This window comes from Anopheles ziemanni, chromosome 2 (genome assembly GCF_943734765.1).
Source record: "Anopheles ziemanni chromosome 2, idAnoZiCoDA_A2_x.2, whole genome shotgun sequence".
Taxonomy (NCBI): Eukaryota; Metazoa; Arthropoda; class Insecta; order Diptera; family Culicidae; genus Anopheles; species Anopheles ziemanni.
The window spans coordinates 45,216,624-45,287,655 of NC_080705.1; the positions used below are offsets into that span (position 1 = coordinate 45,216,624).

The window sequence follows — 71,032 nt, forward strand, 5'->3', positions numbered from 1 at the left end:
AAAGTAATAAGGGCAGTGATGTTCGTGCTTAGTCATATTCATTCGAGTTTAGTTTTTTCCTCATTCCGTGTTGTCATAAATAATCCATCAAAGATACACATAAGTTATACATTGACATAAAGGATGTAGAGATATGGGTTTAAGAAATCTGTTTTCTATCTTTTGACTCTTCATGAACAATGTTATTACAGAAATTGTGGTAGCCATACGTATGGTGCGATTTTATAGCGAAGAAACATACCATAACCGGCGTGATTAATTGAGCGCCTTATAAGAGGATTTTGTATCGAGTCAACAACATCTAGAAGAAATTGCACCACTGAAAATTATACAGTTGCTTTTTAATTAGGTTTTATAATGCTACCTAATTTATTTTCCGTGGAAAAAAGATATGATTTTTTATATTAAAGCTTTAGTTGTTCTAATGATGTAGAAATATTATAAATTGAGTTAAACAAAAAACTCATTTTTGAAGTTTTTATTCCGTTGTTTGCTTTTGTTTGCTATTTTATACATTCAAGGGCATGTGGAGATACGACGATACGATCGTCATCTTCTAAGAGCTGTCAACAACGAAGCGGATTGTGTGTGTAGCGTCATGGTTGTTGACCTCAGCATCCTCGCACTTCGTTTCAACTCCTTCGACTGACCATCTTTGATTTGAAGCCGTAAAATGTGCAAAGATCTGAGCGCTTTGAAGCAGCGTGGAGTGCAGTTTTGGATGATTTCAGCCAAGGATGATTTGTCCACTTCTAGCATTCTTTTTGTGGACGCTGTTAAATATTTATCTATTGCTTTTTGACATTATGTTCCAATGTCCTTTTTAGTTCATTCCAATATAAAATAAATATATAAAAAAATAAACAAAGAAATGAATGAATTAAATTCGAAAATGGTAAAATGATCTATCAATAAAGAACAGGGGTAAAGAGTCTTCTACTATGGTGAATGTTAAAAAATCTAAATTCAATCGATTATTTGTTTAGATTGTTCATACTATTTGATTTGAATGAAAAAAATACAAATTGAGTAAATGATTGAAAAACGTTCGTTTCCTACTCGTCACTCCAAATTTAGGACAACTGACACATATATTCACAACCATATCCGTTGCATAATGAAATCACGGGATGGTGGAGAATGAGGAACGCTCTCCTTTTTCGTATTTTTTTTTTTTTTAATTTTATTTTCCTTCTTTGCACTGTTCGTGCTTCGTATCTGTAGGATGCATCATTTTACACTGTTGTGGCTATTTTTGAATTTAACAGCTCCATACAGCCCGGTGCCTCGACCGAGTTACAACCGGGCGGACTGTCTGGAATGCGTACAATCACTTTTTGGGGATTGTTTTTTCCACTCTTCCACTATCATCAACACCGTCGGTTGTCTGCTTTGGCCGCAAGTGATTTGGGGGCATGACTTCGATACTTTTACTTTTCTTTTTTGTCCAGGAACATCCCCGCCGCACTAATTTCCCCTCCACAAAACCCATCCGATCGATCCACGCGAAGGTCAAACTTTGCCACAACGGGCCGAGATGTCGCTATAAATGCTAGTTTTTTTTTAATAATCTATTTAGTATACAACATACATTCAGCACTGGATTGGATGAAGTGATGGTATAACAATTAACTGTACAGTGTGATAACTTTTTTTATAATACATATTTTTAAATGTAAATGAAATAAAGAGTGATAATTACGACATTACACAATTTAAAATTTATTTCTTCGTTTAAATAGAGAATTCACACACATCCGGAACACTTTCCCAGCGTCTGCCCGAATTCGGTTCAATGTTTAGGATTATGTGTCACGAGTGTGACAAGATTACTGAGAAATTTAAAACTGTCACTATTTATGTAACCGTACCCGTTGAATTTAATCTAAGACAGGTGACGCCCGCGTCTCATAATAGATCATATAATAGACGTACTTTTCCCGAATGAAATTTATCTTCAACACGTGGCTAGGTTCGATGTTCAGTGACCAAATATGGGGGAACGAAATGTTGGAGGCACAGCGTCTTCTAGACCACTGGCACACGCGAGGAGAAACTTATCAATCAAAATCCAACTGAAAACAATCAATACGATTGGAATACAGAATGAGCATGCGCCGGTGGGGTACGGAAGTGTAATAGGTTGAGACTTGTTTTTCAAAGGGTTTGCTACTCTATGTCTGTTTTAAAAAATGCTTATAAGAATTTGTTAATATACTTAGTTTTCAATCGGGTTATTCCATTTTGTAAACTTATCTTAGAAGAATCTTTAAAAATATAACTTGTGGAAAGATGTGCACCCAACCATAATAACTCTTTACGCAGCTGCCGAAGAACAAACCCACGTGCTGGGATATTGATTGAAGCAAAATGAAAAGCCACCTTCCTGCCGAATGCCTTTCTCGTTTTATGCTACCAAGAGTGCACTGGCGTCTAGCTATTGCATAACATCTGCCATACGAAGCCATACGCTCACGAATACCGTTCGATAATGGACGGAGGTTACTTGTTCGGTGGAAATACAACTGCACCAACTCGAAAATCGGCCGTGAGGCTCGCCATGGAGCACCATCACAGCTTCCCTGTGGTTGAGCAGCCGCTGAAATCGAAAGACGGCTGCTATGGATGCTGCTCATTTTCTATCGGACAGCTAAGGAACCTGTTGCACCAGCGCAGAAGCCCAACACTTTATCGGCTTTCAGCGAAACCAGGAAACCGAAAAGTCGTGGCCAAATTGCGGTAGAGCTAACTCAACAGTGACACTAGGTTTAACGAACTTTCGCTTCCAGTTCGAAGGAATTTATACTTGCGGTTGATTATTTACTCATTGTTTATCTGTTTGAGGCATTTGATCGAAATTGTATCTTACTTAAATTGCAATTCATGTTCAACTAACTTTAAATGACATCAAACTTCAATAGTTATTTTGCTACCATCTTTTCATGAAATACAAAATAAAATTAGCAATCTACAACTAGATTGAAACATTTGAATTGTTTTTTTTTTTAAATAGTTTTAACATTAATGTGGATCTAAATATGAGAAATTTATAGATAACGACGAGCTGCAAAACTAATTGTAGTTTAATTTTCAGCGTTGTATCATGTTGTATACTATTGCTCTTATCATGGAGTCCTTATCCTATACATTTGTTTAAACAAACAGTGGCATACAAACAGGGAGCAATAAATATTCAAATTTGGAAAACTTTTAACCATTTCCAATCGTCGAAACGAGATGTATATATTCTTCTTTGAAAATGGATATTGCATTGAACTTTCTGGAAGGAAGCTTTCATCACTTATTGTATTGCAGAAACTCTCATTTTAGTTAATCTTTCTTCCTTAATTTTTACCCGCCTTAGAGCAAAACAAGATTATTGTGTTTCAGTTTAAAAAACGTTTGAATTTTAGCTTTACCAGGGAGGTTACATGAATGCCAAAACACCTTGCCTACGGCATTCCGGACCAATTCCCCAAAAAACAACATCGATCCCCACCTGCTTCCTCATATGCTACACCTATGGAATCGCCCCGGAGCCGTCATTAACAGGGCAACACCGGTATGATCGATCGATCGCGGCGTGTTCACGCACGCTCCAGTGGCTTCGCGCCCGCATTGCGACGCTCGACATACAGCCGAAAACAAGTCAATGTTCAACATAAACCTCCCGATCGCCACGCATGCCTCGATCCGACGTTGGCTGCTGGCGCTTAATGCGTAACAGTGTGCTCAAGCGCCGTTCTATGACGTGATATGTTTTTTTTTACCGTTGTTTATGTTCAGGATTTTGAATGTTTTTGCTTACCTCTCACCCCTTGTGCACTTTTGGCTGGTTCACTAAGGTTTACGGATTATATAATTACGTACGAAACGCAAGCGTTTGACTAAAACACCGGGAGAATTGTTACAGAAAAATAAAATGGAATCAAACAGTAACACTGTTTAACACATTGCATGCCATGACGTGATTGATAAATGAAATTAAATAGGCGGCCTATTAAATTATACATTAGTAAAGAAGCACATGTAGAAACACCATACAGATGCATTGCAATAGTTTAAATCATTTGTATGACAAATACTAATTGAGGTAAAGTAAGCTTGGAAGAAAATGTCTAAAATTGGTTCCGAATAAATTTTGTGCGCTCCCTTCTTTAAAACCTTCAGCACTAGACACAGGCAACTACAATAGTTGATGAAGCTTTCGTTGCTTCGCCTGCCAGAAGTTCTCTCGAGGCACATGGGCCCATTACTGATATTAGGTCAATAGATTCATTTAACAGTACACTGACGCAAGCAAATTGCAAAAGAACGCCCATGACTCGAAATGCGTATTCTGCATATTTTATGATATCTGTAAATTGCATATAAATAATGCAAATGGCGTACCGTGTGCGGGACTGGGCCAATGGTTGTCCCTGTCGACACTAAAGATGCAACACTCGCTACAAAGCTAGCGTACCATCCATGCAGCAAGACAATGTTCACCGTTCAAGCCAGCTACTGCAAGACCTCACTGTATCCCGATGGCGAAGCAACGCCAATTGCGTACTAAATCTTTTACACGACATTAGTAAACCCTAGTTCGGTTTGATTACATTTAAGCTTTTTTTAGTCGGTGCGCCGATTCACACATTCATCGATGGATGTTCCTTGCTTTACGCTCTTTCGGATAAACTACTCAAAACTTATCGTTCTGATCTGATAAGCGTCGGTTTTTGGTCCTCCAAAAACTTTGATCGATGGTCCTCCAAAAACTTTGAGCTTAAGATATGCTTTTTAAACATATTAAACGCTAAAATACCGTCACAAATTTAAAAGATGCAAACAATCTTGTTCAAAAATAATTCGTAATCATAGATGTAATTGTTAGTCGTAACACGTGTTAGGGATAAGGCTCCACAACTTCCAGACTTAAGGCTGCTATCTTAGGCCATGGGGAATAATTGTTTATAATTAAACGAAATCAGCTAAACTATTGGTATTTTGGGTTGGGTTGAGGCAACCCAATCAAATATTTAGGTTGGCCTAAGGCAACCAAATCAAATAAAATCAAATCAAAATTTTATTTGATTTCGATTTGCTTTGCTGCTAAAACGACTATTCGAGAAATTTCCATTGCTTGAGCCTAAATGATGAACTAAAAACACAAAAAAGATTTATAGCTACCAAAGCTCAAGAGTTGGAGATGCTAATCATAAATTATTTGCTAGTTTTGCACTTATATTTTTTTTTTCCTCATCGGCCGTCCAGCTTCCAATTCCGACTGGAAGGTTAAAGGGAAGCAAAAAAGATGCTCAAAATATGATGCACTTTCACAAGATCGCACTAGTCACCAGAGTTTGGTTGCATCACCGGTAACCAACGAAGGCCCGCCTAGAGTCACGAGTCGCCGCGCCAGCGAGAAACGTGAACATGAACTGCAGTACGGCGATACCACATCGCCGGTGTTGCAGTGTTATCGAGGTTCTTTTACTTTATCCTCCAGGATTGTGTAACTTGCAACAGTATGTATGGCTTTCAGGTTCACTCAGATCCTGCCTCCTCCCAGGCGAGCTGAGATGCACATCGTCAGCTTGTAAATGTCGCATTTGCAAACATGGCTGTGGAGAGCTCATCTCGCGCGAAGTTGATAGGTCGGTGAGAGCCAAAGAGTTGTGTTTGGAGAATGGTGCAATGGCGAGCACCTTGGAGAAACAATCCAAAAAATCCAGTAGTATTTACCAACGCACAGAACATCATCCCATCGTGATGAGGGGCCCTTGATGATAGGGGTTTACCGCATGGTACGCGTCTCCTGCAGCTAGATTATCTTTTCGTTTCATTTACGTGTTTGAGCGACGTAAATTCACTATACGAATTGTTCGAGCGACGTAACGTAATAAGACCACATACGATAAGTTGTTCACACTGTCGGTAAAAATGGAAGATGGCCTAAAAAAGAGAAAACATAGCCTGACTCATCTGCAAGCCATTTTCGTGCATCATTATGCGATAGATTCGAGGGCAAAGCAGTTGAACCTAAAAAGCAACAAATCATTTAATCAACCGTGTGCATCAGCGCTCTACTGTTCATGAACCAACCCATGCCAATGTCTGCATATCTTATGCATGCTTCTAATTAGACCAGGCCTTGCTTTAGAGAAGCGCCACATTTCTGGGAAGTTTTTCAATTTAATGCCACGGCAGCTTGCGGCTTATCACATTTCCAGCGTCATGTCTGAAACATATGCATGCTAAAGCTGAAGTTCTTCTCCGGTCACAAAGCAAGGTAAAAAATCATTTAAGATGAAGAATTGACAAACATTGTTTTTCCTTTTTCTTCTAGTACCAAGTGCAAAGAAACGCATGAGGAATGTCATGTGTACAAATAATTAGTTGCGGCTGGGAAAAAGATTCAAACCAACACTACGATTATGGACTGCTTCGATCCCACTCTATTCGTCTTCTTCTTCGCTTGGAAACCGTCAGCAGCTTCTTGATGATTCAATTTAACCGCACCATTTAGCACGCCAACAATCCAGCGCATTCCGACGGTCCGAGTGTATCCTATTCGGAGCAAACCGCCCATAAAATGTACATATTTTACCATCGCTACGTGTGGGGTCACAGGTAGTTGATGGCACTTCGATTGGCCAACAATAAAGCTTATGTTAATAGAGCCGTTTTAGTGCCCACTTAGGATTCGGCATACATTTGAGGTCTGTGAACAAGTTTCTAACATGATCACCACATTATGACTGATGTCGGACGATGCGCCTATTCGTGTGATACGAATCGGGCGATTAATTTCCTTGCTACTGTCCCACAGCCGGAAATATTGCTTTTTATAATCGTTCGGTCGGACCGACAGTATAAAACTGCTGCTGGATAACTGATCAAAGGTGTTTGGTTGATCACTAGAAACAGAATCTAAGAATACAAATCCATTTATCGCAGCTGAATTTCGTCTCATTATATCTTAACTAAATTATCCAGATGAAAAATATGTTTGGTGCAGCTATAAAAATAGCTTGTACTGTGTAAGTTCAATAAAATGTCATTATGCTTTAAATTTCGTAAGGATAGTAAACGGTTTCCTTTTCAAGATTTATTGAAAACGAGAACACAAACCATGGTTTTGATAAAAAAGTCAATTTTCAGAGCTTTTTCTTTTTTATAGATTAAATAAGACTTAAAACCATATGGAAAAGCAGAATTTATGAAAATAGCGAAATATTTTTCCGTGCAAACTTTCCCTCCACCAACATTGCTCTCCTGTTCAGTAGAATAAAAGAAATAAATAATGCATCAATTCAAGAATCCATTTTGAAAGGTAAGCCTTGCATGTAAAGGCACTACTCAAATAAACGAGATTACAATAATCATGCTCGAACACGTATTCTTGCGCAACCGCGAAACTCATCAATGGTTCACGATTCCGAGACAACATTCCACGTTTATATGTGATGTGACTTGAAACAAATTGAATCACAACATTTGAAATCAAACCCGTTAAACGCAGGCACTAAAACAAGTCCCGCGTTGAAAAGTCGACTGTACTGTGTCGCGTAAATGTGGAACGCTAGACATACACCATGTAGCCTGCGCAGATGGCAAATCGACAGCAGAAAAATTAGCAAATTTTTCACCTTATGCAATTCGCGTGAAAACTGGCAACAGTGAGCTTGGTATGTAGCACAGGATAGGAAAGCAGGATCGTGCTATCAAACATCAGCGGGCCGTTGTTTCCGGTTCGCTACGAGCCCATACAACAACTAATGGATATACATTTTGCGTGTTGCTGTATAGCGGTGGTGGATTCCTGATAGTTGCCCTAAATGTGCTGAAAACCTGTTAACAGTATTCATATCCGGTATTTGTTCCTATCTCATTTGGTGGTACAGTTAATTTTTTTATCACTTCGCTTTTAAGTATAACGTATCGGACCATTTATAAACGTTGTTTATTCTCAATTTTTTATCAATCATCGACTTAACCTAGTTTAGGCGATTTGGACCAAAAATGAATTGCCCTACCACAAACGTTCCTCAACATTTTTGTCTCGGATTATAGATTTTTTGAAAATCCTTTTTTAATAAAATATTGGCATGTTTCAATTGATTTTTCTCATTATCATTTCGATTAGTATTCATTTCTCCCATTTTCGGCATTAGCAAACATTTTCAACGGATAGTTCGACCGTTTAGCAGGTAACGAACCATTGCCACCAAATTCCGAAAGCTTGTTGACTCCATCAGCACACCGATAGGTAACGAGGAAATGAGCGAAAAAACGGAATGTTTATTTGCATCGATTCAATGAACGCCGCACGCAGCCCGTCGCGAGGCGTTGCATTTGTGGGAAAAACAGCATGCATATCCATCAACTTCCCAACACTTCGCATCGTGTAGCATCGTCACCCTCTAGAGAAAAAGCCTACGAGCAGCGATGATCGTTCCGATGACGCTGAATTGCGTAGGACTGCAGCCCATACGAAAGGGATGGCGAAGCTGTAAGCCATTCGGTGGATTCAACAGTGTAAAAGTACGCATCAAACGCTGACATTCACTTTCGGCGCTGCTTCCACGATGGCCAACCAGCCAGACTCGACTTTAGTAGCCTCAACAGGCATCTGAGTTTGGCCGGGCAGCGCTCTTCTCTGCAGACTTCTTCATTACGGCATTGCATAACACCGTTGGAGAGCTATGCCGATTCATCGCTCCATAACGGTAGGCAAAGTTTGTTTACTTTCACGGCGTGTGCCATCATCAGAATATATACGATTACTGACCTATAAAACTACCAAACCGACTAACTCACAATATCATTACGTCTTATGGAACCATTCCCAATATAAATATGATGTAAGGCGACGGACACCCTAATTTACTCAATCTTATCATCTCACTTGCACTGTTTAATCAAACCAATCGCGAGAACATATCTCTAACTGTCAGGTGCTCGTTTAAGCAAAAGTTTAAAAAATGTTGCGTTAAATCGGAAAAGATAGTAAAATCAGCCATTTCCAAAAGGATGACCGTTACAGGTTCAATGGAGTTAATCTCTTTTTATCTGTGGCGAAACAATCCATTCGTACAGGAAAACACTTTTTAGGATCTTTATGAAATACATTTAAAATATATTTCAAAAACATTTCAATATTTTTCATTTTTCTTAAACCTCTGTTTTTATTTTTCATTGAATCTCATTTTTTTTACATAAATGATATGAAAAGAATCTACCAAAATATTTATATGCACTCCTAGTCCTTTAAGTTTAAAGCATTACTTAAAATCTTAAATATTATTAAGCACGTGTGGTGTACAACAATCCCACTACAACCTTGCAAAATCTAACGAGTTTTCTGGTCGCCAGGAATGATAAATTAATTTCGGTTGAATATAAATAAATTCGCACAAGGTCTTCTTTTCAGACTCCACTGCTCCAACTGACCCAGCAGTTAAAGTCGAACCTCTTAAGGCGAGAAGAAGCTGCAGCCCATTATTCGCGCCAGTCTATCCTTGTAATAAAAATGGAATCAAAAAATGCCCAAACGGGCTTTTAGTGGATGCGCATCGTCAATGAACAAAAACACTCGAGGATGGTGAAATGACAACTGAAATCAGACGACAGCGTTAACTAAGTGTGTGTAGTTTCCTCTTTTTTTGCCCGGATCACAATTTCTCGTCGTCGTGGTGGAGCTAAGTGGAATGATGGAGATTCACGAATGCATTTCGACGCGAATGCTATTTTATCGTGCCTTTGGCATTTTGATATCGCAGTTCGATTCATTAGTGACAGTTAAAGCACAGCCGGCTGGATCCTGCCCGTCGCTCAAAGTCAACATATGATGCATGTTGCGAAAGGGTGCCTCTCGTTTGCTCTACATCAGTGGGATCAATTTCCTTCTGTTTTGGTATCGTGTTCCGAATTTAGAATTTTAGTTTTGATTGATTTCAAAACAAGTTTTGAGCGAGTCAAATGTGATCCTGTTTTGTTCTCATGCTGCCATCGAAGCTTAAAACTTAAAGGTTCTTCTATTCAAAACTAAACAGCTACACGGAAGCTTACTCTATCTTTATCATAAAAAATGTCTCCAAAAATTTTTTTTCCCTTTTTTAAGGTGCTACTTTCTTTTATGATGGATCACAGATTTATAGACAATTGTTTTGTATTGTAAAAATTACTCAACTGTACGAAGCGGAATTTTCAACGACGAAAAGGCGGAACTTGCAGCAATAAGAGCACGGAACAGTTATTTGTAGAGAGTACAGGAGACTGGACGAACCACGTTCTGTCAGTATTGCAGATGAGCTTCACTGAGTCTGTATTGATATTCTTTATTTATGTCGTTTGTTACAGTTATTTTACAGGAAGCTTAATATGTGTGAATCTGGACGCTGGCTTGCTTCCTCTTCGTTCAAGTGCAAACGTTTCCTCTTTCCATGACATGCATGGGACATTGTATACTTTAAGTTATTTTGAAACTATGTTTTGTTTATTGGCATCAGGATAGCTAACTGTCTCGCGCGCATCGTTTCTTGTTTTTCCTCACATTTACATTGCGGTAGGATGTTTTGTCCCGTTCGAGTACCTGAGCCTTAGCGTGTGTAGGTCCCATTACTATTTGTTTAACTTCATCTTCATGTCCGCAATGCCATATTTTGGCTTTTTTTAACAGATTTTACCAATACTAGACGGGTTCGTTGTATACTGTTATACTTCGTATAATTTTTGGATCTTATTTCGTTTTATACATTTTCAGCCACGTGAATCTTGCGTGAATTTACGCAAACAAAACCTTGCTTTGATAAAATAACGTAACGGTAAGGATTACTTACAAATATGATAAATAAACTCAAAATACAACGAATAAAATGTTATTTGGGAATGCTCATGGCGCAGCAGTATCGCGAGGAAACAGCACCCCATAGGTGTGGGATCTAATCTCGAGTCTGGCACCCTCAGGTATTACGAATGGCTGAACACCGAACTATAAATATACCGTCTTTTGGTCACAGTACATGTTGAGCCAATTAAACATGAAAGTTATTTACTAAAAAGAAAAAAAATCTAGTAAAACTAAGCACACTTAATGTTAGCACACATAATTTTAAGTTAAAATGGGAAATATTTTCTATTACATCTGTTGTATGTTATTGGTATAATGTCACTTTGAAATATTTAAACATCGTCTTCAGGCTCTGTTTCATCATCTAATCCCTTTTGGAAAAAGAGTGCTGACTCCTTAGCTACACTTTGTGAGTTAACAGTGAAAAAAACAAGAAACCGCAATTAATTTGTAAAAATATTTTAATACATTTATAATTTGAATCGTTTTTAGTTCGATGACGTGCCTATAAAAAATAAATAGCTTGAAAAAAGTATTTTAATATCGATTAGTGTCGCATTAAAGCTCACAATCGGGTATCGTTTCCTTTGCATTAAGCGTCTGAAAAGACAGTAACACCTTCGTCGGATTCGCGATAGTAGCTCATGTTGTACTTGTTTTCCGTTATGAACTCATTTGTACATAATGCATCGCCTAACTGTTAAGTTTGACGTAGCGCTGGGATGTAATTAAAAGGCAACTCGAGCTGGAACCTTACTGCGATACTGCTATCGACCGATACCTTGCATAACTCTGTACTACCAATAAAACGACGGCAAAGTACGGCGAACATTCCAGTAGTCGTCACCGACCGTTCAGTGCACGCAAAGAAACGCATGAGTGTTCTTCACTGTTGGCCACTGCATACGGTAAAGGTATGACTGCGAATTCAATATTCGTGATGTAATTTAAATAGAAAGACGCTTTAGATACTCTCGTTTTACCCAGCTACGGTATCAACCTCGGGCACATCATGATTTGGCTGCTTCTAAAAACAAAAAGTTCGACACACGATTTGCGTCCACCTAACCCTTTTGCTTTTGCTGTGTCGAATGGCACGTCTGCGAGACAGTAGCATAATTTCCAATGTGGCTTCCTTAGAGGAACAGTAACGCACACCCCAGGAGGGAAGTGATAAAATTACCATAGCAAACCCCCTATGCAACCACCTCGGGCACGGGCAAATGGCCATTCATCAAGCCGAAGTCGACGAGCCCACTGGGTCATCAGCATTGGAAGCCCTTGCGATACGCCGGCACGTAACAGCGAAATAGGACCGAAAATGTGTGTCTATGTTACATTCGGTCCCACTTCCACATGACACTGGTGGTGGAAGCAGTCAGAGTATGAAGACAGTTTGATTCACTGCCGGAACCTTTTCCGGAGCCAATGCCACTTGCGTTCCACGTTTTCTTTTCTTTTCATATCATGGCCAAGTGTTACCGTCTTACCGAACGCTAGCCAACGGCACGCAGAGGAGCTAGTAATAGTGGTAGTAGTATCATTTGCAGAGAATTTTTCAATAGATAAGTTGAATTTGATACAATAAATAAGCAATAAAATACATATTTAAATATCTGTAAAGCATGGAGATCAACATCGAATAAAATTTTAGGTCGTATAACTTTGACGTCTAGTTTGAAAATAGAAGAACTTTTAATTTAATCTTTTATGTTGCTTTTTAATTATCAATTCAGAAGTGTTTTTATCAAATGTTCAATTACGGTCCAAGACCTACTCCAAACTACTACTCCAACTGGTCGTAGCATCCAAGAAAAGATATGCTACAAAAAGCTCATTTGTGCTTCATTGTAGCAGTGGTATTACTCCCTGTTTTCTGATTTCTATTGACTGCGTTGACCTGCTTAACAAATTGGTTATGATCTTAATTAATCCGTGGCACACTTAACCGTCATCGAGTTCTCCAAGCTTCATCCCATATAAGTATCTTCCCGCAGTTACCAGTAGCTGCATTTACAGATGTTACAGAAACGGCTTAAGGCAGGGGTTATCTAATCCATCCGACCATTCATCCATTCACTGATCGAGCCGTGCGAAACTTAGATTTTCCTTCCACCGTCGTTGATCGATTGACGGAAGGCTTTGCCTATCGCCAGCACCTGACCGCCGCGGCATCGGACAATTTGCTCGAGCAGTTAGGCCCACTTTAGTGGAAAAACTAGCGAGATTTCCCATTCGACTGGGGGCCATCATCACGCTTTCGGGGCAGCATTTCGCTGGTATTTCGCTCCTTGCTATGCTCATGGCTACAAATGGCAATTGAGATATACAGAGGCGTGTGCATTAATAGCCATATTTAGCCTCCACGATCACAGCCAGTTCGTGGCTTTTGACTTGAGTTATATGGGCTAATAAATTATAATCAAATTATTTCCTCTCTACTCAGTACTTACTGAGCGTCAATTTACAATTTTAGGTACTATGGTTATGAGATTTATCATATTTAGAATTGCCGGCAAATAGAAACATGACCTATGTTTTGAATGTTAATTTCCTTTTTTTTCGTTTACTCTTCTGTACAAGTGATCAAAATATAATAATAATAATATTTTTGTTGGCGATGATGCTGCTTCGTAAAATACATAATAATCTGAATTGAGTTTATAAACTTACACTATAAAGATTCCTATTATTCATCAGTTAGCGATATAAAAATTAAGAAACGAAATGTATATAAAAGACAGTTTCAAACAAAATTCGGAATGTTCGAGGTTTTCTTTGAGGATTGTCAGGCTTTTAACTAAATTCAACCCCACCTTTTCCCAGATTGCCAATTTTGAGGAAGAGTGTTTCTTTTCTACCTTTTTTGATGATCGAAATATCGAGCTTCATCATAATTACGGTGAAGTTTGGCGCTAGCCTAGTCCTCTTCATTTTCAACCTAAAATTAGACATTACGACACCAATCCGTTGATTGTGCAGATTGTGTACGTTGGATACAGTGGGGACAACGTTGATGCGAAAGCGAATGCATAACTATACAAGCTTGAAGAAAAACGGTTCTTCCATAGCTTCGTCCCTCGATCGAAAACAAACCAAGAGACACAAAGGAATGAAGTGCTATCTTTCCGGCAGTAAAGTTTGTTGCAGTTCATATATCACGATAACTGATCTGGTCGACTCATGTGCATTTTTTAAACAAAACCACTTACTTTTGCAGTCCTATATGATCGGAGTTTATCAGAGATTCTTTACAGTTTAAATCCATATTTCTTATCCATGTACCCCTATATCACACACTATCTGCTTTATCATGGTGAATTGAAAATAAACCCAAGGCAGCGAATAAAGATGTGGAAAAAAGCGGATCACCCTCACACTCGAAAGCGATGTTTATGGTTGAGCGCTAATCACTGGCTGTGATCATTAGGAGCAATTTATTTGCAAAATTTTTTAAATTTGTTTGCGGCTGTCATGGTGTCGTGGGTATCGCACCAATAAACTAAGCTTCTGTGTATAATGCTACTTTAGGATGCCACTTTTGCTTTAAATCGAACACAGTCTTGGTAAGTATGACATAACTAAAATATTTTGAACAGGTGGTATGAATATATTTGATATACATAACATTTATTCTTATCAAATAAATCCTAAAGAAGATATGATCGACAGAAGATTGAAAACAGGCTTCTCTACTATGCATTGAGTCTTTAGGGCTTTATTCACAAGGAGGTACAATTTTGTCCCTAATTTCACTCGTGGCGACTAAGCTACGCGGCGTGGTGCACGGTACGATCACGCGGTCGACGAGCCTGACTCGGTGCGCAAAAAGGACACGCAGGTACGAGAAGAGACTTTGATCTTTGCCTTTAGGCCGAGAAGCGATAAGATAAGAGAAGAGAAGAGAAGTTGGTTGCGCACGTCCCTGGCTTTTATCCGCGCTAGTGCAACGTGCACTCCCTAGCTGTCCTGTTCTACATGCGTCCGCTGTCCCTGTCTCCTGGTTCGCCAACCGGCCTTTTAAAGTTACGACTGAAATGCACCAGGTGGCGTCCTGGTCGCCACAAGTCAAATTTAAAAAAAAGTAGTTCCAGTTCCTTTTTTACTTTCAAACATTCAAATTTTTTAAACATTTAAAATCCATCCAATCAATTCCAATTCAATCAAACATACTAAAGTAACGATCTCAGTTTGGTTTTACATTGTCACGATGTAACTTTACTATAGGCTCCCGTTCAAACATGTATGACATGCATATGATGAATTTACAAGTATACCAGCTACCGACAACCATCGTTGCAATATCATCAAATTCCAAACACTTACACTTGCACTAAACAACCACAAACATGCTGGCCGGGTAGTACAATGTAACATTGCACTATTTTCCGTGACGCCTCTTCAACCTAGCCTGCGAGCACGCTTTTCAAAGCCGGTTATGATTTGAAATCCCGGGCTTGAAAGGTATGTGAATTTTAGACAAAAAAGGATCCAATGCCAGACAAAACTACAACGAAAATATGCAGCCCCATCAGAAACCGGTTTATTCTTCTCTGTACCGTTCTTGGATTCGCAACAAACATTTTAAACACAGTTTGTTCAGAGCCCTTTTTCATCGGATGCCATTTGATTTCGCACTAAACGTGCCATTTTACGCATGGTACCTCGTATGCAAAAACTCACTCTATTCGCTTGAAGGCCAAACTCCTCTAATATGTGGTAAATTTAATCTGCTTGTGATGCAACGAGAGCCACACATTCACGATACCATTCACAACCATAAGCGAGAGGGCAGTTCCAGTTTGCAGCAAATCCAGATGTCCAGAGGAAAAATACGCCATCCCGGGGGCTCGTTGTGGTTGTAATCGCAACGTCGTTTGGCCAGGCAACTTTGTTGGTACGGCAACGAAAAATACTTTCACTAGCCACAATAAAACTAAAGTAGTACTGACGACATACTGATTACGGCACGCATAGCACTAGGTCTGATGTCTATTTCGTATTTCCAAATCTGAGCGCATGTGAACATAAAGATAGCAAAACCGTACGGAACACTGAAAACTCCGAGCTTCAGTTTAGACGACAGGTTGGTCTTTTCAAGAACTTTTCTGAATTTCTATTATTCTATTATTCTAATGTGTTTAATATGTTTACATATTATTTATTTTACACAAAAAGAAAAGTTCATAATTAAATTATTTTATCTACACCCACTACCGTCGTCCGCGCTATGATCTCCGTCGTTTCGTATTCGATTCGTCGCAGCAAACGACGGAGATCATGGCAGAGACGACGCCACACAGTGGTAGCGATTGTAAAACTTATAAAATTTCTGTTGCTTCATGCTATCCGTTCCGGTTGCACTCCTGCTCCAGTGTACAGCGCCTGATTCCTTTTTCGTCCGAAATCCTGTTCCTGTTCGGTTTTATTCATTCTAAGGGTAGATTGCTTTCAACACTCAAGGTTTTGGTTGACTATACCTTCTTCTTCTTCTTCTGGGCGTAACGACCTTTTGGTCATGCCTGCCTCCGTTAAGGGCTTACGAGACTTTTTACCCTATGTGTACGTGGATAGTCAGTCCTCTCGTCGAGGTGGTGAGCCCCGGCGCTCATGGGCCGATTTTCAAACCGGCGCTACCACTCGGTTGTCGAGGACCCCCCTGGTTGACTATTACTGTACATCGAATCAACAACGTAGTCAAATAGAATTGAATGGAAAATCTATATGTGGTGAACATTTCTTCAACAAAATTATATGTAACATATTAGTATTTAATATTAGATTAAGATTTTAAGCCATAAATGGGTAAAAACCCGGTAAAAACCCAAATGAAGCCCCCCAGCCGAAATCACTGACGTGGCTACACCATTTGTGAACGGATGTACCTAACATGTCTGCAATGTGTGAAACATATGCCGTTGTGTGAACCGTTTGAATTGAATGTCTCGTTAAATTAAAGATTATGGATATACTGGACAAGATGTACAACATGAACTCCCTCATGCATTACTTGCTTGAGTTTATGAAAATTCGGCTACGCAATCAACCTAGGGGTGCGGTATGAGGGTTACCGTTGCAAACTAATTTTTTCAGTCCAACTTATTGGTGTATGCTGTCCATGTTGCCTAGTTTAACTGATTAATTCAAACCATTACAGCTCTAGCAGAAATTCAATGGTTCAAATAATCAAACTGAATTGATGTGCCACCTATTGAATAACTTTCAGGCGCAAACGTGGAAAAAACGGCGACGATGCAACGAGTAGAGGGCCTCATTTAGGTTTTTACCACCGAAACTAATTCAAATAGATTCTCTAATCACAAATTAATCGACGAGACAGAAGGCGTATAAATAACAGAAGAGCAGAAGGTTTTCAGGCTCTGACACGGCTAGCGGACCAACCTGAAGAGATGTTTATTTTGACAGAAGCAACAGACCAAGATAAATACACACTATATAAGGTAGCGGAATGTAGAGCATTAATAGCTTTTGACAGTACCCGGTTGACAAAAATTCAAATTTTTTGCAGCTGTCATGTAGTACCAGCAAGTTTTTCCATGGCAGATTGCTGGGACTCTTGCTGGAACTACATAGTACCAGCAACAATGTCAATTTCTGTCAACCGGGTATGTTGATACTCAAATTTGGCGGGAATCGTCCTTAGAAGATAAACAAACAATAACGCTCGAGAACCAAACAAACCGATTCTTCAATTGCTTTCGTTTTCTTCGCATGGAAAATGTTTAAGAAGCCGTCGGCCGTAGTAGGTTACCGATTTTTCGACGAAATGTATCGAAGTTTCACCTCACGCACCTTCTCTTTACTCGCATAGTTGTTTACATTTTGTGTTGTTTATCACCATGCTGTCAAAAGTCATGGTCGCCAATTTCTAAAAAAATACCTCCTAAAAAGTCACCTATTCAGCAAGGTGTATAAATTAGAAGGTGAAGTCGTCTAGTGTAAAATGACATTTCATGACTTGACATAACACTTCTGGGGTATTCATATGGATTTTGAGGGGTGGATTCGGAAAAGGATTGGGCTTTTGACATAACTCTTCTCAAATATGGCACCCCTTCCAAAGCGACATAAAGTCACCTTCTATATTTATACACCTTGCTATTCAGTATTTAATCATCTTGGTCTGGGCAAAGATGACAGATAAAATCCTCGTCTAACCGACCTGCTACACGAGCCGCAAACTCCAAACTCAAAAACCGTATAAGTTTACGTCAAAATCTTTGCGGTTCGTGTAGCCGCGTTTTGCGGTACCAATTCTGTGAGCCACGCTACACGAGCCGCAAACTCAAAAACTTTGCGGTGCAAAGAGATTTTTGTTTTTGATTTTTCAGTTAACTCAAAAATCTTCCTTCAATGCAAACAAGATCTTATTTCAATGCACACAAAAAAGTAAAGATGGATAATCTGTTGATGAATGAAGTGTGGCTAACTACCCTATCGCGGGTCATCGAGTTGAGTACCCAAAACTTGCAACAACGCAACAGGCAACGCAACAGGCATATTGTGCGTAGGCAAGAAGATGGCAACCGTTTGCTGGACAATACTGTAGCAGAGCAAGCAAATGAAACTATAATTAACTTTCTTCGCATGAAGAAGGAAGATTTTGATGTTCTCAAGTTACATAAAAAGTGGTAGGATAAAATATTTTAATCTTCATCATTAAACTTTTTGAAACTTTTGGATAAAATCAGTTAGTGGGCCGGACTTTGCCGACCCCTGATCCATAGTGAATTTATAATTGATATTCTAGCTATAAAATGACAAAATATTACTGTAGCTTCAAAATAAAAACGTAAATTTATCACCATATGTTCGATTATTTTGTTTTTGAGATTTGTTATGTTTACATTTATTTCTTCTTCATCTTCTTCTTCTGGCGCATTTGAGTTTGCGGTTAGCTGCCAAAAACTTTGCGGGTGCAGTTTTCAGCTCACGGAGCTGAAAATGTTCTGACGCAAACTTTTCGGTTGTTCCCCTTTTTGCGCCGCAAAGTTTTTGAGTTTGCGGGTCGTGTAGTGGGGCTCTAATAAGGGCATCAAATTCAAACAGATTCGGATCAAGTTTGAATCAAATCAAGTCAGAATCGAATCAAATCGAGTGACTCGGGGTCCACACTACAGCGCGACGTCCCGTCACGAAACGCAACGTCGCCTGACAGGCGTCCGAACTCCATACAAAAAAAATGTCGCACAAATCGCGCTAGTGTAGAAGCAGCGAAAAACGCGACATGGCGCTAGCTCTTGTCAAATGTCAATTCGAAACGTAAACAAACCGACAGCTGGACAAAAAGTAAACAAACTGAATCACAAACGGCAGTTCCAGTTCGGTAGTGCATCAGAGCGGATGTTAGCAGTGCATAAGTTTCCTGAAAGGGTTAGCGGAAAAGTAAGGTTACGGCACGACCGCGTGGTGACGCCGAGCTGGTGCTCAGGTCAGACAAATCCTAGCTGCCGCACATCTCGTGCAGTTTGAGACAATCAAGCGGACCACGAGTTCTTGTGTCCTGACAACGGAAGGAATTATCCCTCCCGTGGACGGCGGGTGGACATATGGCTATTATAGCCGGTCCTAAAGGACGAGCCCCTTCATAGGAGTTCGGACAGAGTTGGTACGCCTCTGATTACGTGTAAGGGAACAAATTGTTCGACTTAGCGTAGGAGGATATACCCCGACTCGCATATCGAAAGAAAGAAGAAGAATCACAAACGGGAATAAAACGATTAATATTCTCCACGAAACATCGGATTTTTCGTTGTACTACTTATTTTTAGGCTTCACAAATGTAATTCAGTTATCAAACTCCGTTTTAATTGATATTTTTACCAAAGTTTTTTCGGGTGCCGAAACGTAAACAAACTGCTCTTCAACAAGTAGGAGATGATGTGGAAATATATACTTCCTACGGCGGGCCAAAATATCGTCGTTGTTTGTTTAAGTTTGTTTTCTCAGTGAATTTCAAATGTGGAAGCGCCAAACTCACTCAGGGTGCATAAAGTACGTAGCTAAACAAATATCATGCATTACTACCTCAAAATTCAATGAAAGTTTTTAGCCGAATTTGCGCCCCAATGTGATACATATTTCCACATACTCTCCTACCTCTGTCGCGCTTGGCTTGCGCGATTGTTCTGCCGAAACTGGGCTACTTTTGAAACGGGACGTCGCGCTGCAGTGTGGACCCCGAGTGACAAACAAAACGGGATTCAATCCTTTTAAAATCCGTCAAGGGATCTAGTCCTCGGGTCTTCCGAATCCCGGTTCTGCCAACACTATTCAACATTGCTCAGCAATCTTCGAGACTTCCAAGTGACCAAGCGAGATTTTCTGAACAGACGCAAAATGGTAAGTAAACCATATATTCGTTGGTGAGTTGTTACAATTCCAGAAAAACGCAACCGCCCTCATGTGATTTGCATTCAATTCCAGTTCCGTAACCAGTACGATAGCGACGTTACCGTATGGAGCCCTCAGGGCCGCTTGCATCAAGTGGAATATGCCATGGAAGCTGTGAAACTCGGTTCTGCTACGGTAGGACTGAAGAACAAGGAGTACGCCGTGCTCATTGCTCTGAAACGCGCCTCATCCGAACTATCGTCATACCAGAAAAAGATCATTTCTGTCGACGATCATCTAGGACTATCGTTTGCCGGCATCACGGCGGATGCGCGAATTCTCAGTCGTTACTTGCGGCAAGAGTGCTTGAACTATAAGTATGCCTACGACGCTTACTATCCAGTTGGCCGATTGATTAGCAATCTTGGCAACAAGATGCAAGTGTGTACGCAACGCTACGATCGTCGTCCGTATGGAGTCGGATTGTTGGTGATCGGCTACGATGACCAAGGCCCGCACATCTACCAAACATGCCCAAGCGCGAACTTCTTCGACTGCAAGGCGATGTCCATCGGCTCGCGTTCGCAAAGTGCTCGAACTTATCTGGAAAAACATCTCGGCAGTTTCGGGGACTGCACCAAGGATGAGTTAATCCGCCACGGCGTTCAAGCTTTGCAGGACACACTGCCGAATGAGGTGGAACTGAACAATAAGAACATTTCGATCGCAATCGTAGGCAATGGAGAAAACTTCCATATTCTGGAGGAGGAAGAGAACGATAAATATTTGAGTAACATCGTCCGCCGCGGAGGAGCTGCTACTGAAGCTGCCAGCAGTGGACATCCGCCGAGGGATGATGGCGACGACCAGCCCCCAAACGCACCAGCGGATCCGATACCAGTAGTGGCGATGGAGACATAAACGACCCAGCGTCCATAGCGGACGCATTGCATTCATACACTGATTGCTTTGTGTTCGAAGATGTCAACCCAACCAGCAGTGTTGCTGATTCTCATTTGAAATACATCGGGTGGGAGTTTGAGTTGAGTAAAACTTCAATTCAAACTCCCGCCCGAAAATTAGCAACAGCAATTAAACAAATCATGGGGTTCTGGTGAAATTTCGTTTTCAAGCTATATTTTCAATAAAAATGCTTCAGTAATGTGATACGAGTTCATTTGTCTCACGATACTGGCTGTAGTTCTGGGAATGCTGTTCAATACTTCGGCCGCTGATCTGCCGTTGGTTGCTTCTGGTTGACTTTTTCGGAGGACGTCACTAGTGGTTTTACAAAAACGAATGCAATGTGGAGGCTAACGACTGTGGCTATTAGCAGTTTAAGCATAGATCGTCGCTCCATTTCTTACGAACAAAGTTTTTGTACACTCTATTTTGTTTTGCTTCCCCGTGCAAGCAGCTGTTCAACCGTTTTGACGTTTGGTAATGGTACCTAATCTGTCACAAAATGTATATCATCAACATGAAGTTCTGGTTGATGCATGTCTAGAAATTTAGCTTTGTGGCATCAATAAAATTCAACACACATAAATGCAGATGAGGGCTTTTCCCATTCGGTCAGAGTATTTTCGAATGTAACAACTGCACAGATGTACGTAGGCAGCGATTAACACTTTAAAGGTACGGGAATGAGGTCCACCAGAGATCTAACAAGTAACGTGTCGGTTGGCGCTAACTGACGAATGGATAGTTCATTCATTGCCATAATCCGGTGCCGGTCTTTTGGAAGCACCACCTTATTTATATGTTTCTCAACTCTGTACAATTTCAATCGATGAATGTATATAATAAACACAGCATACATACACCGACCTTTTGTTGGGATCCAATATTTTATTTTCGCGCTCTTGGCCATTGAACCGATGGTATGTCAATCACCAAAAAAGCTGTTTCACTGACGCATCGAAACATAACAAACGTTTCCACACCTTATGCCGCTGGTTTTGGCAATTCTTTCCATTCGATTGCGATCCTTCGCTTAAGCTATAGAGCCAGCATTGGAAGCGATACGGGGCCACAAGTCGGCACATTCCTTTGCAACCGGACCAGTGATAGCAGAACCTTTCATTTCGCCCTTGTTGTTTACTATCACGCCCGCATTATCCTCAAAATAAAGGAAAACACCATCTCGCCTGCGGAATGGTTTTCGCTGCCGAATCACGACTGCCGGCATAACCTACGGAGAGATCAAAAAGAACCATCCTTAACACATATTTCATTCGATATTGTTGCTCAAGCAACACGTCCCATCAGATTGCACAAATCTGCGTTCACGCTACGATGATCTTACCTTTTTCCTCAGCTCTGGTTTACCCTTCTTCACGGTGGCGACGAACATATCGCCGACGCCAGCGGCTGGGAGACGGTTCAGGCGACCACGAATGCCATGGACAGCGATGACATACAGGTTCTTGGCACCTGTGTTGTCAGCGCAGTTGATAACAGCGCCAACTGGCAGACCCAGCGAGATGCGGAATTTTCCTCCCGCGGATCCTCCACGTCCTAAAACGTAACCAAGATTCAACACAGATTAGCAACACGGCACACGGCTTTCCAATAAACAACACAATCGAGAACCACTGCGTATGCACTGCAAGTTCCATATCCGTCTTTGAGCACGGTTTAACTGCAATATCGCTTTTCTAGCCAAAACCATTGAGTCCATTCACAGCGATAATATAAAGAAACTAACAGGGGTACTAAAACACTCAAAAAGTAACGTTTTACCTCTCTTAGACATTGTTTAAATCCGCAGCACAATTAGTGTGTCCTCAACACAAGTGAAGATGCCGGAAAAGAACGGTGGACGACCACGGTTGACAGCTCGCTGACTTCCGTCGAAATGACATATCACAACTGACAGATTTCAGGCCAGTAAAAAACTAGGAAACTTTTTCAAGACAATGTTGCTAGCAAAGACAATTAACAGACAGGTTGCAGCATACTATGTAACGAGCCGAAAACCGTGGGAAAATGTTTGACAGTTGGTTAAAATTTTGTTTACTTCTCACGAACAGCGAAGAAAGTGGGGTAAAACTGCAAATTTGGTATGTTTCATCAACAGAACAAAGAGTTGAGACGTTCAAAATATGTTCTGGAGGAAGGCTCCGTATAAGGCAGACCAACACACTTAATTTCGGTGATCTAGAATTACCAACTACCTATTTCGCGAAGATTTTGGCGGAGATCTCCCACAAGTAAGCTGGATTTTTTTGAAAACACTGTTGTAACCAACTATGACAACAATGGCGGAGCGAAAAACAGCTTTGACCCGACCTGTCCGTTAATTGTCTTTGGTTGCTAGTTTCGGAAAAATGCAGGGTTCACACTAGTGATGGGAAAACTGAATCCCTACAGGGATTCTAATCTTTCGATTCAAATCCATTCTGAGATCTGGATCTTCGAATTCGAATCCCAAACCGTCATATCACACCGCGTCCACACGGTCGTAGTTGACACTACGACGGAGTGTCAAAATCGCTACGCTACGATGCCGTGTGGACGCGGTCTCATACATGCTCATCTAATGCCGATTTTTCATATGATGTGTTTAATTCAATGAATGATTTACATAAGAATATCAGTATAATTGACATTATTCTTCTAATTGTATTCAAGCAACACGAACAATCTTGTCCTTTTTGGGGATATGCAGACTAAGGCCGCTAATAGACGGCGCGCGTCCAACGCGTCCGTGTTCCGAATGTTATCTACAATCTGTCAAACTGACATCTTCTAGGTCACTTTCGGCACGCGCTAGGCGACGCGCCTGCCTGGACGCAGAGTTGCTTCGATCATGCAACTCTGCGTTTCACGCGCTAGCGCGTCCGTTGACGTTTCAATATAAATGTTCAGTTATAATGAATTCGTTGAGTGGATGTTGTATAAAAACACACATCACACCTGCCACGCTAAGAAAGAATGAACTTTTCTTCTTAAATACCTAAAACAAAGTTTCTTTAACCATGGTTGAATAATGTGAATGGTGAAATTTGTTAGAACCTCAAATTAATTCCCAAGGAGAACCCTGCTGCACTTGCCTACCAAAGGTATCCATGCCTACCTAAAAGAACCTTGCCAAGTGTATTTTTGGTAGGCATGGACACCTCATAACCTACCAATAATTTGTTTTGGGAGGCACCGCAGTGGAAAGAGGTACTGGCTGTCAAACCTTTGTTTGTTTACTGTTTACTGTGCAAGTCTGGCCAACTAGCTGCGAGTTAAGAATAACGCTTTCGCGGGCTTGGGTGTCGTGATCGGAGTGAAGTTTATTAAACAATGTGTTAGAGCCCCGCTACACGACCCGAAAACTCAAAAACTTCTCGGCGAGAAGAGGGGAACAACCGAGAAGTTTACGTCAAAAACTTTTCAGCTCCGTGAGCTGAAAACTGCACCCGAGAAGTTTTTGGCAGCTAACCGAAAACTCAAATGCGTCAGAAGAAGAAGACGAAAAAGAAATAAATGTAAACATAACAAATCTCAAAAATAAAATAAACGAACATATGGTGATAAATTTACGAGTTTCTTTTGTAGTTACGGTTAGTTAATATTTTGTTATTTTATAGCTAGAATATCAATTATAAATTCACTATAGATCAGGGGTTCGCAAAGTCCGGCCCACCAACTGATTCCAAAATCTAAAAGTTTCAAAAAGTTTAATGATAAAGATTAAAATATTTTATTCTACCACTTTTTATGTAACTTGAGAACATCAAAATCTTCCTTCTTCATGCGAAGAAAGTTAATTATAGTTTCATTTGCTTGCTCTGCTACAGTATTGTCCAGCAAACGGTTGCCATCTTCTTGCCTCCGCACAATACGCCTGTTGCGTTGTTGCAAGTTTTGGGTATGTACTCAACTCGATGACCCGCGATAGGGTAGTTAGCCACACTTCAACAGATTATCCATCTTTTACTTTTTGTGTGAATTGAAATAAGATCTTGTTTGCTTTGAAGGAAGATTTTTGAGTTAACTGAAAAATCAAAAACAAAAACCTCGTTGCGCCGCAAAGTTTTGAGTTTGCGGCTCGTGTAGCGTGGCTCACAGAATTGGTACCACAAAACGCGGCTACACGAACCGAGAAGATTTTGACGTAAACTTATACGGTTTTTGAGTTCTCGGTTGGAGTTTTCGGTTCGTGTAGCGGCCCGGTTAAACAACATCATGAAACATGGTAGGAAAAGGGCAGGAAAGGAAACAGGATGAGACGATGACCCTTAGCGACAGGCGCCGAAACTGCAACTCAGTGTTAATATTTGGTCGGTGTCGGTTGGACATCACGGCGATCATCGGTTGTTACCGGGTGTAACATAGCATCGGTGGCCCGTGTCCGATAGCAGCGCTTGGATCGACCGACTCGGGGTGGTTAACCGGGGCCGGGTTAACTCGCACCAGACAGTAAGTACGTGTGTAAGAACCTACAGCAGAGAGTTCTTACTGATGATGATTTGTCCGCACTTTTCACACATTTCAGTGTCTCGACAAGGAGGAAGAAGCGGCTTGAAATAAACATGAATGCATTCTACGTGTTTTCAATGGGCATGACGGAGTGGTGCTGCACATCGTACATCGAAGGAGCCTGCTACGATCCGTGGTCGCTGTTTGCCAGCACGAACCAGAGGAGGCGTCGGACGATTTCTGAACATTTCCCCTGATTGCCTTCCGAACCGGACGATATGTATATAATATTATCGTTGTATCAAAATAATAAAACAATCAAAAATATTTTCCTGCATGAAAATAATTATTTTGGGAAAGAAAAGATATCCTGAACCCAGCTCATATAATCTACTACGAATGGGTATACGTTTTTTACGCGTATAGCCAGAAATAGGTGTTATAAACACGTTGCACAGTCACGTTGTCAAAACAGTTCTCTTTTGCGGTGTCCCGCAAGTATCAAGAGAATTGTTTTACCCTTCTTTTCAGAAGTGTTTTACATCCAAAATTGCATAGGAAATCTGCTGCAAAAGAAGGGGTAAAACACTTCTGAAAAGAAGAGCGATCAGTTCTCAAGAGAATTCTTTTACCCCAAAATAACGCCAAAATTTCTCGTTGGGTTACTCTCCCAAAATTTTGAGAGATCCGGGCGAAATATGCTCACGACCTTGCCGATAGCGGGTCTTGTTCTAGCAAATGACCTTCAAACGCTGAACCGGTAAACCGGTGCAACAAATGCAAATGTGTGTGTAACCAAATTTGGTCTCGCGGAGAGGAAATTGTCCTCTCTTCTCTCGACGAGAGCTGGTAGAAAAACTAGAAAAGATGGATAAAATGTAATATGTTCCTTGAGAAAAAAAAACGCGTCTTGCAAAGACCTTTCATTTAAGGACCTATCATTTGTGGAAATCGGTTAAAGAACTAACAAGTTATGCGAGAATTGGCTTTTTTAACCTAAATTGCCAATCAACCTGATTTACCTTTTCGCCCCCTCTGGCGAAAACATTCCAGGTAAGTTTTTTATCAAAAACAAGAAAGTACGGTAACATCTACCTTCAACACAAATGCGCGTCTTGAAAAGACCTTTCATTTAAGGGGTCAATCGTGAAAATCGGTTGAAAGAATCAATAGTTATTAACAAATAGGCAGATTTTGGCTTTTTAGTAATCGAAGTTTATTCACCTTGCTCCCGGTAGAGTGCTGTCTCTTTTGCACACAATTAATTTTCTCAAAAATTATAAATGACGGAAAGATCTTTTTTTATACCACGTGTGTCTTGAAAAAACTTTTCATCTGAGGGGTCACATGGGTAAATTGGTTTGACAACGATAAAAGTATGAAGAAATTTGTTATTTCAGCTGAAAATACCCACCAAGGTGAATTTGGGCAACGTCAAATGGCGTTGTATGCTACAACCTCTTTTTTACGAAACTTGGATTTGACGTGTCACTGTTTTTTCGTGACGTTCTCAAAAACCGTAGCAGCAATAAATTGCCTGGAAACTAAAACAGCCGAAAACGATTGAGAATTGAGAAAACTACAATTACTACTTAACCAAACCTGTACCACAAAGTTTGTTACGTGCGAAGTTGAATAGGTGTATCTGAAAAGGTACGGGAAAACAACATTATGTTGACCAACTTTGAGACGAAATCGGCCCGTGTGAAGGGTTTATCGTTCCACCCCAAACGCCCATGGATTCTGGCCAGGTACTGCTATAAGCTATAACACGCTACTGGAGAGTTTATGGTTATCATGATCGTTTTCGTTTATTGTAGTTTGCATAGCGGTGTCATACAGCTGTGGGATTACCGTATTAGTACGCTGATTGAGAAGTTCGACGAGCACGATGGCCCGGTCCGTGGAATCGCGTTTCACAACCAGCAACCTCTGTTCGTATCCGGTGGAGATGATTTTAAAATCAAAGTATGGAACTACAAACAGCGGCGTTGCATCTTCACGCTTCTGGGCCATCTGGATTACGTTCGTACCACGGTGTTTCATCATGAGTACCCGTGGATTTTGAGTGCATCAGACGATCAAACCATTCGCATTTGGAATTGGCAATCACGATCGTGCATTTGCGTGCTTACTGGCCACAACCATTACGTCATGTGCGCCCAATTCCATCCCAGCGACGAAGACATAATTGTATCAGCGTCACTTGACCAAACAGTCCGTATTTGGGATATTTCGGGGCTGCGTAAGAAAAACGTGGCCCCTGGACCAACGGGACTGGATGATCACATGAAGAACCCTGGCGCAACGGATCTCTTCGGTCAAGCGGATGCCGTCGTAAAGCATGTGCTCGAAGGGCACGATCGTGGCGTAAATTGGGCTAGTTTTCATCCCTCGATGCCGCTGATCGTGTCGGGAGCGGACGATCGGCAGGTGAAACTGTGGCGCATGAACGAATACAAAGCATGGGAGGTGGACACGTGCCGCGGCCATTACTACAATGTTTCCTGTGTATTGTTTCACCCTCGCGCAGATCTGATCATATCCAACAGCGAAGATCGAAGCATCCGCGTGTGGGACATGACTAAGCGCCAGTGTATCCACACGTTCCGACGAGAAAACGAACGTTTTTGGATTCTAGCGGCCCATCCCAACCTGAATTTGTTCGCAGCTGGACACGATTCGGGTACGATCGTATTTAAACTTGAGCGGGAACGTCCTGCATATGCTGTGTACGGAAATTGTCTTTACTACGTGAAGGAACGGTTTCTACGCGAGCTTGATTTCAACACCAACACGGATTCGGTCGTGATGACGATACGCGGTGGTGGAAAAACACCCGTGTACAGCATGTCGTACAATCCGGCTCTCAATGCGGTACTGCTGTGCACGCGCACTTCCAACTTGGAGAACAGCACTTACGACCTGTACAGCATTCCACAGAAGGATAGTGGATCACAAAATAAGGAAACAGATAGCAAACGATCGTCAGGTGTGACGGCAGTCTGGGTAGCGCGGAATCGTTTCGCTGTCCTAGATCGAGCTAATCAGTTGGTCATAAAGAACTTTAAAAACGAGGTGACCAAGAAAATCCAGACTCCTACATGCGATGAAATATTCTACGCCGGCACGGGCATGCTGCTGTTGCGCGAACCAGAGCATGTGACCCTGTTTGATGTGCAGCAGTTGCGCTCACTGGCCCAGGTGAAGATTGCCAAGTGCAAGTACGTTGTCTGGTCGACCGACATGAGCCACGTTGCATTGCTGGCAAAGCACACACTAAATATCTGCAACAGGCGCTTGGATCTACTGTGCTCCATTCACGAGAGTGCACGAATCAAATCGGGTGCCTGGGATGAATCCGGCGTTTTCATTTACACCACCTCGAACCACATCAAGTATGCGATAATCAATGGAGACCATGGCATCATCCGTACCCTCGATCTTCCGATCTACATAACACGCGTCAAGAACAGTCAAGTGTTCTGTCTGGATCGGGAGTGTCGCACACGTTTGCTTACGATCGATACGACAGAGTACAAGTTTAAACTGGCCCTGATTAATCGGAAATACGAAGAGGTGCTGCACATGGTGCGTAATGCTCGCCTCGTGGGCCAGAGTATCATTGCGTATCTGCAGCAGAAAGGCTACCCGGAAGTGGCGCTTCATTTCGTAAAGGACGAAAAGACACGATTTGGACTGGCCCTCGAGTGCGGTAACATCGAAGTGGCCCTCGAAGCAGCCAAAGCGATGGACGACAAGCAGTGCTGGGAACGTTTGGCACAAAGCGCTTTAATGCAGGGCAACCATCAAGTGGTGGAGATGTGCTACCAGCGCACAAAGAATTTTGATAAATTGTCATTCCTCTATCTGATCACGGGAAATCTGGAAAAGCTGAAAAAGATGAACAAAATCGCCGAAATACGCAAAGATGTCTCTGCTCAGTATCAGGGCGCACTGCTGCTTGGCGACGTTAAGGAACGAGTATCAATTTTGAAAAACTGCAAACAAACATCCCTCGCATATTTAACTGCAAAGACCCATGGTTTGGATGAGGACGCTGCGCAACTGGCGGAGGAATTCGAAGCAGAGGGCAAAGATTTACCGGAAGTGAACGGAAACGCTATGTTCCTTCGACCACCTGTTCCGATTCAGCAAGCAGAGAGCAACTGGCCTTTGCTCACCGTATCGAAGGGATTCTTCGAAGGCACGATGATGTCGCGTGGAGCCAGTACAGTTCATCAGGCTTTGGCGCCGACGGAGACGGTGGTCGAATCGGCTGCGGAAGAGGATGGTTGGGGCGTAGACGATGATCTACAAGACGGTGATCGGTTCGAAGACGCGAAGGAGGATGATGAAGGAAAAATGGAAGCTGGTGGTGAAGGTGCCGGTTGGGACGTTGACGAAGAATTGGAGCTACCCGAAGAGTTGATGTCGAAACTTACGGCAACGAATGCTGCTGGTACTAAGAATTACTTTGCCGCGCCCCCAAAAGGACACCCACCATCGCACTTCTGGGCTATCAATTCCCAACTGGCCGCAGACCATGTCCGTGCTGGTTCGTTCGAATCTGCTTGTCGTTTGCTGAACGATCAGGTGGGCGTGGTAAACTTCGGACCATATAAAGATCTTTTCTTGGAGTCGTATGTAGCGTCCAAAACGTCCTACAGCAGTTTGCCACACGTCGCCTCGCTAACGGCACACCCGAATAGGAACTGGAAGGAGTTGAATCCGAAAAATGGGCACCCTACCCTTGCCTTCAAGTTGAACGATCTTGTTCAAAACCTGCAAAACTGTTATCAGCTAACGACAACAGGAAAATTTGGCGAAGCCATAGAAAAGCTGCAGAACATCATCCTTTGTATACCGTTGCTCGTCGTTGAATCACGCCAGGAAATTGCAGAAGCTCAGCAGCTGCTGACTATCTGCCGGGAGTATGTAGTTGGTCTACAGATGGAAACTGTCCGGAAAACGTTGCCCAAAGCGACACTCGATGAGCAGAAGCGTATTTGTGAGTTGGCAGCATACTTCACGCACGTGAATCTGCAGCCTGTGCATCAGATACTTACCCTTCGCACGGCTTTGAACTTGTTCTTCAAGCTGAAGAACTACAAAACCGCAGCGTCTTTTGCACGGCGTTTGCTCGAGCTTGGTCCACGCCCGGAGGTCGCACAGCAGGCTCGCAAAATATTGCAGGCCTGTGAGATGAACGAAGCTGATGAACACCCGTTGCACTATGATGAGCACAATCCGTTTACGCTCTGTGCGGTCACATACAGACCAATTTATCGCGGTAAACCGGAGGAAAAATGTTCTCTCTGCTCAGCTTCCTACCAACCTCCATACAAGGGTATTGCGTGTGTCGTATGCAAAGTGGCAGAGGTGGGCAAGGATGTAATAGGTTTAAGGATTAGTGCTTCGCAATTTAAGTAGTGCTAGAACGATTTTGCTTATCGACGACGCATTGATAATTTTGATAAAATACATAATTGAGTCTTGTCTGCAGGTCCTTTCTGGAAAATGAGCTATTGCTTTTACAATAATGAGGGAAAGATTTGTCAATGATTTAAGACGTGTTTCGAACAACCCGACTGCAGACCCCGTATAATATTGAAATAAAATATTTAATCGCATTCCTATCAATTAGTCGTGTTCGAATATAGGTACGTTTCTTCAAGTACATGCGAGAAATAAAGTCTCATATTCAAATACACACGTCTTCTTTCATCGTTATCGTCTATATTACTTTCTTAACTTACACAAACAATTTTGCATCAATGTTGAGAAATCAAAAGCTTTGCAAAATTGTCTTCCGTTTTTATGGTTAATTGAAGAGTCAAAGTGGTGTACAAACTAACATAACGGAAAAACAATAGACCTGCATAAAATGGTTGTGCGCCAACCTCACTCTTTCACAGATCTTGAGATGATGTTTGCATGAAAGGTTCCAGTAACCTTGTTTGGGTGCATTTGTTGATCGTTGATTTATTGGAAAGTTATTGTGTTTACTAACAGTTTGTGAATTTACTGTCTGAAAACCATCGTGTGCTAATGGTATATTAGTCATCGTTTTTTTTACGCATTGTAAAGTAATCTTCTATATGGAGAATTTTCTCACCATCGTGGACAAATAACTGCCTACACTAAATTCCACATTCTACATTTCCATCAAGTTGAGATTTCTGGTTGATTCCGTTGTAATCGTGTCGAAAGTGTCGCTTTTGTGTGTATGTGTATGTGTGGGTTTCAGTTGATAAGGAAATTGGTATTGTCCATAGTGTTAAGAACAGCTGTTCTGTGCGGAGGACATAGTGCTTTGGGTTCCACCCTACCAGCGTCAGTGTGATTCATCGAACGTGTGAAGTGAAAAGTGTTTCCATCGACTAAACGTCGTCCAATGCTCAGTGGTGGCAACAATGATTGCCCAAAATAATGTTCGCAGTACGAACAACGATCCGGTAGAATCTTCCGAATCATCGCCTATAACAGGCGCCAGCAATGGGGGCGCAGGGACATCGCGCCTGTTTCGACAATTTGGAAGCCTGTTTTCCTCATCCGCGCCAGCGAACGATCCGGCCGGTTACGTAGAGTTTGGTAGCATTTCCGATCCAGCTGCCAGCTCGGGCCGCACGTTGGGCACATTTGCTGGTGTCTTCTGCCCGGTGGCACTGTCCATGTTCAGTGCTTTGGTGTTTATTCGCGTTGGTAGGTTTGATAAACAATGCTCCTTCGTACACTGGTTCTAATGTTTCATGCATTTTCAGGATTTATCGTAGGCAACGCTGGTCTCTACGTTACACTGCTGCAGTTTATCATCGCTTATGTCATTCTGCTATTCACAGTATCCTCTGTGTGTGCGATCTCAACAAATGGTGCCGTTGAGGGTGGGGGAGTGTACTGTACGTAAACGCCCACGCAACTGAAGCTCTGTTTGCCTAGCAGGGCAGATGACGTAAAATTCTAATCTCTTTTCGCTCTGCTTACAGTTATGATAAGTAGGACACTTGGTCCAGAATTCGGCGGTTCTATTGGCACGTTGTTTTTCCTGGCCAACGTGGTCGGTTGCGGTTTGGCGATATCGGGATGCGCCGAGGGAATCATACAAAACTTTGGACCCACCGACGGGAGCGATAGTGGCTCGATTCCGGACGGCCGATGGTGGCGTTTCCTGTACTGCAGTTCGATCAACACGCTCATGCTGATCGTGGTGCTGATCGGCGCGGAAATGTTTGCTAAAACGTCCATGCTAATATTAGGCGTGGTGGTAGTGTGTCTGCTCTCCACTTATATCAGCTTCCTTACTCAAGGCCCAATGGACGTCAACATTCCACATGAGAATAGTTTAGTAAATTACACCACCGCTAAATACACCGGTTTGCAAGCGGATACACTGTGGGCAAACTTGCACAGTAATTACACCAAGGATTACACATCGAATGGAAACCAGGTTAATTTTGCGGTCGTGTTCGGTGTATTATTTTCCGGTGTCACCGGGATTATGGCTGGTGCGAACATGTCCGGTGAGCTGAAGAACCCATCGAAAAGCATTCCCGCGGGTACGTTGTCAGCTGTGCTGTTTACATTCCTGTGCTATATGGCGCTCTCGGTACTGATAGCGGCCACCACGACCAGCACACTGCTGCAGAACAACTTCCTCTTCCTTGGACCGATCAATTTGTGGCCCACGTTTGTTACCATCGGTATCCTGACGGCGACATTTTCGACCGGTTTAAGTAATCTCATTGGCGCCAGTCGCGTGATGGAGGCGTTGGCAAAAGATCGCGTCTTCGGCCCGCTTATGAACTTCGTCGTCAAAGGCACTTACAAGAGTAACCCAATTGCGGCCGTTATCGCTAGCTGGGTACTGGTGGAAACTATCTTGTTGATCGGCTCACTTAATACCATTGCCCAAATCAATTCGGTGCTGTTTATGTTGGCTTACCTCGCGACAAACCTGGCCTGCCTAGGGATTGAGATCACTGGAGCACCCAACTTCCGGCCAACATACAAGTACTTCACCTGGCATACCGCATTCATTGGGCTGCTTGGTACCGCAATTATGATGTTTGTCATAAACTCTATCTACGCACTGTCCAGTATAATCCTGTGTCTTTTGCTTGTGATAGCACTGCATCTGTTCTCACCTGCATCGCAGGGTGCCCAGTGGGGATCGATCTCACAAGCGCTGATGTTTCATCAGGTGCGCAAGTATCTGCTTATGTTGGACTCGCGGAAAGACCATGTCAAGTTCTGGCGCCCTCAAATGCTACTGCTAGTATCGAGTCCCCGGTCGTGCTGTCCTTTAATCCATTTCGTGAACGACATGAAAAAAGGTGGCCTGTACGTAATTGGACACGTGAAGGTGGGTGAGTTTGTGGACAATGATTCTTCGCACGATCCTACGATCGAAGAGTATACACAGTGGCTCTCGTTAGTGGATCACATGAAGGTTAAGGCATTTGTCGAACTGACTTTGTCGAGAAATGTGCGCGAAGGAATCCAACATCTCATACGAATATCCGGCATGGGTGCAATGAAACCAAACACAACCATTTTAGGGTTTTACGATGAGGAACAATCGAAAGATTTCTTCGAGTAGTAAGTATTCGTAGCAGAAAGCACAAAAACCGTGTGCTTCAAATTCTTCTCCATACATTTTCTCTTTTTTTGCAGTGAAGAGTCACCTTATAAAACAAATGAGTTCGATGGTAACGGAATCAAGCTTTTCCCGTATCGTAAAAGTGGTGAAACTAAATCGCTGGGCGTTGTCGAGTATGTTCGGATTATCGACGACGTGTTACGTATGAAGAAAAATCTTTGCCTCTGCCGTCATTTCCATCGCCTCGACAAACAGATGATAGCCCGAAACAATCACATTCGTTACATCGATGTGTGGCCGGTGAACATTTTTGAGCCCAAAAATGAGGACCCGTTCGACGTCGTATCGCAGTTTATGATGCAACTGGCGTGTATTATCAATATGCTTCCTGTGTGGAAAAAACTTGAACTACGCGTGTTCCTTTGCGAATCAGAGACTGTGTCAGAAAACAGGTAAGTCAGGCCGAGTGAGCATTTGTAAGCATTGTGGTATTAATTGGCCATATTCTAATAAACAACTTCCACAGTGCCGCCTTCGAACGTCCTGCCGAACACAGACTCGACCAGCGTTTGAAATTATTGAGAATCTCTGCATCTATTCATAAGGTAAGGAGAATTGTTGTTCACAATCGTATCACATTATTGTTTTAACTGCTAATGCATTTTTATTACAGATACCTGAGTGGAACAAGGACATTGATTTCGCAAAACATCGTAATATCTTGAAGCAATTTACTGGCACTAGCGATAGTAACCAAGTGATGGTGGAAGAGAACATAAACCGCTCGAAACTTTATATGCAAAGGTACGCCAAGAAAAGTGTCGACCCTTTTTCTGTCGAGAAAGTTTATTGATATTTTATTATGCTACTTGTACCATTTTCAACAGAATCAACCAGATTATACGCGATAAATCCAATGCAACGGCTGTGACATTCATGTATCTTCCCACACCGCCCGCCACGCCGTCGGTCGATTACAAGGAAAAGTGTCACCACTATCTCGATTTACTAACCGAGCTTACTTTTGATCTTCCACCCACCATACTGGTGCATGGCATCGATGCCGTTACATCCACCACCCTCTGAGAGCCAAACTGTGCAGCCTCTCATACATCGCGGGACGCTTTGTGTTGGATTAGACATTATTTTGGTCGCTTTAAAGGGCCATTTCCCATTTCGTGATGGCATGACACTCCTTCGATAGATGTAGAACATACAAACAGAGAACATATTTAAAGTAAACATCCTCGTGTAGGTAGGCATAGCATCTATCATGTCCATCCGTAAGCCGTAAGTATATGCAAAGATCTTAAAAAGAGAAGCAGGGAGGAAAAGCTTTGAGTTTCGAAAACACAATATATTTCTGTTTTTTGTTTTATAATCATTCGTTGATATAGTAACAACAAGATTTACTGATGTGCACAATCAGGAAATTTTATAGAAAGCACCATTTCATCGTATGACCGTGCTGTCATATAAAGCATGCGGTCCGTGAACGAGAAATTAGCTGTTTTTCCGTGCGCCTCAAAATACTTGCAACGGTAGTATTATTGGAATGACTAAATTAACTTACTCACGTAGTGCACTTAGCGATCTACAAAAATCCTTTACAAAGGATGACTTTAGCAAACAAAATAAATGTGTTTATATTTGTATTTAAAGTGTTATGGTGCGTTAATTTATTTTTTCATTGTTAAAATCACACTGGCCCCATGTTCCTGAAAGGTGGATTTTTTGCAAAATAGTTGGATCGATGGTCTGCAACGAAAGAGGTAATTGTTCAGCATCAATCCTTCGGTTTTCGCATCTTTTCAGCACAAACTGTTCCGCCCGCGATGCTACATGGTGTAAGTGTTTGTAAAATCTGTCTGATTTCTTCTGCTGAAGTCGTTTTCCAAACTCAACTATTAGTTTGTTTGGATATATATTTGAAATTTGTTATAAAATATTATAGGATAGGTATATAGGAGGCAATGTTTCCCGTAAAGACTTTACCATGTTTTTGCATATCCCAGATTTGCTCTGTCGTGTAATGACGAAATCTGCATATAATTCCAAACATGCATTCACTATTGTCTTTTAACGAACGGCAAGGCGGTTTTTGTTTCGATTCCAATAGTATTTGTTCAAGATCTAAAAATACATAAAAATACAATAAGGATAGAGGATAATTAAATGGTTTTATAGTTAATACTAAAAATTGAGCCATTCATTTCCTTCATTTGCCATCTTATCAACGTTTTACCAAATATCAAAATGTTAACAGCAATTGCAAAACAAGAACACTACCTTTGAATTGTTCAAAGTACTCTGCCCTGGCTCGAATGTGTGGTAGTCCCTCGTTGTGTTTTCTTATAATATTCGCATCATTTTGTATTCGTTTTTCACAATAATCGCAAAAATATTTCCGGCCCATGATGGAACAAACAATCGCTCCCACCTGCAGGTATTTTGTGTTGTTTACTAGAAACCAAAGCGCACATACATTGCAGGCAATTCTGTTTACAACCAACGAATTTGAGCACAAGCAGACTGTCAAGCGCTTTTTTACATTGACAATTTATCCGGCTCCGAAAGACACTGCAGGCGTTCGTTTGGCTTTCATGGTAGGTTTCGGTGTTTTTGCAGATGACTATCAGAGCTTATAGAGAGAATGTATTCTTTTGGGAAATTTCGACAATCCTAAAAATTAATTATACCCTTAAGGGAATGTGGGAATGAGTTTTCATTTAAGGACCAACACTAATATTCGATAAAATGTATAAGTTTAAATAAAGTACACGAATAAATTCAGCTAAAGACTTTATTATTTTACAAAACCAGCTACGTACGCTGATATATCGTCGCAAAGCTCACGAATGCGGTCGTTGGGTAGGTATTCCAAGGCCAAAATAGCGTTACCTACAGCAATCGTTTCTTTTGTTGTTTTTCCCCGAATCCAAATTCGGCCATTCATTCCGGCAGCCATCTCGAACGCCATTTCTTTAGCAAGCAAGCCCAGAAACGTACATTTCGGATTCAGTATCTTCCTCACAAGGTTTAAACTGCAGGATACCAAAAAGCCGCCGCTCAATACGCCCAGCTTGCCTTTTTTCCCATGCGAATCGACGCACACAAGTTCCGGCTCGATGTCTGGATGGGCAATCAACAATCGGGCATAAACAATATCGCCAACGTTAACATCCGGCCGGTTCTTTTTGGTTGCCCCTTCGAATGCAATGTATGATAGGGAAGCCGCTTCGCTGCTGCCAATGTCGACCTTGAAAATGTCACCGGCTTTTGCTGTGACGACCCCGATGACCAGCTCCCCTCGATTTGGGACGTAACGTTTTTGGTACGCGTCCACCCAGTATGTGTTCGGAGCCTTCATTTTCAGTTGTCCACACTTGTTCGCACGTACTACTTCATTCTCTATGCGTAATCCAGGGCCGAGGATGACTTTCTTGTTCATTTTCATCACTTCCGTCGGTTCCGGTACGATATCTCCAGCCAGGATTGTCCTATCGACAGCTGCGTCTGCCATGATCACAAGCGATTCAGTTCTTCTACTAAATAAAACAGGAGTCCAAAACACATGCGACGGTATGTAAACATCAGCCGGTGTGGTTTGTTTACTTTTAATAGAAGTCAATTGAAAAGTCAAATTGAAACAAAGTAGAGCATGATTAAAGGTAGAGTTATGAAGAGCGATTGGAAAAAATATGTCTTAAGTTTGTGTTTTTTCGTTTTTCAAATTATACCCTGTATTTTTAATTTCGATCAAAGTTAGTGCAACTAGGGGTTTGGGAGTACTGAAAAAGGTAGTTTGTTTGGTCAACACGGAACGCCTATCCAAATCAACTCGTCTCGTGTGTAATTAGGCTCGCATCGAGTTTGAATCGAGTCGGATCGAGTGCGAATGGATTTGCATCAGCTTGAATCAAATAGGGTCTGCATCTAATCAAGTCCGATAGAATCCGTCTTCAAATGCCAACACTAGCCTGGATGTCCATCGAAGAAAACAAAAATAAAAATAATACCGCAAAGTACCACGAGCGTGAACAACTGGCGTTGTCAAATTCACCTGATGCCATCGGTAATCAGTTGAATGGCAAAGGCTTGAGTTGTTCCTCCGTTCGAGTCCAGTAAATTTAGCATCGTCGTGGCTTTCATTCCAAATATCTGGTGTTCGTCTATTGCGTAAGTAGTGTGCGATTCACCAGTTATCGAACCATCACCTCTTTGGAGCTGTAAACATGACCGAACCAAACACCTCGAATGGAATTTCTGGTATGGCTAATTGTAATCGATTTTTGTACTTGGTTTTGATGAGATTTTTTTTATTTATTATAGCCACGAATTCAGTTTCACAACGTACTGTTGAAGAGGTCGAAATCCCAGTTCCGTGGGGCATTGTTGCAGGTAAATTAAACCGCAGTTAAATGATCCATTAGGAAAAATTCATAGTATGATCAAAGGTCGGAATGAGATTGACTTTTTAGTGCTTGACGTCATAGTTTAGAAGCTTCGTTGTTAATTCAATGACCGAGCACTTCCGTTATCTAGACATCGGAACGTTACGATTCTTCAATATGATAAAGCCTAACGACCGTGGTTTACATTCTTCAACGGTTACTGACCCTGAGTTAGGTTTAACAAGTCTAAGAAGCAGAATTAATTTGCATCCTTGATTACCTAATCCGGTTGTTACATTCAAATAGAAGCACTAACTGGGGCTAATGCATGAAATTTTGTTGAGAAATTCTTAATTAAAAACTCAAAAGATTGTCTTATATATGCACCGAAAATCTTGCAAGTCATCCTATCATATCATATGGTTACAAAAGCTTTTCTAAATAATACTAAAACCTTGTTTCATCTTATTCTAGCTAAATGGTGGGGATCACGCGTGAAGCAACCGGCATTAGCTCTACACGGTTGGCAAGATAATGCCGGGTCATTTGACCGATTGTGCCCATTGCTGTCCCCAGAGATACCGATATTAGCAATCGACCTTCCAGGACACGGGAAATCATCGCACTACCCGAAGGGAATGCACTATTTTATCTTTTGGGATGGAATCACTTTGATTCGTCGCATTGTGAAATACTACGGTTGGACAAATATTACCCTAATTGGTCATTCGTTGGGCGGAGCGCTCAGCTTCATGTACGCTGCCAGCTTTCCAGACGAGGTGGATCGATTTGTCAGTATTGATATTGCAGGACCAACCGTGAGAGATGCGCACAAGACAGCTGCCAGCACAGGTGATTGTATTGATAAGTTTTTGCACTATGAAACATTGCCGGAATCAAAAATGCCGTGCTATGGGTACGACGAAATGATTGAGCTGGTTCTGGCCGCTTACGATGGATCGGTGGATTATGACTCTGTAGAAATATTGATGCGCCGTGGAATGGCACTCGCGCCGGCTCACTTCAGTAAGGACGGCTATCATTTCGCTAGGGATCTTAGGTTGAAGGTCGCTCTGTTGGGTATGTTTTCTATGGAACAGGTTCTGTCGTATGCAGAGCGTATTAGGTGTAAAGTACTAAATATACGTGCGAATCCTGGGATGAATTTCGATAATCCGCATGTCTATGAGAGCGTATTAGACGTGCTGCGAAAGAATGCATCAAAAGTTGTATACTATGAGATCCCAGGAACGCATCATATACATCTTGTTGCACCCGATAAAATATCGAAGCATATAGACGAATTTCTCATGGAAAAATGAATTGATTCCGATTTAACAAATCGTTAAATGAAGTTAAAACAGCTGCTTATACATCTAATGGGTATATTATAGCGATAATGTAGGTTTTATTATTTATGCGGGTGCTAATTTGTTGACAAACATTAAATCAGTAGATATAATGGTTTAGTAATAACAAAGGTTGAAATAAAATCCTTTGGAAATGGAAGAGATTTATATTCTTATTTAAAGAACAAAAGAATAATTTTCTACTGTGTTGTTCAATTTTATTGCAGGATTAGTAGTCATTTGCATAATATCACATTTAAACGTATGTTGGTCCATATGCTCTTTTTGTACTACATGGTACCAATGACGTTTCCTTTAGATAATTTCCAATAGCTTTTTGTAGAATTGTTTCCAATGGACTGAAAGTAGCACGTGATCGTAGCCGTGCTTTGGACATCTCCAAAGATTTTAAAAGCTCATAGTTCCTTCGTCGAGATGCATCCAGTGAACTTACTGATCTAGCTGCTTTTTTGTCAACATCCTTGTTAACTAACATTTGGTCTGCTTCAAACAGTTTGTCTGTTTTTACACTGATAGAAAAAGATGAATGGAATGTGTTATAAATCAGTGGACGAATGGAATGTGTTATAAAGCCATACTTACATTGTTGTGAGTTGTTGATCTAATTCAATTTCTAATGCAGCGTATTTATCGTTTAAATCCGAAACATAATCTATTTCTTGTGACATTTCGGTGAACACTTCCGTATCACTTTGTACTGGGTGAGTTGTTTGTTTAAAAGTGTTACTATGGTATCCCTGACCCGACCAAGAGCCAGCTATACTGTACGATGTCGTACAGCTGATTGTCAAGTTTAGGCTCTCTGGCGGCATTGAGCTTTCTATTATTAAATAATTATTCATGCAAGTTACAAACATGTTTCAGTAGCAGGCCAATAACCACTTCTTACACATTTTTTTTATTGTTTTAAAGAGATTTTTCACCACCTTTAAGCGAGAAGGCTTTTAGTGTTTTTAATAGGTATCCTTTAATCATATATCATTTTCTTTGCGCTTTGCAAGACAATGTTTCAATTTGGTATTTTTTCCTTTTTTTGTTACATTACATTACCTCAGTAATGAAGAGGTGAATGAAAAACCACAAAGTCTAAAAGAAATGAGAATATGTAGTAACACACAGTACCTGTTGAAAACATAAAAATATATTTTTTTAAATTGAACCGTTAAATTCACCAAAGGCGTTTTAGAGTTCATCGCGGAACGGTGTCCTAGTTATTAACTTAAGACACGTAGTAGATGTACATATCGTTTCGGTTTTTTCGCATACAAAATGTATGCGGGGTATAAATAATTGAAAAAATCTTGCCATTAGAATTGATCTATGTATCTTCTTTGGGAGTTTATATTAGCTTTCGTGTACATTACGTGAAAATACACCACATGTACAATTTGTAGGATTTATTTATTCAATTGTTTCCGATGGCTCATGTTTTTAGGTTCACTTAGTTACCAAGGCGTACGTTTCTTCAGTTGAAAAGCGGGTCGCTTGTGCTAACAAGCATTGGATACCTTTGTATACTGTACGTGTTCTATTCATCACATCTATATTTTATTTAGGAAGCTTTATGGAGTTTCTCATATATCAAAAGAAGCCTCACCGTGAGAAGAAACCGATGTAGCATCATTGTTTATAATTAAGTAAATGAAGATTAGCGTTTCGAATTTGTATAGTTAGGGCATAAAACAAGGAAATATATCCCCAAGCTTATCGCTTTGAAAATAACGGTCGAAAAATGGGAAATTAGGTAAGAAAACAAAGGTTATGTTAAAAAACTGGTAAGAACTTTCTTAGCTTTGTTAAAATTATCGGTTTAAACATCAGACCAATGCATTCAACTAAAGAATTCAAAGCATGTGCATCTTGTAAAAATGCTCATAAGAATTCTTTTATAGTGCAAGTTATCAACGTTACCATTGTGTTCAGTACTCCAAGTATATTCATATGTACCGTATACTTGATGCGTACACACCTTTCCTCATTATTTTTAATGTCATTCTAGTATAAATGAAATGTTTCTATAGTTCTTTCTGGAACAGGCTGGTGGAACGCCGAAGCCCTAAGCAAACTAAAACCATAGAAAGTAAACACTGGCACATCCGACGTCAGTCTCAGTGTAAAACAACCAAGTCCCCGTTCCGACCGCATAACTGTCTCCTGGCAACACAGATGTAGTCAAACACTAGTCTCAAATCTTCTTTTCATACACGTCAGCTTTGGAACCGTTTTTTTGGTCATGTCGATCGCTGGTCCATATCTACTGTTCTTTTATCAATACATCACCACGTTATGATCGTGGTTGTGATGAAACAGGGTGGATGAGGACAAATTGAGCCTAACGCATCCGGCGACACACCGTTGCAAACCGTCTCAGCCTGCCGCAGGCGAAACAGCTAAGGTTCGGTGTACTTTTTTAAAATTGTTTTTCGTCTGTTAGAAAGACGAATGCTATTGGTCGACGTCTGGCGATTGTTTACTCGGCCGTGCAAGAGAAACACACGTGTGTTGGTTTTCGTTTGATTTGCCTCGCTTTTGTAGGCCAGTTACTGCTATATTTCTCTCAATACGACCTGGTACTGATAATGGCGTGGAAAGTGTGGGTATAAATTTAAAATACACCATGCTTTCGATTTCATTCGTCAGCAGTTTCCAATTTGGATACAATCGAAACGGTGTTTAACAGTGCAGTTCACAGTCATCGAAACTGAAAAGTGTCGAACAGTAACGGAGGTTTTGTGCAATAGTAAAAATATATTGGAAACTTGGAGTTTATTGCACACGTGAAAAATTAAACAAACCTTCGAAAGTTCTAGTGAATGCAACAGCAAAGAGCAAATACAATGGTTAACGGAGAAAGTGGAAAAATAAAAAAAAGCATAAAAGGAAATTGTGCACGTGAGTTTGCTTTGTAGAATCCGAGTTACTTAAGCCAACCGTGCAGAAACTTTGTTCGATAGAAGAGTTTGTTCGTTTGGCTCGAGTTATGCGGGTTTTCGTGGTCATCATAAGCACTAGGAGAACGATTGATACAATGCTTAAAATACTACGACAATCACTATAGCAATTAAACATTAGTTTTGTCCGTTCAATCACTACGCGAAGAACGTATTTTCCCCCAGTTTTCCCTATTAAAAATAAATATAGTTTAAAACCACATTTGAAATTGCTTCAAACTATTTAGCTAGTTGACTGTTGCTTCATTGGCATGTCTTGCATGAGGTTCCGTAGTTAAAAGGAATAATTATGATGTTTCTTGGGTTGATCTCAAGTTATTTTTTTATCGTAAAAAATTCTTCTGTTCTCAACAAAATAAGATTAGTGGCCGATATAAAAAAAAAACTGTTTGATACTTTGATAAAATATTTAAAAAAAGAAGTTTTTTATATCAGTTTATGATGTCCAAGCATGATTCAACAGTTATGGAAACTCAGTTAGCAAGTTAGCTGATCCTAACTTACTTGTGTGTACACCTGAATGTGGATGTTTTTGTTTTTGGCTATCTTAAAAAATATAGTTTCTAAAGTTTATTTCGCGAAAATTGTACTGGAGTACTGTTGGAATTATATTTTTGCGATTTCAATCACTAGACGGCAGGTGAACGTAATGTGTATTGATTTATGTTCGAAGTTGTGTTCTCCGGGTTAAGATTACCGACGCCTTCAGGTTTGTTCTCATTGCACAGTTTTCATTCGAGCTGCTGCACAGATGTTAAAGACACGTAGTGCAAAGAACATTTGTCGTTCGAGGCGAGAAAGTTTTGTAAGTGTGGTTGTCAGTTGTCGTTTAGATATTCTTGGTTGCGCTGTAGCTACTTCTATCGCTTTCTAATAAGGAAAGTTTCCGTTCCTGCACATGACCCGTGGAGTAGACAAAAATAAGTCCAATCGAAGGGGAACAAGACAAACGTGCTATGAAAACGCGGAAAGTAACTGGGAAACTTTTGTAGGAGTTTTTTTTGTAAACCTAGTTTTCTGCATCGTTTCATTCAATGGTCCAGCAAATACTAAGATATTTGGTATGACAGAGACCAAAAACGGTTGGAACACATGCCGTTTCCAGCCGTAGTACCAGCGGGTAGTTTCGCGCAAAAAAGAATGCAGTAAAGAAAATCTTATCGAATCTACATTGGACCACATGTGATCTTCTTCCGTTACATTGCAAACGACATAAATGTTATCGTTGCCGTCATCATCATTATGGAGTGGCATTAAACAGCAATCATCGCCTATGTCCGCAACGACAAAATGGAGTAGTGGATGAACAACAGATCCTCGTTGAGGAAGAAGGCTTAGGAAGATGGCACACGGATGCAAGGTTTTCGTCGAAAGAAAGTTTCGCACACGTACGTGTGGCATACTATGCCGGTGACAAACTCCGAAAATGCGTGTTTCTCGCTGCTGCTGTCCGGTTTGGGGTTTTCTTTGGTGGTCTCCGTCAATGGTGCCACGGAGATAAATGTTGATAGCACGTTCGAGATCGGCATGGGGAAGTTTTCAAAATCTCATAATCAACCATATGGGTCGAATAGATGGGTCTTACATTATTCGGAGCGATTTGGGGCAGAAGTCATAAGATTGATGAATGTTTTACCGTTAGAATGAACCTTGTTGCAAAATGGTGGCTAAATTGGGAGTATTCTGAAAATTTACAGAATTAAATAAAAGTGTATGCCTAACGATACGGAACGTACATAAAATTTCAGATTCATTATATATATATTGCAACGAATGCTAGACCGATTGAAGTATTTGTAGATTTTTTTGCATCAATTTAAGCCACGTCTGCAACCATATAATATGAGTAAGGAAGTCTTGGAAAAACCATTTATTTTTATCGTAAACCTTCATGGAACACGTGTTGAAACAAGTAAAGTGAGATCCAATTATATTTAAATTATATCGAGCTGTATATCATAATTGCAGACCGTGTTATTGCAGACATTTTCTGCAGAAAAAACAAGATAGTCGGCGTAGCACATGTAATGGGTTTGAGGAAGAATATTGTAAAATTTCGCGAATGCTACAAGTTCAGCAGCATCGTATCTGGCTCTCTTTGGGTTAGCATTATGTGATTTTTTATCCTTCTAACGCTCCAATATCTGTCGAAAAAAGTGCCCTCGTTACAATTTTGCTCGGGCTGCTTTATCCTCCAAACAGGTTCCATTTTGTGCAAATATTCACATGTGTGACAATCTTGGATTTGAATTTCAAGTGGTGGGTGGTATCTTCTACTAACGTCGTAACGTTCTTTTACCGTCGACGGTGCGGTATCATAACAGATATTTATGTGCTGATAAATCGCTTCTTAAGGTGTAGAAAAGCCATTTAAGCTGTTTTATTTGATTCATTATTTAGACAGTACCGGGCAAGTGTGTGTCAAATATTGCAAAAGGACACGTTATTTATGATGGGATAGACGGATACTTCGGTGCGGTGCTGTAAAGCTTTCGATATTTCAATCACCTGTTTTTAAGGAAATGTCATACGCTGTTGCTTAACACTTTGTTGACGGGCATCTTTTACCCAAAACTAAAAAAATGAATCGAACGATTGGACGAAAATGTCCGTCTTTTCGTCGGCAACGTTGAGTCAAAAACAGACGAAGATCTTCGTGTCCCCTCAACAAAGTGTTAACATTACTCAGTTATCTGTTGCACACTAAATATTGATGACAAATATTACTTTAAGTTGTATTATTATAAGTTCAGCTATATGTTCAGTTCTTTTCAGTTCAGAAATAAGAACATTACCAAACATATAGTTGCACACAACAGTAATTTTGCTGTATTTTGGTTTAAATTATGGTATGGTGATAGGGTATGGTTTTGTTCAATTTCTATGTTTCTTACACGGTACGAGAAAGCTGATAATTTTAGTAAAATGATAGGTAACTTGCTTCCGAACAAAAAAGTTGTCGAGGCCTAAGGGAAATTCAACTTCCTTTTCTGTTTCTTTGATTGCTTGATTGTTGGCTCTCTGCCAAAAAAATGTTTAATCAACACTCGTTTAATTACGATAAGTGGTTTCCTGTCGTATTTGTCTAAGAAAGGAAAAGGCTAGTAAATGAGGCAATGAAAAGAGGAAGTAAAATCTTTCTTCATCGACTGAGATGGATCTCAGTTTGATGTGCCACATAATTTCCCGATTCCGTATTTTGTTGGGACCAAGTTGCTAAAGTGAATATTTCGACTTAAAGTTATTTTCGCTTTGAAATAATTCGACCCGCCCATAAAGAAAATAGAATACACAGAATACAGATTCAGTGAACCATCTACAGTAAATTCCCACAGCTTTTCATATTTAAATAAACCCCTGTTGAAAACTGAAGACGGCCGTAAGTCATAGTTGAATACGAATATTACAAGTATGTAGCATGATAACTTGAAGTGTTTAAATCACTAATTTAAATGACTAATGGCTTTGGAAAAAGTATTAAAACACTCAAAAAAAAAAAACAATAGATACAAAAAATGAAATGGATACTGTATATATTAAATACATTAAACATTAAACTATTATTGTTTGTAATGTGTGTTGAATAAGTCATTGTTGGTGGTATGACCTAATTGAACCAACACCATGAAACATATATAAGCGGTACTTATCAGATTTATCAGAAAAGGTAGAGTTTGAAGATGCATTTTTCTAAAAAACCTGACCAACAGAAGGTCATTCACAGAAGCAAATGAGGGTCACATTTTTTTCTTGAAATGGCTCTTATCCATTACTAAAGCTACTTTCATAAGATAATAAATTTATTAAGGTAGCAGTATGGGTCATTAAAATGAAGAAATTAATTAACTTTGAAGATTAAAAGAGAGTAGTGATATCGATACTTACTATTTATTAGCTTGATTGAAATGGAGATTTTGATAGTAAATGTAAGTGCACGTTTATGTATATCTGATAAAAATGTTCCGAGAGTAAATTATACACTAAAATTAATTCCTAAATTATACGTTTTTGGTTATTTTGAATACTAATTTATTCTAGGTTTGCCTAAAATACTTTAAAACTGCACGGAAAAATTATCTTTTTTAAGTATGCTGCTTTGAACCGCCTGTACTGCTCAACGTAAATATTTTATAGTAGCGGTACAAAGCAGCATTCAATTTAAGGCACGTGTTTAAGGCTAGTATTGTAAAGAAGTTCGTTCAAAGTCAAAGAAAAATTAGTTGAAAGGTGTACTGGTTTCGCTGATTCTAAAGAAAGAAAGCTACGTGTTGACTCTTCGTGCATATCCAGATCTAATGCTGGCAAAATAATTGCATTGGTACTTTTGTTACGATTTTAGAAATCAAAATCAAGCGTTGATTTTTATCTTGCTCGATCAATCCATAGATTGTTCCTTAGGTGTTCATACGGATTGATTGATGTTAATATCTGATTTAGTTAGAACACGAGTCATCCTAAAATAATACATCAAGTAATCTGATATAAAATAGGATAAGCATCCTCCCAAAGCAAGCTAAGTTAATCGATTATTTTAAATATTGAACGTGTCTGTAAATGGCAACGCAATCAAAAAAGTGAAAGATTAATTAAAAACTTATCTTAATCAAAATCACGTGTGTTATGTTTGTCTTTATACTTTTTATATCACCACGCAACAAAAATCTGTCATACTTACATAATCGTGCACAAATAAATAAATAATTATAGATATAAAAGCCAAAACAAACATGTATATTGGATAAGCATTTTTTAGCATATATAGAATATTTGATAATGTTGATTTTGATTATTCAAAGGTATAAATGAAAACGACATAAAAAAACCCAGTATTTTCTGATAATCCACTACGATCGTTTCCGTAGGCCTAGCTATGTTTTATTTAAATGTTCTGTTAGTATATCAATTGATTAATTGTTATATCTAATATTGCCTTATCGTTTTGGCACATTCGAAAGGCTTTTATCGAATTTCGTCAGGCTATTTTCATACAATCCTTTGGTATAACAATCTCGAGCTGCGTGCAAAAGAATTTATTTTTAATCGATTTAAAGCTGTCGAACAAATGGTTATCGTTGGCACTGCTCTGTGTGCTTCATAGGAGGATGCACTGAAAGCGTTTCGTGTTTTTATTATTTCAATACCTGACAACAATTCGTGTCGAAGTTGTATGTTCGCTGGGGTGGTGATTCTAAACCGATTGTCGGGGCAATTTGTTCTTACCATCACATCCCAATCCGGACAACTCGAAGGATGAATGTGTGCATTCGAATTGAGCGAAAGCCAAACAGGAAATCAAACCAATTGCCATCACAGCAATAAACCAACGACCAAGAAAACATGAACCACAGACAGTAAACCTAAAGCAAGCCCAAACTAACAATCATGCGAGTGCCCGATTTCGGAGTGACATGGACGGACGTGACGTCCTTCTGCGCGTCGCTGGTAAAAGTTGGCTGGAGGATTCTTGCTAGCAGGAAAACACGCAACGTGCAATGTTTACCCAATGACATGGTTCCGTCGAAATTAAACGAATTTGTTTGTTTTCGAAATCAAGCTCAATTTGGTTTAGTTCTGGCTTGACTTTCTTTCGTTGTAGGTAGTCTCTATATAGTTTTTTGTCGAGTTATGTTCTCAATGAAAGGATATTTTCGCTATCTAGATTTTTGTAGGTGTGAAATCTAGTTATTATGGCATGTGTTTTTTTAACTCCATCTCACGCAAAATTGGTATTGACTGGATGTAGAATGTTCTTTAGTGCACTGCATTAGAATATGATCTGGATTTGAAATGAATATGAAAACGACTCAAATTCTAAAAATCAATCATACATTTTTTGGGGGAAATTACTAGGGTTAGTTTACTATTGATATTTTGAAACTAGTTTAGGTAACGGGCTTCAATATTTTCATTAAAAGCTCATAATTATGTTAGAAATAATGAAGTTCATATTGCTAGTAGGAAAACTTTTAGTTTAAAATTTCTAGTGGGAACTTAACAAAAGGGCTTCCACATTGACGGTATATGTGAATATTTATCGGCATTGCTTTTTAAAACTATTTTTCCTTTCAGGAAATATATAATTAAATAACGCAGCCTTCCCGTTCGCTATGCTTCTTCGTAAGGCGATGATTCGATAGCATTGTAACTTTTCATTCAATTCTTTCAGGACATTGTATAAATCGACAAAACATGCGACATAGTTATTTCAATGCATGTGAATATAAAAATATTTTAGTTAATTTTATGCTCCGATTTTAGTACGCAGTTTAAGCAGTTGAAAGAGAAGTACTATAATATGTATTAGTAGACATAAGCGGAGTTGCAGAATATTCGACACTGAAACGTTGAAAATAATGTTGTTTACCCAATTTATAGGTTTGCTTAAAATCTTGTGTGGAATGCATTTGTTTTTTTGTTTAAAATCATTTGACTACTTTTTTGTGCTAAAGAAATATACATATTGTAACAATCCATAAACACATATTGTAACAATCCATTCTCACGATATATCACGTATTGCTTAACGTGATGCATAACAACATTCGACCAACACATCATAAAAAATGCAGCCACGTGTTAGTAGATACGTTTAATCTCTACTTTAGTTCACATGGATGACTTGTACGGTTTCTTGAAGAGTTGCACTTACGAGAGCGGTTAGTCTTCAATATGAATCGGAATGTGGTTGTTCTGCTAGTGATCTTCCTTTTTGGGTTTGATAAGAGCGTGTGTAACTTGAATGAAGATCTGAGAGAATTTGAAAATTTGGTTAATGTCAACAGCGTGGTGACAAGCTATCTAACATTTCTTCAGTATGAACAGTTTAGACTAGATATAACGTTTCTTAAAAGTGACGATTTTCGGGCAAGATGGGAATCGTTTTACGTTGCCCAGGAAATGCAGGATTTGTTGATTTATCTACATTCTTTAGGACTACCCATTTTCGAAAAAATTAATGCCCTTGCACAGCTGATGGGACTCCCTAGGGTAGAGAGGCAACGATTTAAAAAATGTAAATTCAACATCTTAAATGAACATTCGATTGTGCAAAGTTAACATATGTGTCACTTGATTTGCAGCTAATCAGGGTTTTCAGGGATTCGTAGATGCTTTAAAGAAATCGTTCCCGGAGGAACAGTTCTCAGCGTTGATAGAAAGCAAACTTCAAGCAAGCAAAGATTTCCAGGAAATGTATGCCAGTCTAAAGTCGGAAGAATATCGTACACTATACGCGCGTTGCATGGTAAGTGAGAATATTCCAGTTTTTCGTCAAAATTATTATAATTTCCTACATCTGAAAATTACTTCATAGAACACAGTACAAGTTCAGCAAATGGCTCACTACATGCAGACCAACAATATACACCTGGAGGAATTGCTCGATGTTATACGTTATCTATCCGGTTGGGGACGATTGATTTGAATGACGAAGAAATGCGGTGATGATACCCAACATTTGATACATCTCACGGTGCAATTTACTGGCCTCAATAGTTCTCTGGGAAAATAAAACCGTCTACCGTACATCCCATGGTTGGAAAGAGAGTCGATTAACTTTTGTAGAATAAAAATGCCAGCGTTCAGTGAGAAGTGAAATGGTTGTTTAATGATTTGATTTTCTTCATCAACCTCAATTTGATTGTATAAAACACGCTGGCTGCAACCTTTAAATGAGAGAGAAAAAGAATTTTCAACATTAGTTTCAGTATGACTTCCGTTTGCATACAAATTTACTAATGTGGGGCTCAGTTTTGGTGTTTTCCGTTTTCATTCGTTTGACGTTAGAAAATGGTTACAATTACAACGCGGATGTTTTGGAGATTCTAACGCAAGTAGTTGATCGTGCACAGCGAGAAGAAACCGGAGTTCGTGATGTGTTATGTATTGATTGCCAAGGACGCTGGAGCGAGGATCTATTTGTTTCGTTCCAAAAACAACATCATTTTATTCCGTTCAAAATGTTTAACAGCTCGTATGTAGGATTGCTACCAACCGAGCAAAGCCGTTCGATTTATGGGGCATCTCTAGTTTTTGTATCTTGCGTTTACAACGGGAAGGTATGATTCCTATGAAACAGGAAAGTTTAGACATTTCTTAGCAATCGCCTGAAGTATAGCTAATAATTCAATTTCATTTCTAACTTACACAGTGTTCAAGGAGGCAGCTGGAGCTGTCGCCAAGCAGCAATAAATATGCAATATATTTCCAACTATTCGTCAACTCATCTACAGCAATGTTAGATCGGGCCTTGTGGGATGCCAAAAAATACGGCATTGTGAAGGTCGTGCAATTGGTAGGCAACATTGGCGCAGCAAGAACCCAAGTTCGATGTGGTGGTGCATTTCTACCTAGCGCATTGGAACTTCCAGTCAACGAGGTTCTGGATGTTCTCTTCAACGGGACACTAACTAATCTTGATCAGTTTAGCTATTCTGTTGCCATCGCACCACTAAGAACTAACGCGTTCGCTTTTAGTCGATACATTTCTGGATTTGAAGTTGATATGTTTCACATCATCGTTAGGCATCAACGGGCTAAATACATATTTGAATTTGTTAAGTTACACCAACTATCAGTAATTTTGCATTCGCTTCACGAAGGCAGGATGGATGTTATATTGAACAATTTGGATACAAACCATCATTTGAACATTGAACGTGCAATATGGCACGAACATCGATCGTACTGTATTATGATTCCAAAACGTTTTGATCGAGCACATCTGCAGCTTCTGTTACATCCGTTCGAATGGAATATCTGGATGGTTCTGTTCGGTGTGCTGCTTTCTCTGCAGCTGCTAAACCTACTTTTTCCTAGCAAATTCACATTCAACTTCGTAATGATGTGCTTTTTTGGCAGTGGCCCATCAGAACACAAACTGGCCACATCGGAACGATTGCTTCTTTGCTCCGTTAGTGTTATCATTTTCCTACTCACCGAAACGTATCAAGCCATCCTGTTGTCACTTATTACGGCCGATCCATATGTGAAAAATCCCCAAACAGTAGACGAGTTTCTTGAGCGTAATATTTCCCTCTATGTTATCAGCGGGTATAAGCGCTTGGTGCCTCCCAAGGTGCTACCCGTTGCTCAAATTGTGGACGCAACGACATTGCATTCTACATTCCTACATGCCACGGTACAGCCATGTTCGGATGTGTACTTTTGGAACGCTAACCCGCTAGGATTGAAGCTCCCGCTTGCAGGCGAAATGATACCTCTTGAGCCGCCATTGTTCTATACTCAACACGCTGTGACTTTCAGCCGGTTCAGTCCGGCAACTCGATTTTATCAAACGGTGATGAACCGTTTATTCGAAACCGGAGTCTACCAGTGCTTGCAACGAAAATGGTTCCCGGACAAAATATATCGCGAAAAGGATGCTACTTTTAATGATACGATTGTGCTCACGGAAGATCTGGTTCCAGTATGGGAGTTATTTGCCATTTGTGTGGTTGTAAGTACTCTCATGTTTTTTTGTGAGTGGATCCATTTCTATTTTAAGTCGCGTTTCAATCGGCACGTTTTGAAATAAAAAGTATAAAATGTATGCAGTAGACATTTGATTATCGACGGACACTTGATTATTGCTGATTATCCGCGATCTTTTAATGGTTGAAAAAGTATTGGTTTTGAAAACTATTGGAAGAATAAAATTTAAAAGTATAAAAATCGAATTACTTTAAGTTTGTTACACAACTTAAAGTTTAAATAAAAACGTTTGTGAAATGTTGGTTTTGAATATTTTGTCATGTCTTTTTAAATTTTGCATATTAACCACCGATTTGGATCGTTGCAGGTAACCATAACACACAATCATAATAACAAAATGATGTCTAGTCTGGTCACCACATATGAAGCAATATGGATAGACCTCAGAGGCACTGGACAGCGTATGGGATAAATTCGCAATTCATTAACGTTCTATTAACATCTTTGCATTTCTTTAATGTGCCAATATACCATGAACTGTGGTTGAAGTCTCACCGTGTTTGCAACTCGGCTTTAACGATATGAGGGAATATGACATCAATTTACACTAAGTAAAGGGTATGCATCATCTGGTATTAATTTAACGTACTTATTAATAATATTACCATCAATATTATTAATGAATATTTAAAAAGTCTCATCAAAAAGTCAAAATATGAGAATATTGGATTAATTTACAAAGCTATTTATGGGATAGCGGTTATTCAACAATGTAGTAAAAATTATTAACCTTAACATTATTGCATGAAGTCATGTATTCGGCATGTGGAAAAAGTGTGTTTGTATTTTATAAATTTAACTTTGTTTTGATGCAGCCCTTTAAAGAACAGATGTGCCTTCAACTCGTAATAATGGTATTTTAAAAGTCATTATGGTAGTTATTTGCCAGTAGTACTAGTTTCTGGCTGTGGGAAGCTAACATGTGCATGTTGTGGCTATGTGCGGCTTTAGCATATAAAAGAGTTTAATGATTTCTGCATGGCAGTACCAGGTAGCTTACAGAATGGAGCAGTATTTCCGCAGCTTGATAATAGTTGTAGCAATCATCACGGGGGTGTCAGAAGTTCACTCATCACTATTAACATCAGAAGTATTTTCTCTAATACGCGATGTAATTGATCGAATATTGCAAGATTCTTCTCAACCTCATGATATTCTTTGCGTGGAGTGCTCTGGAAATGTGTTTGACGATGCCATAGTTCGTTTACAGGTGGCGCGACCATATTTAGTTTTTACACATGAAAAAAACATATCTCTTGCTGTGAAGTTCCATGACAATTTCTCTGGAAAAAAACGCGAAAATTCAATGGTGATTCAAGTTTGCTTGCAAGGTTTGCAGGTAAGTGAAACAAAAATTCGTCAATTGTCACACAATACTGCATTTGCTCTTTTCTTACTTATTACAGTGCGGTTGGGGTCAGATGTTACTCTTCCAAAACCCCAATAAGTATGCAATTTTCGTTCAGCTGTTTCATGGTGTAGCACACACTCAGATAATTCAGTTGGCAAATGAGTTGGTAAACTATGGTATACTAAAGGTTTTGCAATTCGTTGCCTCCCCAGTTGATGACGGCCAAGCTAGTATCTACATATCAAGCTCCATAACACGTCAGTGGAATCATGTGGGTAACAATAGTAATGCGGTGGATATTTTATTTGGCAAGCGTTTAACCAGCTTTAAAGGGTACATGTACGAAGTAGGTTATGTTCCCATCATGGTGAACACGTACATGAAGAACAAGGAATTTCACAGCCTAGACATAGAGTTTTTTAAAATAATACTCCGCCGCCAGGGTGCACGTTTTCGATTCCATCCCGAAAACCTACTTCAACCACTGATATCAAAGTTAATTACTGGTCAAATTGATGTACTCCTTAACCCGGTGGAAATGAATGGCAATTACTTTGAGAAGGCATACTGGAACAACAATCGGCAATTTTGCGTAGTATTGCCGCGGCGTTACGAAAGAATGCACTTGCAGCTTCTTCTGACACCGTTCAAATGGCATATTTGGTTGGTGATCGTTTTGATTTTGTTAGCAGTACAGCTTAGCAATTTGCTATGTCCTCGCTATATTCCGCGCTTGTTGATTCTAAGATGTTTTTTTGGAGGTGGCAGCCCGGAACATACTCTTCCACTGGTTAGCAGGCTGACGGTTTGTGCGATATGCGTGCTTATTTTTCTGCTCAGCGAAACATACCAGGCGATACTGTTGTCACTGATGTCAGCAGATCCCTTCGAGAAAAATCCGGAAACCATTGAGGAGTTCATCGCTCTCAATCAAACTATAATTTTGTTGAAAAATGAGTTCATTCAATTCCCTAAAATCTTACAAAAATTGATTGCCTCTAGAGAGATCATTTATATAGATACGCTTTTGCACAATGCGACCGTGTTAAATTGCGATACAGCATATTATATGAATAGTAACTTGGCTTACGTACATCTAGCTTCAAAACTCGATTTGGTTGTGCTCAAACCGCCCATATATTGGAAACTACATTGGATTGCCTTCAGCTGGATGAGTCCGGCTGCGAGGGAGTTTCAACGGTACATGCATATTTTGTTCGATGTTGGCGTTTATCAGAAGGTACATCAAAGTTGGTTTCCAAAGAGGATATACAAAAAACGAGACCAAACATTCAACGATCTTATTGTCTTGACGGAGGATCTAGTGCCAGTTTGGGAGCTCCTGGGAACTGGTTTATTCATTGCATTTTTAGCGTTTCTTGCTGAGTGGATAACTTATGCTGTAACTATCTTTGCTTATAAGAAATAAACAACTTACTAATAGTACATATTACAAATAAAGTCAGGCATCTCAGAGATACGTCAAGCTTTCTGCTACCATCGTGGTAGTAGTTTTCGCAGTGAAAAATATAGAACGAAGAAAAGTTATTCTTCGTGTGAAATTCAGAGTATTCTGCATTTAATTTATTCAAAATAATATTATTTAATAAATACTTGATTGTCAACCGTATTTGCTGTTAAAAAAATAATTATGGCAATCAAACGGAAAAGCGTGTGTTAGGGTGTGTGACTGTTCAAATATCAACCGCTTGTAGCATTAATGTATACTGTTTTTAAAACACTTACTCACACGGTACATAATCTGAGAATGAATTAAGTTTTGGAACCAGACTAGATTTATTATCAGATATCACAATGCTATTGCTTTGATGAATCTAACCTAGGCTATCAACATCGTAAGTCGGCCGAAGCCGTTTTTTACGTACACTGTACCTCTAGATTCCCCAAGAAATCGTTCGTATTATTCTTAGTGGAACAAACCGACCCTCTCCATTGTTGTATCATCACTTTTCTCCTCAACACTTTTGTTGGATGAAAAATCATTTCAAATGAAAAACGATCTTTTCAAAAAAAAACTGCTGCCAAACAATAGACCAAATGCGTGGGCGGGTTCGGAGTAGGTGTGGCATGATGCCAAGCGGTTGGTTTCGAATGAAAAGTGCAAAAAGGAAACGGGGGTAACTTTTCGCTCCTGTCTAACCGTGGTTTGATTCGTAGTGAGAATAGTCACTACGGCAGGTTCAGACGACCTCAGATGGCTCTCGAAGCGTTGAAGGGAGGTTGATAAATTGAAATTGACAAATTTATTTCCATAGGGCGTTCACGTGAGCGCGGTCTGGCAGAACACGCTATTTTTCTGTGCACCTTCTAGGCGACTGAAAGAGCACATTCATCCAGAATCGACGGAATTTTAGGTTATTCAATATCTGCCACTAAGAAGTAATAAAAGAATATGTGTGGTTTTCTTTTTATTTGACAACTTGGTGTATTTCTAGAAAATGCCACCAAATACGCGTTGTAAGGATTTCTACGAGGTTGATTAAGCACAGTTTCAGAGATGTTTTTACGTATTGCTGTAATGTTGAGTTTGTTAACTTTCTCCCATGATAAATGAAAATTCTTGTAATGCCTACCTTGCACCAATAAATCTGATAATGACACCAGGTGCACATTACAATTGCAATCGATTTTAGTAGAACATACCATTAGGCACATCTTTTTAAATTTGTTTAATATTTTGTTTAATATTTTGTAGAATCAGCTACGACGAAAAGTTTAATGGAGTTGACTTCAAATCATTAAATGCCAAATGGATTGAACTCGCAAGGAGTTTGTTATGTTATTAGATTAGAATTACCCTGTAATACCCAAAACGGAAAGGCTTCTCAAGATGTTCCGTGAGATCAGATCAGATGATGTAGATTAAAACTGCACTTTAAAAAGAGCATCCTTGTAACATACATACGTATATACATCCAGCTGCTTTGCGTTTCAAAGCGTTGAATATAGTATTTAAACGTTTCATGTAGTCTATACTGTTAAGTATTGTACATTAAGAAATTATGCCTTGTAAAATTCTATTTAATTTTGCTTAAACTGTTGGAAAACTACAGCACATAAGCAAATAAATAAATAATAAATTTAATTTTATAACACGTAATTTTTCCACAGTACAATAGCATGGGCAAAGGAAAGATTCGTTTTCAACGAGTTTCATTCGATATAGTAAGTTTTCGAGTGTCTGCGGAAACAATTTACATTTCTAACATAATTGTCTACATATTGTTGAACGAGTCGCTAAACCAACAGAAGGCTGATCAAATTCGACATTGTCTAGTTTTTCTACATCATTTACCTGTTAAATTGAGTGAATCTCTACGTGATAACTTAAATCTGTTCATACGAGAAAACTGCTGAGACAGCAAATCTGAATGGTAAAGCATGCCAGCCGTTTGGCAAACGAGAAATTTCATGATGAAAATGTGAACACCCTAAACAAGTGAAACCATATCAAGCGTCGAATGAAAGCAGTCTATTTTGATGCTGCTGCGAACGGCGAAACGAAAAACTGCAAAGGAAAATTCCTATCTTGCAACTAAAAAGAAATGTATGACAAATGTGAACGTTCTTTTGTCGATGCAAACCATACTGGCGTTCAATGAGCACTATCTCGATTTCACAAATAGTATTTTTACATAAGTTACTTCAACACCAATTGCCAGTAGTGGCAAAATATCTTCTTATCAATGTAAGACTAAGATACCATGCCCTATTTCGTTTGATGGAAAAATGTTATTTTAACACCATAAGCATTGAAATACACAAATAAAAATCACACAAAATTGAATCACGTTTGGTTTACTAAAAATATGCACTTGTGGTGAAGTAGATTGTATCGTGTAGACTATATGTTTGATTGCACAAAACTTAATTCTACAAACAATGTGAAATTTCGAAAAGAGCTAAAGTCGCCTTGAAAGAATGTAGAAACAATCTATACATAAACTTATATTTTACGATATGAGAGAAAACGATTTATGCATATGGACGTTGTATCAAACAAAACCATGTCCAAGAGGTTCTTTCACCCTTTAAAAACACGTAGAAAAGAAACAAGCTTGCAGAAACACGATCACACGAAGGATTTATTCGGGTTCCAAATTATTTGGAAACTGTTCAAAATATCTAAAAGTACTCGATAATCATACTCACATCACAAACACATAAAGTGTTTGGTGCTGCACATAAGTGCAGAAAAATATTCTGATGGAAAAGAAGAAATCGTTCATATTCAATTGAATTAATGGAAATAACATTGATTATGAATCGATTTGTTGAATTTATTATATAAACTATTTTCAGCTTGATATCGAATAATACATTTTATAAATGATGATGATCTTGCAAGGACTCAATTCTACACTTCTTTCTTTTTAATAAACTGGGTAGAAAAATGTTCTATCATAAATAACCCTTCATCACTTCAGCTTTCACACTCAATTGTCTGCTTGATGATATTATACAATTTCAAACAGTATTACGACGCAGGCGAGAAATGACGAGCTATAGGCTTGCCAGAAAGTACACATCTGTTTTCATGTCCTTTTTTATATACTTGTATGAGCAATCTTTCAGAATAAATTCGAAGTCGAAAAACTCCCAACTAGAACAACGGCTTGAGGATTTGAACGAGGAACCAGTCAGGGTAAGAACATGGCAAATTTTAATTCTGCTGTTGACAATCGTCCCTTAACATAAAAGCCACTCCAAAGGCAGATGAGCGCGTACAAGAATAACAATGATACTTTTCTATAGAAAGGATACAATCGCCAGAAGCGGGGAGAACAATCGGTTGCTCTGATTTGAACTGGCACAACAAAATGATTATTTGGATGACTGAAATTTGGGCCATGGAAGAATGATGATCCAATTTCCTTTTTTCTTGATATCTGTTTCAGGGTCTGTTGGTGATGGCTGTTCAGATTGATAACGAATGAAATATGGCTAATTATAAGGCTTAGCACTGATATACTATTGTTAGATTAACGTATTATTTGCCGTTGTGTCAACTAGGTTAAGTAAAAATAAGAACCATTAATCTTCATGACTACTTATCTTTAAATATTATCGAATAAGATTCAAACGGTGATTCAAACGGTCATGATGTCGCCATGGCTTAGTTTCTCAGGTTGTCATACCTGGTGGTCTTTTAAACATTATTTCCTACTTGCTATTGTATTTCTGCATCAACAGAAAACATTGCTACAATTTTTTATAATTCATTATTTGCTATTCGAACGATGCAACTCCCATTCAGCAATGCTTGCTCACCCGTCTTTCAATGTTATATTTAGAATACCTTGAAGGCTTATTTTCCATTAACTGCGTAGCCAGACTAGTACCTAGCAGCGTACATGGCAACTTGAGAATGATGAACATATTAATTTTAATGCATAGCACTTTGTTGATAACATTTTCGCATATTGAAAAAAAGCATGGCGGCGCTAGTGGTCAAAAGAATTCAACGTCTGCCTAGCCTTTACATTTCGACACAAAGAGTTACTACATTATTTATTAAGAACGAAAGCATAGCTGACGTTAACCCTTTGGTTCGAAATCAGCTATTGAAGATTCCCTCATTGCTGAATGTAAAAATAAAAATATACTCGAAATGGACTCAACAAATAAAAACAAACGAAAATTTTGCAAAAGGGTAGTCTAAGCAGTAGGTGAAATAATGTGGAAAGACATATCAACTTTAAATCATAAAATCTCATGGCTCCTAAGAAATATTCAAGACATCTAGGAATATTATGGTTTATATTTTAGTGCAAAAAATCATTAATCCATTTTATGTAGTTTTGGTCCAAAACAAAACATTAAAAAAAATAATTTCTGTTCTAAACGGTGACAATAACGGTCAAGAAATGTCTACCTTCATAACGTTGGGTAAATTACCTCGGTTTCATTATGTATTCAAATTGTTGTATTAGCCTTTCACTACACAGCGTTAATCTTCGACAACTATTACATATTATTTAAATTCTATTCAGTGCATCAATGTTCATAGCGACTAGAGAAAAACAGTTATATAGACCCCTTACATGTGTCTTCTCCGATTAACTGAAGGTAAAAGCAACTATTTTTCAACTACGTGCTCATTCTTATCCTCGTGACAAGCGCCTCTCACTTGCAACACATGTACCATTGGAAGTAATTTGTAACTATGATTTTGGGTTTATTCTCAAATTAGGTCAAGCTAACGTAGTAGAAGTCCAATCTGATAATTATCTTACAGTTACCACAATAGAACTTCCATTAACTCCGATATCTCTTGTTGATTGCCCTTGATCCATTATCAGAGACTTATTAAGACTTATAACTTAATAAATTTCATCATGAATAAACTCAGCATTGTTCCTACAAGTCAAAGATTCAAGATATGGTTTGTCTTAATTTCCAATACTAAAGATGGTCATCTTTTAGCGGTAAAGTTGCAACTTCAAACATATGTTTACTTTAGCGTCTAGCGTGAATAAACAATTTACCAATATATAGTATCAAGCCAAAACCTATGCTACACAACGACGATAAGAATCAAAAGGTTTTACATAAAGGTAACATAAATAACTAAGTGTAGTGTGATAGTACGTAGTTTACTTTTGACGGGTAAAGCTTCCTAAATATCATCCTGAATCTGGATGGGACATTGGAATAACATATATAAAGAAGCAAGGATAAAGTAGAAGATCAAAGAAACTGACACTGTTCTGGGTTGATACCAATCGTTGCCCTAAGGGTGAAAACTTTTATAGTGGTCTTATAGTTATCGGATGTGGTTTTGGTACAATGACCAACAAATCACTCTAAGGTGGTAGCTCTTTGCAAAAGCCCTTTAAAATGTGAGTTTTAAATAAAGTTGACGGTTTAATAAGGCTTCTGTATAGAATGTAGTTTCTACTCCCGTTGAAGTAATTCCATTATCTTGACTGATCAGACCGACTACTTACGATTGTATCATTCGGTTTTTAAGAGTAAAGTTAAGTTAATAAAGGTTTACCAGTTGCTAAGAACCAAATGCAAACTGTCTCGAAAATCATCAATTGTGTTGTGTAAGAATGTTTAGTTTTTGTTTCTATGGCGCAAATCTTGGTAGTTCTATTACCAAAAGTCCAACAAATGAATCAGATTGTCGTGATCTCATCGTTTTGTTCGTTTCAATTGATGAGCTCACTGCTGGCATTAATGAACATACGTCACATTCTTAGCTGGATGACGAATTCGGAAAATGATCTCCACGAAACATTTCTCGAAATACACTGCGCCCGAAAATGATAGCCTCATCTAGTTTTTTCTGTGCAGGGCGAATCTTCTTCTTCTTGTTGGTCATGCCTGCCCGTTAAGGGCTTACGAGACTTGTTTCCCTGTTGTACGTGGATAGTCAGTCCTCTCGTACAGGGGAGGGTCCGCTCTCGGTTGGGATTCGAACTCACGCCGTCGAGGTTGTTGTTGTTTAAACGTTTTATAGAAACTTTGAGCCATTGGTGGCCTCTTTCGTTTCTATACGCCGTCGAGGTGGTGAGCCCCGGCGCTCATGGGTCGATTTTCTAACCGGCGCTACCGCTCGGCTGTCGCGGACCCCCATCAGGTGCAGGGCGAATACCGAGCATATAATTTTTTCCAAAAAATTCACAAATATTTGTAAGTATAAATAGATTACTTACACATACAATACACAATGATAGCCTCACTTAGGATTTTGATTAAATTATCAACAAAAATAGCATAAATGGATTCAAAACTCATGATTTAGTAATCCGTGGGTTTTCCATTACGATTTATTGCTTGGAAAATTCTTGATGTCATGCTCTCCGATAATTTTTCTAACGTGTATACTGATAAGGAACGCCAAGCATTTCGGATAGCAAATTTAAGCTCTAATATGGTCTCGTAATGTCTCCCATCTTCATAAATCTCTTGAACTAGCCTTCCACAAATATTTTCTATTGCATTAAGGTCTGGGGAAACGGCTGGCTAAGACATTGTTTTGATACCCGACCGCGCAAGGTGAGTTCTTGTTGTCTTGCTTGCGTGCACGGCAGCATTGTCTTGCTGAAAAATGAGTTGTTGAGTGTTATTAGTTTCCAGATAAGGCTTCAAACGATGGCACAGGATGTCAATAAACATATCGCTGTTCATACGTGTTGGTATAATTGCCAATTCACTTCTACTAAGAACACTGAACGCAGCCCAAATTATGACGGAATCACCTTCAAAATTGCAACGATAGAAAAATGGTGCTATCGTCTCAAATTTCGCCAGTAATGGATGTAACCATCCGATCCATCAATATTAAACTTTTTTTCATCAATATAATCCACCTAACATAATTTAAAAATTTAAAATCTTAACAAGCCTGCAAACGGACAACTTACGTTTCTCCACACATTCTTCCATGTCATATGTTCTGTAGGAAACTCCAATCTAGCGACTTTTTGGTGAAGTTTGAGAGCAGAAACTTTCTCCATGGACTCTCTTATAATATCAGAACATGAGTTCAAAGCTCACAACACAGCATTTTTGTGTACATTCAACCAGAAATCGTTTTGTCCTACGGCAACCTTTGGTTGAATTGAAAACAACTTAAAAAATCTTCCGATTAACACGCGAGGAAAGATTTTGTAGACGACCAAGAGACTTCTGATGCCTATATTAACTGGTATCTTTTACTTAATCATTAATGACGTTTGTGGATCTATTCCAGCCTCCAATCTCACGATTCGACTTGCCATTAAAGCGATAAGCATCAATTTGACTTTTTTCTCGTTCCTATAATTGTTTTCCGCTTCCAATGTTCAAATTAAGTTACAAATTAAAAGAAAAGAACTTATAAATTACTTTTCGCAACTAGTGACGTGGCTAGGAACTGGGTTTCTTTGTAAATGTGAATGATTTTTGAAGGGAGGCTATCATTATGGGACACTCCATTTTTTAAATTTTTGACTAAAAATGTTAAAATAATTTTTTTCTGATTAATTAGAACTGAAACACTTTTGATTTAGATTAGGAAATATGTTTCTGTCGTTTGTTTTACCTTGCAATAATTTAAAATAGCATATGAATGAAAAACCTCTGTTAGGCTATCATTTTGGAACGCAGTGTATATATATATTTTATCTTTCAAATTCGACTATTCATTTTCTTCGCATAGCTTTATTTTCTTTATCCTCTATTCAACCACTTAGGTCATGATCTATAACAAGACTGCTTGTTCAATCGTTCTCGTTTCAACTTCTACTTTTCCATACTTTTTCAATACATAAATCCATCCCGGTTCAGTAGTAGGCCATAGCTCTTCCAATTTTCGTTGCTAACTACCTTGCAAAAGATTCCAAAATACGTTCGAATTCGACGTTTCGTTGCATCGCAATCATTTCATCACTCATTATTCATTTCGATCAATTCGTTCGATTATTATCATTCTAACTAACTCGGCTTCAACTGATGTTATAAAACCGTTACAACTGTGATGTAACTTTCTATTCACGATTGTTAAACAAATGTATCTGATTTCATGTAAGCATTTGATAAGAACATTGCTTATGTAGGCTGAATAACGTTAAATAATAGTTTGTCAGCAGTTTGAGATAAGGAGGCTTCTTGTTGCCAGCAGATGGGTACTTGAACATGGTTCAAGTGGGATAATAAATGCTTTCCAGTGATACGATAAGCGACTTTTGACCACCTGGTTTACAAAGTTACTTGAAACTCTTCAAGATTGGAAACAAATGAGTATAAAAGCACTTGCACCAATGCTAAGAATGGCATCAGTTGAATCAATACCAATCAAAGTGCAACCATGAAAATTGCAGTGATCGTAATTGCCTGTTTGGTGGCTACAGCGGCCAGCGCTCCGGCTGCTCGTTCGCTTCAGGACGATTTGGACGACTTCGTCGCACTTCTTCCTTTGGATGATCTGCTGAGCTTGGCACTTCGCTACCTGATGACCGACAAGGAAGTTCAAAGCGCCTTGCTCTATCTTCAAGGAGATGAATTTGCGAAGGTATGGGATCAGTTCTTTACCCTGACGGAGGTGCGTGACCTTCTGAACTACCTCGAGGATGCCGGTGTTCCAGCGTACGAATCGCTGAATGTTGTTGCCGAATTCCTCGGACTGACTCCGTTGAAGCCTGGTGTGAAAAGATGTAAGTATCGTAGAAACCAATCAAACGTGACATGTTTACATATGCATGTATGTATGTATATTTATTTTGATGTCCCTTGCAGTGCGAACTGGAGGATTGAATGGACTGCTTGATGAAGCCCTTGCACTGCTGCCACACGAGGAACTAGAGGCCTTGTTCGAAGAGAAGATGCAGACCAGCCCAGAGTTCAAGGCTCTTTTTGAGAAACTTCAGAGCTTTGAATACAAGCAACTGGTCGACTTATTTGAGGTAACTAGCATAAAAGGACCCTAATAAAACCCACTATTCAAATACTATCCATATTGGATTACAGAACTCTGTAGAGGTTCAAGCATTGGTGCAGAAGCTTCGAGACCATGGCATCGATGTGGATCGCATCGTAGAGTTGGTCAAGGCCTTTTTTGGATGGAAATGAACAATAACCCAACAGCCGAATGAAAATCGAGAATAACATAAATAAAGCATTCAAGCTCTAAAAAAACTACTGTGTGTTTGGAAATCAATACTAAACATTTACGTAAAAACTTTCACAGATTTATCATCAGCAAAACTGCTAGAAGACGAATGCAATGTTTTACTGCAATGACATAAAATATGACACTTCTACTAAAAAAATGCGTATTTTGTTGCACATTAACATTGGTTAAGTATCGAAATATGGTACTGACTTCTGAATGAAATATTGCATTCGTTTTCTAGCAGCGTATCACTTTTGATGTTAAAACAATCCGTGCATTTAATTTATGATATGAAAGCTAAGCATAATCTTCTGCTGTTCTTTTTAATTTGTGGTTGTTTGAAAAAGTTCTTAAGAAAAACCAAATTCATCTGCTTCCTGGTTGTTGAAGATTTTCTCTTACATCTTTTGTTTATCACGGGCCCACATAACAGGGGAGTATTGTTATGTTTGATTAATGAAAGCAGTTAGTCTAAGACGGACGAAAAACGACCATTGTCAACTGAGAAGCGTTAATGATGCAGTATCCCGTAGGGCCAGGAATCATCGGAACTTGGGTGTGACGAGACGCAGCTGGTAAATCGAAAACAGAACAATTGCAGACAGTATTATTTGGCCAAATCCATGGGATTAGCAGGAGAGCTCTTGTGTATTGCACATAAGATGCTATGAAATATATTTTACTTAAGATCGGATTTGATTTATTTTGCTGTTGGTTCCATAGTATCGCAAATTATTCAAAACAAAGTAGTATCGCAAAATATCGCAAATTATTTCTTATCTTCCGGTAGATTTCAATGAGATCAGATAGTGTCTGTTTCATACACTTTATCTTTGGTACTATTTATAGTAGCTTTGTAACAACTAAGACATTTTCATGGTTATGCTCTACTGTGTGATTTGCTGGCTCACCTTGGAAAACATTATTTTTATTTTCAAGTTTCCTTCTTCTTGTCCTAACGACCGTCTTGGTCATGCTTGCTCCGTTAAGGGCTTACGAGACTTTTTACGTGGATAGTCAGTCCTCTCGTACAGGGGAGGTGTCCGGTATCGGTTGGAATTCGAACACACACCGTCGAAGTGGTGACCTCCAACGCTTATGTTCCGATTTTTTAATCGGCGATACCGCTCCGCTGTCGCGGAAACCCGATTTTACTGTTGGTTGTATTTTCTAGTTTACTGTCCGTTTTTGAAATAATTCATTTACCTTCTGAACAGTTTGTAAAAAAATGCATATCGTGGTATTATCGTTTGTATGATCTTTTATCGTTTTGCTCAGGATGGATCAAGCGGGTATTACAAAACATTGTCTTCTTATCGTTTTTAACATAAAAATCCTCCGATGACATGAAAACTTTAAGTCCATCGTAATCCTCTGCCCGTACACCAAAACATAGTAGAAATACATAATTAAACATCTTATCAGAACATTCTTCCACTATGCGCTCTACAATTATTATTTGTAATGTATGGTAATTTTTCCTGGGTAACCTATTTGGTAAAATGTGAATAAAAAGCCTTGGAAAATTTCAATTTCTCACAAAAGAAACAGGTTTTGGAACTGAAACTTTGTATGTTAATTATAAATGTTAAAAATGAGCCGTTCAAATAATTAAATAGTGTTCCAGTAACAAATGCTATGGTATGAAAAAGGATTTTGTTGGTGGTTGGTACGAAAAAGGGTTTCAACTAAGCAATGGAACTACCAACCGCGTTATGTGAAAGATACTCGGGGTCCACACTGCAGCGCGACGTCCCGTTTCAAAAGTAACATTATAATTTTCATATTGTAAATAATAGACCAATATTTGGTTCAAAATGTAAGTTTTGATTTGTGTAATTTTGAAATATGATGTTTTATTCTTATTTAAATCGAGGTACAAAATGAAATTTTTAACTTTACATGATTGACTTTAAACACCTTGCATACCACAGCATACAAAACTCTTCAACACAAACATAGCTGTATGATACGCAGACCTACCTAAGGAAGTACATCGTAGACTTGCTAAAGATATTCGAGGAATCGCTTTGACTTTAAGCGCAAAGCCAACGCGTGTTGAACAATGGGGAGAGAGTTTAATGAACCATGAACGAATTCGCCTCACGCTGGGTTGCCAGTGTTGTCTTTCTTAATGTAATAGACAAAGTCACTTTTACCACCTCTGATGGTTGACTTCCGAAGATATTTACCATGCCATCTTAAAGCGTATGACTCCCCGATTCAAGTAGGGAGCCAGGGCGATCTGCAGCACAAGGCTGCAATTCATGAGCCTCTGTCAGGAATAATTTTCTTCCGTTTTTAGCACTTCACTCGCAAATCTGGTTTTCTTTAACGTTATTGCCAGTTCCTTACTTGTATGCTTATGATGCGGTGCTGATGTGACACCACCAGCTGGTGTTCTGGCATATACGAGAATGGCACATAGGTGTAGGCTCGTCAGAGAAGGGTGAATAGTATTCTGCAAACCAGATATCATGATCTTACATCTTTTCCACAAACTTAGTGATATGGGGATAACACAGTGATGTTGATGGGAGCTTCGTGTAGTATATAAATAAATGACAAGCTAAAATAATTAGAATATAACTGCATTTTGCATCCAACATTTGAAAATATCTCATGTTTGGAAAAATAATAAGTAAACATCAAGTAGTGCAAAACAAAATTATTAGGAGGTACTCTACACCACAAAAGTCTAAATCTACACATCTGGCTAAAACAGAAATAAAGGCCATTTGCTTTGAGAGGGATAATTATTTCCTTCCTTCTTCTTGGCGTAACGACCTTGTTGGTCATGCCTGCCCGTTAAGAGCTTACGAGCCTTGTTTTCCCTGTTGTACGTGGATAGTCAGCCCTCTCGTACAGGGGAGAGTCCGGTCTCGGTTGGGATTCGAACCCACGCCGTCGAGGTGGTGACCCCGATGTTCATGGGCCGAAACCCCCGAATAATTATTTAAAAGATGTAAAAATTAGAGAATGTGTTTTGCGCTGCCTCTTCATATTGATACACAATTGGTTTTGATACGATATTCTTAAAATTATGCCGTCGCGCACTAAACAAGCTCATTTTCCTACATTTTCGTACATGCGGATGATATTCGACTTCTACTACAAAGATTTACTTTTTATGAACATTTTGAAATGAAAAGAAAGTTTCTTGTTTTTTCTGCTAAGCATAACGCTATTTAAAGCTTATCAAACCTGATTTCAAATCCAGATTTGTTGCAAAATTGTTTCCCATACATGTAGTTGCGAATATCTAGCATAAATATAATGCAGTTCTTACCAAAGTACAAATATTTTGACAATTGAGTAAAACTTTTTGTTTTGAGATAAACAATTTCTGCTTATCACATACACAAAATGTAATACATACCGGATGTCGAGGTTCTGTTTTCTACATAACAATGGCTAAAAACTTGACCTTCTTTAGCGAAAAATAGGGATAAATTGATCATAGGAAGAATAACTTGAAACTTTACCTCGTTTTGAATGAATAGTAATACGTTCATTTGCATCTATCAGCTACAAAAGCCAAAGATTTTGAGGAAACGCAACATTTCCAGTGCGGAATGTATTGGTATCCTCATTTTTCTACGTCAGAGGGAAAGCATGGCGTTCGTAGGGATTTGAACGGTCATCTCGAAGGGATAGGGCTATTTTTTCTCTTCACTTTGAAGGAAGGGTCAAGAAAGGATTGGTTATAATTTGCAACAGAATATGAAACAAGGAAAATTGATGGGAAGACCTCACCTCAAGTCCTGCTATTACCAGGATGCGGTATGCGTGATTAAATTGAATTAACACGGGTCTATGATTTCTGATTTTCGATTTTTTTAACTGTAACTCAGTAACATTAACTCGTTTTCAAATCGAATTACCTGGTACATCGGTGCTTAATGTTATCCTGTCCAAACCTTCATGTCCAAAGCGATAATTCAGACCGTTTGCTATAACATGGTATGAAAAAGGTTTTTGTTGGTGGTTGGTACGAAAAAGGTTTTCAACTACGCAATGAAACTACCAACCGCGTTATGTGAAAGATACACGTTGAACTGGGAAATATAAAGGAAAATTTTTATTATAATTGATGAGTTTTGAAACAACTCTACTTATTATTTGTAACTTTAATGAAAACTTATAATTATGTGTTGAAACACTAAATCACAAAAATAATATTAGAAACAATAAAATGCAGTATAACAAAATTATGAGGTAAGAAAACATGCCTTTCCTGACCTTAAGAATTGCTGGACGTTTAAGAAACGGTACACCTAATACTGGTAAATTAAGACAAGAAACGAATATTTAATGCATATCAATAATGGACTGAGTAAATGTGAACCGATTTTTAAGTAAATGTGAACCGACGAGAATCGAAGTGCATATCTAAATTAAAAGCGTACAGCTGTGAATGCCTGCGAGAGGAACTATGTAACGCACATGTTTTCGTTAGTATGGTCGGTTTAAAAGAAGAAAAATAAATCTCTCCTAGGGGCTCAGTGAGTATATGACATAGTAATTTATTTTAACGAAATCGTTTATTTATTCCAAGGGTACAATTTTCAGCAGTAATAGTTTGGTTGGAAAAAGCGGCATAACCATAAACATCGAACATTTGTTTGACAAAAACATGCAATCATAGAGAAATTCTATAATTGAGAAGAAATATTGTACAGTCGGTATCCGACATACGTGGATAATGGGGACCAGAGAAATCCGCGTATCTCGAATTTCCACGTATCTCGAATATTGCTTGACACATAGCTTATACTAGGAGTTACGAGATCGCGTTCTTGTGTACATGTATCATAGAATATAACAAAATTTTCCATTAATATGAATGCAATGCAGACGTATTCGAATAAAATAAATTGCAATAAACGAAATAAAAAGCGTAAGTTATGCAAATGTGTAATTTACATATTTATTAGTGTGGTTGCACATCTAAGGAATTTACATCGATGTTATAAACCCAATCTACTGTCAAACTTTGAAAACCGCGTATCTCCGAATCCGCGTATGTCGAGTACCGCGTATGTCGGATATCTACTGTATAATAATATTTTATGTATACAGAAAGGATATGTAATCATATTACACTATTTGGATTCCGCTTTTTTAAATTTCTATTCCAAAATTACACACTTTCCTACTTGTTTGATTCATTTCCTCATTTTGAAATCGATGTGTGCATATCTCTCAAAAATTTCTCATAATCATCAAAAAAACGTAACCCTGTGTTTGAATGCGAGCCCATCGCAAAAATGACTCGTGCGAAACTGTCAAAGTTATTATTCGCTAATGGTTCAATATCCGAACAGGAAACGTGCTGTTATTGATTTCTGCTTGTGCCTATGACAGTCCGTAGACAGCATCGTTGAACACAGGAAGAAAATATTCAACTTTAGTATTTACGAAGTTGCAGGGGAAAATGAGCCAAGAAGTCCCAATGGGGTGAAAGCGGCATGTTTTTAATGGAGTTACGCCATTCTTTAAAAGAATAGCCTAAATTTTTCCAAATCGATTTCTACCTTCTCATAAAATACCCGAAAATGTTAGAACGGCATTAAAAGCCTCGGATTATTATTAACTCCTTCGCAGTTTCGTCCAAGCCTCATTTGGGAACGGGTACTGTTTTCGTATTGCTTTGGTTGATTTGAGTACATGTTTGTACATTATTATTCCAGCATTTATATGATGGTTATCGATGCAAATGAACCATATTGCTAAACCCAAATCATTGCGAATAAGTGGTTTTTACACAACCACAATCAGCTAATTAGTAGCAAAAGTACAATCATAGTTCATCTTTAAATTAAAAATACGTTTTAAATGTTTTCAAAAAAGATTTGTATGTTTGTATACTAAAGTTTTGTTTAAATTGTTATATATATAAACTAAAAACTATATATAAACTTATACGATACGATCGTCTTTGGTCATGAGGGGTCTTGGATGGTTTCGAACCCACGCCGTCGAGGTGTTGATCTCTCATGGACCGATTTTGTAACCGGCACTACCGCTCAGCTGTCGCGAACTCCTAATACAAATATAGTAAAAAGAGTTAAAACGAAGTTTTTTTAGTTGTAATCTTTATAGCATGCAATTTAAAAATCTTGGATAGGCCAATACATCACTTTACATATTTGCATGAGAATGAAAATCCAGTCGTGGTGTGTTAGATGTTTTCATAAGATGTGTAGGTGAGTTTTTGTTAGAATAACGGTAATTGAAATTGTTAGAATAACGGTACTTTATTTGTCGTTTTTCTTTATTTACAGTATATGGAGGTGTTAGAAGTAATTATCAACCAACAGCTTAAATCGCCATCGTTGAATCATCGAAATTCAATCATCTGCTTTGAACTCATGGTCTTTGACGTAGAAAACGTGCATGAAAACAAACCAAAACTCCAACCTAAAGAAGCTGGAGATTAAGCATACGACTCAAGTTAATACGGTAAAGTAAAACTTCAAACATAACAAAAGTAAAATAGGGTACGATTTTTTGGGTTATGGGTATGGCGCCAAATGTCTCGATTGAATTCTAGTGATCAGTTTCAGCAAAAGCTGAATTGCTTTTTGTTTCAGCAAAAGCTGAATTGCTCAAACAACAAGAATAACAAGAAATTATATGCCA

The 71,032-nt window shown here is 39.3% G+C and overlaps 9 protein-coding genes across 9 annotated transcripts; 6 read left to right on the forward strand and 3 right to left on the reverse strand.

Annotated features, from left to right (window-relative positions):
- The first annotated feature begins 20,085 nt into the window (after positions 1-20,085).
- Positions 20,086-21,363, forward strand: LOC131282587 (proteasome subunit alpha type-1-like). Its single transcript, XM_058312092.1, has 2 exons — positions 20,086-20,200; positions 20,285-21,363. Exons 1-2 carry the CDS (start codon positions 20,198-20,200, stop codon positions 21,110-21,112), a joined length of 831 nt encoding a protein of 276 aa, XP_058168075.1. The 5' UTR covers positions 20,086-20,197; the 3' UTR covers positions 21,113-21,363.
- Positions 21,364-22,022: 659 nt separating this feature from the next.
- On the reverse strand, positions 22,023-23,067 carry LOC131282591 (large ribosomal subunit protein uL14). The gene is made up of 3 exons (XM_058312096.1): positions 22,937-23,067; positions 22,500-22,711; positions 22,023-22,385 (listed from the first exon to the last, which is right to left on the reverse strand). Exons 1-3 carry the CDS (start codon positions 22,947-22,949, stop codon positions 22,188-22,190), a joined length of 423 nt encoding a protein of 140 aa, XP_058168079.1. The 5' UTR covers positions 22,950-23,067; the 3' UTR covers positions 22,023-22,187.
- Positions 23,068-27,151: 4,084 nt separating this feature from the next.
- LOC131282579 (coatomer subunit alpha) lies at positions 27,152-31,070 on the forward strand. The gene is made up of 2 exons (XM_058312084.1): positions 27,152-27,357; positions 27,427-31,070. Exons 1-2 carry the CDS (start codon positions 27,278-27,280, stop codon positions 31,037-31,039), a joined length of 3,693 nt encoding a protein of 1,230 aa, XP_058168067.1. The 5' UTR covers positions 27,152-27,277; the 3' UTR covers positions 31,040-31,070.
- A 952-nt stretch (positions 31,071-32,022) lies between these two features.
- Positions 32,023-35,324, forward strand: LOC131282580 (solute carrier family 12 member 9). Its single transcript, XM_058312085.1, has 7 exons — positions 32,023-32,311; positions 32,371-32,505; positions 32,593-34,204; positions 34,280-34,657; positions 34,732-34,810; positions 34,879-35,009; positions 35,093-35,324. Exons 1-7 carry the CDS (start codon positions 32,023-32,025, stop codon positions 35,289-35,291), a joined length of 2,823 nt encoding a protein of 940 aa, XP_058168068.1. The 3' UTR covers positions 35,292-35,324.
- A 1,687-nt stretch (positions 35,325-37,011) lies between these two features.
- LOC131282588 (exosome complex component RRP40) lies at positions 37,012-37,794 on the reverse strand. The gene has a single exon (XM_058312093.1). The coding sequence runs from the start codon at positions 37,726-37,728 to the stop codon at positions 37,012-37,014; it is 717 nt and encodes a 238-aa protein (XP_058168076.1). The 5' UTR covers positions 37,729-37,794.
- A 550-nt stretch (positions 37,795-38,344) lies between these two features.
- Positions 38,345-40,108, forward strand: LOC131282584 (probable serine hydrolase). The gene is made up of 3 exons (XM_058312088.1): positions 38,345-38,474; positions 38,538-38,606; positions 39,074-40,108. The coding sequence occupies exons 1-3, from the start codon at positions 38,441-38,443 to the stop codon at positions 39,919-39,921; spliced, it is 951 nt and encodes a 316-aa protein (XP_058168071.1). The 5' UTR covers positions 38,345-38,440; the 3' UTR covers positions 39,922-40,108.
- A 96-nt stretch (positions 40,109-40,204) lies between these two features.
- Positions 40,205-40,637, reverse strand: LOC131282592 (uncharacterized). Its single transcript, XM_058312097.1, has 2 exons — positions 40,552-40,637; positions 40,205-40,478 (listed from the first exon to the last, which is right to left on the reverse strand). The coding sequence occupies exons 1-2, from the start codon at positions 40,635-40,637 to the stop codon at positions 40,205-40,207; spliced, it is 360 nt and encodes a 119-aa protein (XP_058168080.1).
- Positions 40,638-53,415: 12,778 nt separating this feature from the next.
- Positions 53,416-55,192, forward strand: LOC131293653 (uncharacterized). The gene is made up of 2 exons (XM_058321728.1): positions 53,416-53,751; positions 53,819-55,192. The coding sequence occupies exons 1-2, from the start codon at positions 53,416-53,418 to the stop codon at positions 55,190-55,192; spliced, it is 1,710 nt and encodes a 569-aa protein (XP_058177711.1).
- An 8,391-nt stretch (positions 55,193-63,583) lies between these two features.
- LOC131282590 (protein G12-like) lies at positions 63,584-64,344 on the forward strand. Its single transcript, XM_058312095.1, has 3 exons — positions 63,584-63,929; positions 64,012-64,178; positions 64,243-64,344. Exons 1-3 carry the CDS (start codon positions 63,584-63,586, stop codon positions 64,342-64,344), a joined length of 615 nt encoding a protein of 204 aa, XP_058168078.1.
- The last annotated feature ends 6,688 nt before the right edge of the window (positions 64,345-71,032 follow it).

Excerpts from the sequence above, each read along its gene's own strand:
- LOC131282588 (XM_058312093.1), bottom strand. The coding sequence starts at position 37,728 with ATGGCAGACGCAGCTGTCGATAGGACAATCCTGGCTGGAGATATCGTA.
- LOC131282584 (XM_058312088.1), top strand. The coding sequence starts at position 38,441 with ATGACCGAACCAAACACCTCGAATGGAATTTCTG. Across the intron at positions 38,475-38,537 it reads CACCTCGAATGGAATTTCTG|CCACGAATTCAGTTTCACAA; the intron begins GTATGGCTAATT and ends TATTTATTATAG. Across the intron at positions 38,607-39,073 it reads TCCGTGGGGCATTGTTGCAG|CTAAATGGTGGGGATCACGC; the intron begins GTAAATTAAACC and ends ATCTTATTCTAG.
- LOC131282592 (XM_058312097.1), bottom strand. The coding sequence starts at position 40,637 with ATGTCACAAGAAATAGATTATGTTTCGGATTTAAACGATAAATACGCT. Across the intron at positions 40,479-40,551 it reads GATCAACAACTCACAACAAT|TGTAAAAACAGACAAACTGT; the intron begins GTAAGTATGGCT and ends TTTTTCTATCAG.
- LOC131282579 (XM_058312084.1), top strand. The coding sequence starts at position 27,278 with ATGTTGACCAACTTTGAGACGAAATCGGCCCGTGTGAAGGGTTTATCG. Across the intron at positions 27,358-27,426 it reads CGCCCATGGATTCTGGCCAG|TTTGCATAGCGGTGTCATAC; the intron begins GTACTGCTATAA and ends CGTTTATTGTAG.
- LOC131282580 (XM_058312085.1), top strand. The coding sequence starts at position 32,023 with ATGATTGCCCAAAATAATGTTCGCAGTACGAACAACGATCCGGTAGAA. Across the intron at positions 34,205-34,279 it reads TCGAAAGATTTCTTCGAGTA|TGAAGAGTCACCTTATAAAA; the intron begins GTAAGTATTCGT and ends CTTTTTTTGCAG. Across the intron at positions 34,811-34,878 it reads TCTCTGCATCTATTCATAAG|ATACCTGAGTGGAACAAGGA; the intron begins GTAAGGAGAATT and ends TTTTTATTACAG.
- LOC131293653 (XM_058321728.1), top strand. The coding sequence starts at position 53,416 with ATGGAGCAGTATTTCCGCAGCTTGATAATAGTTGTAGCAATCATCACG. Across the intron at positions 53,752-53,818 it reads TTTGCTTGCAAGGTTTGCAG|TGCGGTTGGGGTCAGATGTT; the intron begins GTAAGTGAAACA and ends TACTTATTACAG.
- LOC131282590 (XM_058312095.1), top strand. The coding sequence starts at position 63,584 with ATGAAAATTGCAGTGATCGTAATTGCCTGTTTGGTGGCTACAGCGGCC. Across the intron at positions 63,930-64,011 it reads GAAGCCTGGTGTGAAAAGAT|TGCGAACTGGAGGATTGAAT; the intron begins GTAAGTATCGTA and ends TGTCCCTTGCAG. Across the intron at positions 64,179-64,242 it reads AACTGGTCGACTTATTTGAG|AACTCTGTAGAGGTTCAAGC; the intron begins GTAACTAGCATA and ends ATTGGATTACAG.
- LOC131282591 (XM_058312096.1), bottom strand. Across the intron at positions 22,386-22,499 it reads AACCAGAGCTGAGGAAAAAG|GTTATGCCGGCAGTCGTGAT; the intron begins GTAAGATCATCG and ends ATCTCTCCGTAG.